The sequence below is a fragment of the Rhinoderma darwinii genome, unplaced genomic scaffold (genome assembly GCF_050947455.1).
Source record: "Rhinoderma darwinii isolate aRhiDar2 unplaced genomic scaffold, aRhiDar2.hap1 Scaffold_503, whole genome shotgun sequence".
NCBI classification, from domain to species: Eukaryota; Metazoa; Chordata; class Amphibia; order Anura; family Rhinodermatidae; genus Rhinoderma; species Rhinoderma darwinii.
Window position 1 is genome coordinate 47,860 of NW_027464050.1, and position 67,141 is coordinate 115,000.

Here is a 67,141-nt window from a genome sequence, read left to right on the forward strand (position 1 = left end):
ATATTCAAATCTGTCGGTTTCCCACAGAACAAAAGGTATCCCACCTCAAGGAACGCTTCTGGACAAGCCAGAAGCCACGCACCTCTGACTACGTCAGTTTTTTTTTTTTTTTAATGCCCAAGCCGTGCTTTCTATCGCCCAGGTGCAAAAAAAAGTGCAGGGGTGCCACACAAAGTGCACAAGGATGCGGTCTATCGGAGCCCTTCTCTTAAAAGAGAGGCCCCGCATAACCATTCCCGACCCTCCAAGCCTTAGGCCAAGAGGATCGTGGATTGATGATCCCCCCTTGCCAAAGCTTAGGGAGACCCAACAACAATCCAAGGCTACTACCTGGGCTACCACCCCAGTGTCCACCTTGGAGCCTGCTTCTACTTGCACCTCCCTTCCGAAGAAGGGAGGCCGGGTTGCAGGGGATAACGGAACCAGATGGCCACACATTTTCCCCCTAGACCTTGGAAGGGTCATAAAAGGGCACCGCATCCGAAATCCTGTGACAAACACAGTGAAAAACAAAATTAAATAAGTGGACATCCGTCAGGTATAAAAATTCCTCATCTCCCAGCCAGAAGGCCGGGAGAATAAAGGTGTGTGCTCAGAAGTGTGAAAGAGAGTGCGTGCAAATGTGCCTTCACTCAGTGGGATCCCACCCCCAGTGAGTTAGGGCACCCCAGGGTCACCAGCCCTGGGGCACAAAGCAACTCGGGCTTCCAAACTATCTGACCTCGATCCGGCGGTCACCTGATCACCTACAAATGGTACCTTTAAACCAAATGCGTACACCAGAGCGATGACCGTTGTGGTTCCCTGCCCTTACCTCGGTGTTCTGTCATCCCCCTACGATGGCCCATCAACCACCTGCAGGGATGATTACTAACCTCAGCAAGAACAGATTTTTTATTTTTATTAAACCATTCAGGTTTTTTTTTAAATAAAACCGAGAATTATAGTTGCTCAGTTATGAACAAACTATCTCTCTATTTTTCCAAAAACTCATCATACTGGTTCTTTTTATTAATTACACCATCCAATTCAAAGTGAACAAAACACAAAATCCCTCAAACTAAATACCTCCACTTCAACATTCTCCATATCCCTTCCGCATCCATTCCTCTTTCCAAATCCCATTTATAATAAAAATACAATTTATTCAATACCAATCTAACCACTTCATCCACCTCAAATACTTCTCTTTTATACACATCCAAATTCCTTGTATCCCACAAAACCTCTTTCACACAAGTTAGAAAAATCCACAACACTCTATCTTTCTCACAACCCAAACTACACAAACCAAACAAAACTATTTCATACGTAAGTCTCTTCACACCAGTCAACTCTTCACACAAACCAGTTAGCTTTTTCCAAACATCCTTAGCATACTTACATGACCAAAACACAAGACTCACTTCCTCATCATCCCTACATCCTTGTCTCGGACACCTTTCAGATGCAACCAAACCCTCTTCTTTTTTGAACACTCCTTAGAGGCAACACACCATACACCGACATCCATAACAAGTCTTTCTGTTTATTTGACACATCACATTTAACAATTTTCTTCCACACAGACTTGGACTCACTCGAATTCAGACCATTAATTGAACACATCACATTATTCATACACTTACTTTTAACAGACTTCCTATCATTCACAAATTTCTCCATACTTAAATTTTCCAACTGAAACTTTTTAATAAAATTTTCGATATATAAGTGCCAACCTGTGCAATAGACGGCGATCGGCTTACACAAACCTTTATTCTGCCATATTAAACTCTGAATAACCGTTCCAGCCAAATACTTCAGCATCCCAGAGGCCTTGGAATCCTTTAACCCCTTCACGACCAGCCCACGTAGATTAACGGGCTGCCGTGCTGGGCTTTTGTTCTGCAACCCGTTAATCTACGGGCTGTCAGAAGAGAGTGCACAGCGCTCTACCTGTGCTCTGAATCTCAGCACACGCTGCTACTAGCAGCCTAAGTGCTGAGAGAAGACATCAGGACCGGATTGAACACCATGATAAACCATGATAATCATGGTGTTCACAGCAAAGTTTGTTGCAGCAACAAACTTACGTGCTGTTTGTTACAATGTTTCTCCTACCACCCTGTCAGATCGTTCTGAGACAGTGGGGGAGAAGAAGCACTGTGTGCCGAGCAGCTGCTGTGTCTCCTATAAAGACACAATGACTGTGAAAAACACACACAAAAACCACCTCCACATAGTGTAGTGTAGGCAGCTAGTTATAGCTTAGGTACTCTGTTAGGTAGATAGTACTCAGACTAGGACAATTAATTAGTTAATTAATAATCAATTAGTGCTTATAATGTGTATATATATATATATATATATATATAATCATATGGATATATATATTTATATACTGTGTGTGTATATGTATATATATATATATATATATATATATTTTTTTTTTTATATACACACACGTCTATATTATATATATATATATATATATATATATATATACACACACACACGTAATATATATTATATATAGACATTTGAAATTTGTTAATACTAAAAATTAATAATTAGGGATGTTATATCTAACATCATATAGATATATATACATACATGTAATATATACATATACACACATACTTATATAAATCTCTTCATATATTTTACACTTCTGTAAATTCTAAATACATTGATTCATTGTTAAGCTGTGTTCACACTGAGTTTTTTGCAGAAGGAAAATTCCTCCTGCAAAAACTGCTGCAGACGTTTTTTGCACAGTGATTTGACAAAAACTCGTCAAAACACTTGTCGAGATGTTCTTTTTTACCCTTCTGACTGATTGAAATGGGGCTTTGGAGGCGGAAACCGCCTCAAGGTAGGTCATGTCGCTTCTTTTTACCGCGATGCGTTTTTTTTTGCTCACGGTAAAATAGCTCGTCCAACTCCAATGGGAGACATTTTCGGGCAGTTTTCCACGCCGAAAAACTCATAAAAAAAACTCATTAAAAAAACTCAGTGTGAATAGGGCCTTGGGGTTGTTCTTAAATTTATTGATCAATGGATTAGTGGACTTTTTCTTTGTTACTTTTATTAAAACTGTTAGGGTATGTTCACACGACAGCGTAAAATACGCCCGTAATTTACGGAGCGTATTTGCCAGAATCCGCCTTGGATGTCAGTCGTCTTCGAGGCGTAATTCCGGGCGTTTTTTTTTCGGTCCGTTTTTGTGCGCGTTTACGCTGCGTTAATTCAGGCGTAAAATACGGGCGTAAAACGAAGCATTTTTTTGGCATGCTCCATGCGTAGGCCAAATCCCACCCACTAGGGGCTGTGCTTGTATTCCAGGCCTATAAAAATGCGCCACCCACATCCCCAACTTCCCTTTTTCAATTACTGGTTGTTTGTGGGTGGAAAATGAAAATCCAAGCATCTTACCAGGGCCATCCCAGCTTGACCAGCAGGGCGAAGAACATAGAGAAAGGCGCATAAGAGTGCGGCGCCCATACCCACGGAGGAGACTAGATGCCCGGAAGAGAGTCTTCAATGAGAGGCTGAGCCGGGCACGCCGCTTCGTGGAGTGCACCTTTGGGATCATGGTTAGTAAGTGGAGGGTCTTTACCTGTGCACTTCAGTTGGATGCGTCCACAGTTGATGGGGTCATTAAAGCTGCCTGTGTTCTTAACAACTATGTTCGGGATCAGGAGCATGGTGACGTGGAGGTGGAGACACAGACAGCTTTCCGTGACCCCCACATCCACTGGAATTTAGGCAGACCATCCAACCGTGGAGTACAGGTGAGAGATGCCTTCACTGACTACTTCATGAGTCCCGAAGGTGCAGTGTCCTGGCAGGATTCCTGCCGCAGTGAGCAGCAGCCCATCCAGGAGTAGTGGAAACAACATGTTTCGGATTTTGACAAGAAAAGTGGGGATACGGATCAGACATCCACCCCCCTTATGAGATACTATGTGTTGGAACAATGTGTCATGGGGGAAGGCACGTTCAAACGCCTGGAACCTGGCAACTGTTGGTAGAGACAATCTGCAGTAATGGTGGAGATATCCAAACACCTACAAAAATGTGTGTGGGCAAGTCAGAAGATAATGTTAGTTGTCTTGCTTTTTCCATGTGTCCGTTTGTGTTTATCCCAATGTTGTGGGTTGTGATATTAAAAATTTCCAGCCAATCAAACTATCAAAATCTTTTACTTTTAAGCTCGGTTACATATTGAGCAATTACATCATTGCCTCAAATGCTCCTTCAATCATGGCAACAACATTTTGTAACATCACAAAACTTAAAAACATGAACTCATAACATGAGTGGGACACAACATAAGGGAAGGGGCTACATTTGGGTGAAACGGGGAGGAGAGTCATAATTTGAAGGGCCAGGATAATGGGGTGGGAAATGTTGGGGATACATCTGGCGTATTGGGAGGGTGGGTAAGGGAACCTAGGTTCCATGACCTGGGATGCAGCAGAGGAAATGGCTGAGGAGGGTGGGGGCTGTGGTGTCTCCGTCTGGGTGGAGACACTGACGGGTCGTGGGCTCAGGGGCATTGTGACGGATGGCTCCCTCACGCCAGTGGCCCGATGGAGGTTGTATACCAGCTCCTCCAGGGGTGGGAGTGGGGCTGCGATCTCAAAGGCTGCCCCCGCGGCTAGAGTGTAGGCCATGTAGGAGTGGCAAACATGGCGTTGCAACTGGCGGCAGCGAGATGCAACGGCGTAGTCAAAAAAATCGTACTCATCATCGCCGTCGACCCTCCGGATAAAGGACATGGCGTTGGACTCAACTTCCAGTTGGCGTTCCATTGTCCCGAGGGTCCTCCGAGATCGGTGTCGTGTGGGAGGAGAGTGGATGGGGGGTGGCAGAGGGGTTGGGTTGGCAACTGGCACCTGGCTGGCAGCAGGTGGGGCAGGGTTTCGATCGCCCACTTCGGAGGACGGAGAGAAGGCAAATGGTTCCGCCTCCGATGCCGAATCGTGCTCCACTTCCACAGGTGCCTGCCGAGAGGTGGAAGGAGTTGGATCCCTGTCCCTCAGCTGCTGGTCCTGTTGTGCAGGGGTATCCTCCTGCGTCGGGGGCTGAACATTGCCCGAGGATCTGATAACGTTAAAGGAGAATATGAAGTATTTGTGCAGCACACACGTCTCTCATCCTTTCTTTTTAAATTGCTGAACAATACCTAGCCCTCAACCACTATGCCTACCCATGCGCTGCAATACACCATTAAACAACACGTAGTGGTTTACAAATGGATGGAAAAACTTACTGGCGGAGTGCCCTGTTGGGCAGGAGGAACAGCAGCTGCTCATGGTACGGGCATTGTGACCCGAGTGGCGGAGATGAGCCACTCCTCTCTGCTTTCCTCATGTCCCGCATGAACCGGTCCCGGACACTCTTCCAGCGAGTCTGGAGGTCTTTCTCTGCAACAAATAGGCAACAGGAACTCAGGACCCCAAGATCACATTATTCGTTTAAAGTCAATGTACCCTTGGTCTGTAGTTTATAAATAAAGTTACGTGTGGGTTTAAACAAACACAGCTAAGATGTGTGTATTTTAGATGTGAGAATTTACTTGCTCCTTTACTTTAGCCTGTCATCAGAAAAACATTGCTGGGCCGAGACACACCATTTCCCTGTATAAACCCAAAACATCATGATTCTATTGACCTACATGGACACATGACAAACACTCACCAATTTCGCTCTGCTCCTTATTTGACCGCCTCACCCAGTCGGGGTACAGCGCCACGCAAATCTCCCAGGAGTCCTGTCTCAGGGCCCGATTCGAATAGCCTGGCACCTGCTTATTCCACAGATTGCTGCGAGCCTCCACCTTTACAACATACCAAGGCAAATTAAAACAAAACATAAATGACTAATCAAACTGTAAAGAACGTGCATTACCTTTGTGACAGATGGCTTAGTTTATGCAGTGCCAGAAAATAACAACACACACATGGTAATCTTTTGGGTGAATCCAAAAATCACATGACCAATTTCACTGCTAATCTAAGTACGGTGGTTACTTCATCAAGTAAAGTGCGTAATGCTACCCGCGGGGGTTGGAGATGCAAGGAAATGCAAGCCAGGGGGGATTGTGTGGTGGGGACCCATTGCTGTGCTCCAAACACACAGCAACCATCCGCAAGTGAAAATTGCAAAAGCACACATAAAGAGCACATGTGCGGCACACCTTCCAACACACCATAAAATGAGATTCAAATATGCGGCGCACATTGTTGAAAAAATGTGCCTACACAGAGCAAACAACAAGAAAGCAATGTGGCCAGCTTTAACATTGAGGAGTTTTAAACAGAGAGAGTGGACAGTTTGTTAGTTAAAACCAGCTACACATGCGCTGTGCGGTCTGTGCGCAATTGCATGTGCAGTTGTTGCTACCCAAATGGCATGTTCCACAAGCCAAGTTCAACAGTACATACATTGCATTGGGTATGTGTAGATTGTGGGCATGTATGTTAAAAGATACACAGATTCACAAAACACATGACAGAAAATGAGAACACAGGGCCTAGACACATGCTTGCACCTGCATAGTGTCTTCAGTGTACAAGGAAATCCCCCCCCCCCTTAAACACAATCCAAGCAACATTATGCCTATCATTTTGTACTTACTTCGGAGATGAGGGCATCCACGTCGATGTGCATCCTCCTGTACGTGGGGGGTGCCATGCTGAAGCAGTCAAATCTTGGGTTTTTATTACCTAGCTTAAAAATGACTAAAATGGCCTTTGAAAATGGCTGCATTGGCAACACCCCTTGGGGGAGGGCTTTTGAAGGTTGGGGCGTTAATTCGGAGCGTAATTTCGCGCGTATTTCCATCCGTAACGCCCCAAATTACGCGCACAAGGGGCGTCCAAAACGCCTGAAACACTTTTCAGCAGATAACATTGGCTTCAATGGGATTACGGCGCGTCGATTACGCCCCAAGAAGTGACAGGTCACTTCTTTGACGCGGGCGTCTAATTACGCGCCGTTATTTGACAGCGGCGCGTAAATTTACGCCTCGTGTGAGCAGACAAGCGTCAGCCCATTGCTTTCAATGGGCAGATGTTTGTCAACGCATTCAAGACGTAAATTCGGGCGTAATTCAACGCGTAAAACGCCTGAATTACAGACGTAATTAGTGTGTGTGCACATACCCTTACAAAAAATAAGTAAAAAAAAAAAAATCCGTAAAAAAATGGCACACAAGTTATATACCACTGAAGAGGCATTTGCGCTCTTGGATTCTGATAGTGAATGGGGTCACTTTTGGGGGGTTTTCGCTGTTTTGGTCCCTCCAGGGCGTTGCAAATGGGACATGGCACCGAAAACCATTATAGCAAAATTTTAGCTCCAAAACCCAAATGGCGCTCCTTCACTTCTGAGGGCTGTAATGTGTTCAAATATAAGTTTATGACCACATATGGGGTATTGCCGTAATCAGAATAAATTTCTTTACAAATGTTGGGGTGCTTTTTCTCCTTTATTCCTTGCAAAAATTAAAAATGTCTATGTTTCTTCAGAAGAAATGTAGATTTTCATTTTCACAGACTAAGGGGGGATTCACACGAGCGTGATTTGCGCGCGTGCAGTCCGCGTTTTTTCCGCGCGCCACGCACAGCACTATAGAAGTCAATGAGGCAGTTCAAACAGTGAGTGTTTTTTGCGCAGCGTTTGTTCGCTGTGTACTATACGCGACAGGTTCAATAACTCAGCGTATTTCGCGCATCACGCACCCATTGAAGTCAATGGGTGCGTGAAAATCACGCATGTCATACGGTGGCAGCAGCTGCGAACGCGCGTTTTTCACGCAGTACACGTTGTCTCTATGCTAAGGAGTTTGAACTAACTAGTTGAAACCAGCAGAAAAGCAGGAAGTAGCTTAGACAGCAGGTTTTCAAAAAGAGGCCAAACCGTTTGCTCCAGCACCACAAACACCTTGCAGGCATGCCTCGGCAGATGGATGTGGCGAAGCTCATCGCGTTAGTTCAGGAGCGTCCGGAGGTCTGGAACACCCATGCGGAGTCCTACCATGACCGCACAGTGAAGGAGGCAGCATGGGAGCATATAGCAGAGGCGCTGTTCGAGCAGGAGTGGGCCGACAGCCGCACCCGTGACCGACAACGCATTGGTGAGTGGATATCTGTGTGTCGACATTGATGTGTATAATGACATCCATATTGGCTATTGCGTCCCTGGTGAATCAATGCCTGTCATTGGCAACGTTTCCGTTCAGTGGCATCTTTATATATAGTATCATCAAGTTAGGTTTGTTCTTGTGTAGACGTGTGGTACAGTAGTTTATATGCACTGTCTGTGTGCGCAGTAACATCTGGTGTGTTTGTTGAATGATGTGTTCTTTATTAATCATACAGTGGACGATGTAAAGAGACAGTGGCGCAGCTCAAGGGACCAGTTCCGTAGAGAATATGGATCCGGCGGCCGCAGCGGAGAAGGTGGCACCAGAAAACGGCGCTACATTTATTATGAGCAGCTGTTGTTCCTGCGGGAAATAATGGACATGCGACCGTAAGTACTCGTTGTTGGCCCTTTCTGCAAACGTCACCTACCAAAAATGTCAGATATGCCAAAGCAGCTTTGTGTTTGCACAGTAAATTGGGTTCCTCAACTGACGTGTCCCCTATATTCTAGAACTAGCGACACTCTGGATGCGTCTGAAGAGGAGGCACGGCCCGAGTGTAGCCAGGCGTCCGAATCCGCCGCTAACCTGGTCACCCTAACCCCGGAGCCCACCAGAGAGGATCCTGCCCCAGTCGCCTCAGCGCCTGAAGCAGGGCAACCGGACCAAGTGGCACCTAGCCATGCAGCACCCTGCCGCAGACGCCCTGGCAACCCACCCGCAGCTGCACTTGTGGACGCCCGTGTTCTGGAGTACCTGCGCCGTGCTGCTGATGAGGACAATCACAACTTTTTTTGTCGCAGCATGGCACCTTTGATGCGGCGGGTACCAGTGGATAGGCTGGTGCGGCTGCAATCAAATATGCTGTCGCTAATCGACAGTGCTACACCCCCGCTAAGTCCAGGGCGGTGCTTTACATCTATCGAGCACTGGCGTAGTGTCTTTATGCCCTCAGCGGGGGGCGATTTGCCAGGGCCCTCCCAACCTGCTCCTGTGTTATCGCAGATGGCGCAATACCCTCCTGCCCCAAGATACCTCTCCCCTGCCCCAATGCCTGGCCCTGTCCGTCCCTTCCCTCCATACTCCCTACCTGGCCAAAGTTTACAGGCTCACATGCAGCCTCACGGCTACCAAACGCAGTATCACCCCCACTATGCTGTGCAGGAACATCCTCATCAGGGCCGGGGACAGCATAGTGTTGCGGAAATGTCTGCTTACAGCTCGCCGCCCCATGCCTATCAGAATCTGTAGGGGCGAGTGTGTTCTAAGGCCACAGGTTATTAACCCATGACAGCCTAGGAATCCTTCCATGTTTCTTTAGGATATGCATCATGTTGGTGCCAATTTTTGTTGGGGTATGTTCTCCCGCGTGTGTATTTTTCTGTTAATGGCGTGTATGTGCCACAAACATAAACGCAAAAGTTTTATATATTTCACTTCCGTGTGGACAATCCTTTTGTTACCTTGCTCACCATTTCTACAGCCTCTACCGCTATGAAGTGCCATGTTGTAAGAGGTTGGGACGGTATGACATTTCTCCAGCACATCGTTGAGGTCTTCGTTGGTCGGAAGGGGTTTGGAATACCAGGAACTGAGGTGTTATTAGTATAGTTATTGTTTGCCCATACCTACCTTTACTCACCCAGAAAGGGGCGCTGACATATAGGGCAGGAAATCCATTGTCTACACAAGAGGATGTTATGTCCATGAATTATTGGCTTCTAAAAAGGGTATTCCAAGCGCCTACCGAGCTTTAAGCTCGCAACCCACGTCAAGCGGCCTCAAGTTTTGCGAGTCCCTAACCCTACCCCCCCCCCCAAAACAAAAAAGGACTAGAGGGATAAACAGACGTTCGAGAAAATAATACTAACTTCACCACACCTCAAATGGCTACGTTCTGCCAGGTTACATCTCAAGGCTGGCTCTCAAAATACTCCGCAAATTGGTGGCGCACTCGCTGGCCACATGTCGGCCGCCCAGGCCGAGCAGCCTGGCTGAGGCTGGTGGTGGGTGCAGATGTTACCATATATTCCCCATCATGAGCGGCATCATGGATGCGGGTAAAGTTGTGCAGCACAACACAGGCTTTAATCACACATGTCACATTTGACGGCGACATTTGCATTGCTGTCATCAGGACCCTCCACTTGCTGGTCATGATGCCAAAGGCGCATTCCACGACCTTCCGTGCTCTGCATAGGCGTTGATTGAAAATGCGCCTACGGTTATCCATGCCCCTCCGCGCATATGGACGCATGACTTGTCTGCTGAGGGCAAAACCTTCATCTGCAACCATAACATAAGGAACGGGTGGACCGCTGGTGCCAGGGAGGATGCTAGGCTCGGGTACATCAAGTTGGTTAGACATTAGACGCTGGCCCATTCTAGACGAGCGAAAAATGCGGGCATCCGCAGAGCTTCCATAGGACCCGATGTCCACGATGGTAAAGCAAAAATTAGAGTCCGACAAGGCCAGCAAGAAAATGGAAAAAAACTGCTTGTAGTTGAAGTATCGAGACCCAGAGTGGGGCGGTTTCTGCACACGGATGTGCTTCCCATCGAGTGCACCAATACAGTGGGGAAATAGGGTGTCGGTTTCAAACTGCTGCGCTATTCGAAGCCAGTGTTGGGCCGTAGGCTGAGGGATCACGCTGCTCTTCAATCTCAGCCACAGGACCACACAGGTTGCTGGGACAATGCCGGAAATAGTGGACACTCCAAGAAGGAATTCAAAATGAAGGGAATGGTAGCTATTGCCGGTCGCCAAAAATCTACAGGAAATCATAAAAGCAAACCACTAAGCAAACATGTTAGGTAGGACATGAAGCACCTAAAAGAATGTGTAACCTGGATAACAAAACAGCACATACCGTAAGGTGACAAGGAGACGCTCCTCTGGGGAAATACAGCGTCGCATGTTGGTGTCCTGTTATTCCAGGCCGAACCAGCTCCAGCAGCATATCAAAGGCAGGCACAGACAGGCGGCAAAAGGCGCGAAATTTTTCAGGATGACAACGGAGGTCAGCAAAGGGTATGAAAATGCCCTTTAGAGGTGCGTTGGGCCACTATTGGGTGAACCCACATCCTACATGATCTCCGCCGGTGTGGCCGTAGAATGCTACCGCGTTGGCCAAAGCTCCGGGATAGCATCCATGCTAATAGGACACGGGCCAGAGAGCTAGGTGGCATCAATGTAGTGTTGCATACAAAGTAACCGCAAATACTGGTTGGAACACTGGGTTGCACCCAAAGCACACAAATGAATAAACACAGGTGCACACATCAAGCAGGGGTGTTGCATTCTTGGCCTTTTTTTAGGCTGGCGTCAACAGAACAGCTGCGTGCGTTTTTTACACGCGCAGGAAAAACGCATGTCTTACGCGCGTATTACACGCATACATGGTTAAAATACGCATTGCACACGCTGCTGACGCGCGCAAAACGCTGCGTTGTTTGCGCGCGCAAAAACGCAACGTTCGTCTGTATCTGCCCTAACGCCAATAAATTCAGCAAAAAAACTGTGGGGTTAAAATGCTCACTATACAACTAGATAAATTCCTTGAGGGGTGTAGTTTCCAAAATGGGGTAACTTTTTGGGGGTTTCCACTGTTTAGGTACCACAAGACCTCTTCAAACCAGACATGGAGCCTAAAATATATTGTAATAAAAAGGAGGCTTCAAAATCCTCTAGGTGCTCCTTTGCCTCTGAGGCCGGTGTTTCAGTCCATTACCGCACTAGGGCCACATGTGGGATATTTCTAAACACTGCAGAATCTGGGCAATAAGTATTGAGTTGCGTTTCTCTGGTAAAACCTTCTGTGTTACAGAAATTTTTCTATTACAAATGAATTTTTGCAAAAAAAAATTACATTTGTAAATTACACCTCTACTTTGCTTTAATTCCTGTGAAACGCCTAAAGGGTTAAGAAACTTTCTTAATGCTGTTTTGAATACTTTGAGGGGTGAAGTTTTTAAAATGGGGTGATTTATGGGGAGTTTCTAATATAGAAGGCCCTCAAAGCCACTTCAGAAATGGACTGGTCCATGAAAAAAATAGGTTTTGGAAATTTCTTGAAAATGTGAGAAATTGTTGCTAAAGTTCTAAGCCTTGTAACGTCCTAGAAAAATAAAAGGACGTTCAAAAAACTATGCCAATCTAAAGTAGACATATGGGGGATGTTAACTAGTAACTATTTTGTGTGGTATTAATATCTGTTTTGCAAGCAGATACATTCAAATTTAGAAAAATGCAATTTTTTGCACATTTTCTCTACATTTTGGTGTTTTTCACAAATAAATACTGAATTTATCGACCAAATTTTTTCACAGACGTAAAGTACAATATGTCGCGAGACAACAATCTCAGAATCGCTTGGATAGGTAAAAGCATTCCCAAGCTATTACCACATAAACTAACACATGTCAGATTTGAAAAAATTGCCTGCGTCCACAAGGCCAAAACAGGCTGTGTCCTGAAGGGGTTAAGAAAAGAGCAACAAACAACCGCACACAATTGACACCAATAAAAACCTCCAAATTAGTGAATTCCAAGCCTCCATTCTATCTGCTCTAAATCAAATGGCCTTTTCAATACCACTATTACACAAAAAAAATAAAAAAAAGTCGAGCAACCCTTTTTAAAGTAGTAGCAGCAGGAGGAAAAATCAAAGCCACATGTAGGATCATGGGTAGAATGATACTTTTGACTATAAGTACCTTACCTGTAAACGAAAGCTCTCTCATTCTCCACATATCCAATTTCCTCGCAATCCTACCACACATCATCCCAACTTTCTTTCCCTTTCATCTCATCATCAAACACAATCCCAAGAATTTTCACACCATCCACCTGTTCCATATCCGAATCACACACACGTTCATGACTAAAAAAACACTTTAAGGCTGGGTTCACACGACCTATTTTCAGACGTAAACGAGGCGTATTATGCCTCGTTTTACGTCTGAAAATGGGGCTACAATACGTCTGCAAATGTCTGCCCATTCATTTGATTGGGTTTGCCGACGTACTGTGCAGACGACCTGTAATTTACGCGTCGTCGTTTGACAGCTGTCAAACGACGACGCGTAAATTGACTGCCTCGGCAAAGAAGTGCAAGACACTTCTTTGCAATGTAATTTGAGCCGTTCTTCATTGAACTCGATGAAGAGCAGCTCAAGATTTACGAGCGTCACAGACGCCTCGCATAATACGAGGAGAAGCTTTTACGGCTGAAACGAGGCAGCTGTTTTCTCCTGAAAACAGTCTGTCATTTCAGCCGTAAAAGCCAGCTAGCGTGTGCACATACCCTAAATTTGCTTTTACCAAAATTGATTTTGAAAGCAGATGCAATGCAAAACAAATTCACCAACTTCACTCTAGCCAAATCGTACACAGAATCACACAAAACACAAATATCATCCATATATCCCAATACTTTCACACATTTCCCATTACATCCAGGCACCAGAAACCCTTTTACTACTTTGTCATTTCTAACCATTTGCAACAAAGGCTCAATCGCACAAATAAATAAAATGGGAGACAATGGACAACCCTGCCGCACACCAGACAAAATTCTAAATGGTTTTGTAAAAAACCCATTCACCTGCACACAACTTTCAGCATTTGCATATAAACTTTCTAACAAAGACACAAAATGAATCGGAAAACCCATTCTCACTAACAACTTAAACAAAAACACATGTGACACCCGATCAAACGCTTTCTCAAAATCTAACGCACACACAATCGCCCTCTTCTTCCGACACTTACAATCCTCCAACATATCACGCACCAAAGCCACATTCTCATGCATTTTTCTCTTTGGAACCGCACATACCTGGTCTTCATCAATCACACAACTTATAACCTCTCTCATACGGTTAGCCATTAATTTAGCAAACATTTTGTAATCAGAATTTAAAAGAGTAATCGGCCGCCAATTTTCCAATCTCCTCCTATCCCCCTTCCTATATAAAAGGACCACAGTTCCCTGCCTCATTATGTTGGGCATCCTATCCCCAGAAAAAAAGGCTCTCATTATTTGTATCACATCTTTGCCTATGATGTCCCAATATTTGGCATAGAACTCGGATGGAATACCATCAATCCCAGGGGACTTATTTTTTTGCCATGCTTACAATTACATTCTTCACTTCCGCTTCAGCAATCTCACCAAGCAAAACAGGACAATCACTTTCAGAAACATAATTTTCCACAACATCCAGAAACTCCTCTGATTCACCCAGATCACATCCTTTCTCAGTATACAAATCTTCATAAAAACCAAACACCATATCAATCACATCCATACCACCAACCTCTCTCTCATCTTTATTTAACAACACATTCATTCCACTTTTCCCACCACACATTTTCTTAAAGAGAAACCTAGTGCATTTTTCACCTTTATCCCTAACCTCCACCTTAGCCCTAAAGATGATTTCTTTCCCCTTATTCCTAAAACAATTCCCCAGATCCTGCCGAACATCTAATCCTAAGGACTTACAGTGAAGGAAATAAGTATTTGATCCCTTGCTGATTTTGTAAGTTTGCCCACTTTCAAAGACATGAACAGTCTAGAATTTTTAGGCTAGTTTAATTTTACCAGTGAGAGATAGATTATATAAAAAAAAAACAGAAAATCACATTGTCAAAATTATATATATTTATTTGCATTGTGCACAGAGAAATAAGTATTTGATCCCTTTGGAAAACAAGACTTAATACTTGGTGGCAAAACCCTTGTTGGCAAGCACAGCAGTCAGACATTTATTGTAGTTGATGATGAGATTTGCACACATGTTAGATGGAATTTTGTCCCACTCTTTGCAGATCATCTGTAAATCATTAAGATTTCGAGGCTGTCGCTTGGCAACTCGGATCTTCAGCTCCCTCCATAAGTTTTCGATGGGATTAAGGTCTGGAGACTGGCTAGGCCACTCCATGACCTTAATGTGCTTCTTTTTGAGCCACTCCTTTGTTGCCTTGGCTGTATGTTTCGGGTCATTGTCGTGCTGGAAGACCCAGCCACGAGCAATTTTTAATGTCCTGGTGGAGGGAAGGAGGTTGTCACTCAGGATTTGACGGTACATGGCTCAATCCATTCTCCCATTGATGCGGTGAAGTAGTCCTGTGCCCTTAGCAGAGAAACACCCCCAAAACATAATGTTTCCACCTCCATGCTTGACAGTGGGGACGGTGTTCTTTGGGTCATAGGCAACATTTCTCTTCCTCCAAACACGGCGAGTTGAGTTAATGCCAAAGAGCTAAATTTTAATCTCATCTGACCACAGCACCTTCTCCCAATCACTCTCAGAATCATCCAGATGTTCATTTGCAAACTTCAGACGGGCCTGTACATGTGCCTTTTTGAGCAGGGGGACCTTGCGGGCACTGCAGGTTTTTAAACCATTACGGCCTAATGTGTTACCAATGGTTTTCTTGGTGACTGTGGTCCCAGCTGCCTTGAGATCATTAACATGGTCCCCCCGTGTAGTTTTCGGCTGAGCTCTCACCTTCCTCAGGATCAAGGATACGCCACGAGGTGAGATTTTGCATGGAGCCTCAGATCGATGTCGATTGACAGTCATTTTATATGTCTTCCATTTTCTTACTATTGCACCAACAGTTGTCTCCTTCTCACCCAGCGTCTTACTTATGGTTTTGTAGCCCATTCCAGCCTTGTGCAGGTCTATGATCTTGTCCCTGACATCCTTAGAAAGCTCTTTGGTCTTGCCCATGTTGTAGAGGTTAGAGTCAGACTGATTAATTGAGTCTGTGGACAGGAGTCTTTTATACAGGTGACCATGTAAGACAGCTGTCTTTAATGCAGGCACCACGTTGATTTGGAGTGTGTAACTGGTCTGGAGGAGGCTGAACTCTTAATGGTTGCTAGGGGATCAAATACTTATTTCTCTGTGCACAATGCAATAAATATATATAATTTTGACTGTGATTTTTTATTTTTATTTTTTTTATATATAATCTATCTCTCACTGGTAAAATTAACCTAGCCTAAAAATTCTAGACTGTTCATGTCTTTGACAGTGGGCAAACTTACAAAATCAGCAAGGGATCAAATACTTATTTCCTTCACTGTACATCTCCTAAGAAAGGACACACTTATCAAAACGTGAGTATTGTGTCCTCTTCCATTTTGCTCTACTATACCCTAATTTTCTAAAAAAAACACCAATTTTCTTTTTAACCCATACCCACCACTCACATACATTAGGAGACAAATATTTTCTCCTCACCCAACAGACATATTTCCTCTCAAATGCATTCCTTACCCTCACCTCATCCAAAAACCTCACATTCATTCTCCATACCCCTCTACCATAGAAAAAATTATTTATTTCAAACACCCCCATCAAACACTCACGATCGGAGAAGGAGACCCTCTCTTGTGAGTAATTCACACATTTCATGGCATTAGAAGAAAAAAAGAAATAATCCAGACGCGAGTCTGTCCTTCCATCATCCGCGTGGTAAGTGAAAGGACCCGGTTTTTCATCAATAGCGATTAATGTCCCCTGCACTAATAACAGGAATCTTCCCATGCAAAAAAAATTTAAGATATTCAAACATCTCCAACCTTTCAATCTTTACAGCATGGGCGTAAATATTGATGATTTTAAACAACCAACCCCTGTATGATAGCAACAAACACATGCATCTGCCCTCTTTTATGATTATTTGTTTGATAATAATGTCTTTATTATTTGATCGGATACCAACTCCATCATTTCTATTAGATGATGAATATGACCAGATGGCTTCCCCCAACTTCCATTCCTTCTTAGCTGGTATTTTGGATAATCCGCATTCCTGAAGGCAAAAAATATCACCGCCCTTAGAGGCCAGAAAATCTAGGACAGCAGCACGTTTATATGCAGATGCAAACACCCGAACATTCTGGGAGACAACTGTAAGTCTCCTAGACATGTTGCTGTAAAAAGAAATAAAAAGAATATTTTTACAAAACTTTAGGCATCTCAAGTCCCAGAAAAGCTCATGGCTTTCTCAAGATTAGCCAGGTTCTCTTCACTTAAGAAACCTTCACTGGGCGAAATGGGTGCTTCAAGGCACATGTCAGATGAGTTAGGGCTAGCACTTGAATCTGTGTCCAGTAAGGCATACAAATTTGTATGCTTCACATCCTCCAGAGATCTTATTTTTAGCCTTTTAACAGCTTTCCCAGGTTTCCCTCTCTTGGAAACCACTTTATGGAAAATGGCAGCACTTAGGGCACTAGGCATCCTTGCCTCTTTTTCATCCTCCTCAGAAACTGACCATTCAATTTTAACAGATTCATCCATCTTGTCTTCAGGGCTGGAGAACTCCTGAATCTGCATACCAGACACACCCTCGGGAGATGCACAAACAGTAGAGGGCGCTGCTGCTCCACCCTCCTCCAATAGAGCAGCTAGTGGAACATCCACAATTGACTCCACAGGTGGGACCACACCCAAACTCAAGTTACCACCTGGTGCAGCTGGTTCCACCTGCAACCCAACTTTCCCAGAGTCCTGAAGATCAGGCTCTGAGCTACGGCCAGCAGACACAGCAATGGTCTCAGAATTTGTGGCAAGAGAAGTTGTAGTTCTCACCCAACCATCTCCCTTTTCCTGCCTTCCAAAAGGAAAAACCTTAGGGCACTGTCTACATGAATGCCCAGCCACACCACAAATTTCACAAGTTGGCGGCAGAATACAAGTGCTGATTTCATGCCCAGGTTTTTTACATTTACGGCACACTTTGCCCTTGCAGACGTCTTTAGTGTGCCCATAGGAAAAACATGACCGACAAAAAGAAGGCATATCCTGGTAATACAAGTAACCCTTGTTACCACCAATAGAAACATTTGCAGGAGGGTTCATTACTCCTCCAATACAGCTGGAGTCAGGTTTCAGCTTGACCCAGTACTTTATGTCCCCGTTGAAGACACCCCACAAATTTTTTTTCTTCCACCCCACCCCTAACTTGCGTACAATAATGTGCCAAAAAAGCACGCACCAGTCTCCTATCCAAAAAAGGATTGTACATGTGAACGGTCACACACTTCTCAACAGCAGAAAAGAGGGGTTGCATTTCAATATTTTTTAAGGCCTCATGCTGATCTTTTCCTTTAAGAACTTGATAGGTGTTCAGGCAGTCAGACGCTTCAAAAAAAGACACATCGTATGTAGAAATATTAGAAAAGGTCTGAAAACAGAATACCTGTTCCAATTCCACTCCAGCCAAGTAAAAAAGAATCTCCTCAATAATGTGTCCAGGTCCCACTTCATCCTTTCTTTGCTCGTTCACCACAAAACGGATCGTGTTTCTGACTGCTGCCGTTTTTATTGAATACCCACGGCATGGTGATCGCCCTCAAATATCGCCGGAGAGGACCTCCACGAGACCAGCCCTCCGGCCCGGACCAGGCAATAAACCTGATCTGAGCCAAAAGGCCGAGAAGCGATAACCTGAAAGTGGCGCGCGTTGGCAGAGCCTGGTCAATACTGCTGTTCACCCCTTGCAGCGATTCAGCCTACTCCTAGGCACCTCCATGGGGCCCTGCCGACTCACACAGTCAGCCAGCCAGGCGGGAGGTGAAAAAAGGCCGGAGAGGAAGCTAGACAGGCTTTGCTGCTTTTGCTTGCACCACAATGCTGTGCAGAAAGCGGAGGAATCTACATAAAAACGCCTTCCTGGCAACGCCCAAATGCCCTCCTGCCGTGCAGACAAACGCTAGCAGCAGCAAGTGCATGCCCACAGCCACCCCTTCTCCCTTCACACCTTCGATCACCTGCAATACAGTGCCTGCTGACAAAAACTGACCAACACTGCCTGGGCCCAGGCTTGTCTGTCTGAGGTCATTATGATGTCATAAAGCTTGCTCTCACTTCTTAGGGCCCCACAATGACACGCGCAAAGTTCCGTCAGAACCTTATATTATACGTTGCTGCTCAGTCAGTCACTCAGTGTTGTCTGCACAGCTACCTAGCTGCCGCCAGGAGGCCACAAGAGGGAGACAGGGGACTGCGAAATTGCAAATAGGCATCCTCCAACTTTACAGACACCTTCTTCTCCTTCCTCCTACAACCTCCATCCTTGCACAGTTTGTTATTCTTCCAGGTAACATAGTAACAAATCCAAATTGGTGGTCTCTGTGTAGGCAAGGGTTTGTTGCAACTTCAATTCTTAATTCTTTGAAATGTAGGGAGTAGAGCTCATTCCATCACACCCATCTAGTGCACACACACACAGGTCCATTGTGACGGATGCAATGGCTGCTTGCTTTTCCCCTACTCCACTACTTGACTGTGGTGCTGGCTGTATCAATCAGTGGCTGTGGGCTGGCAGACAGACTGGCTCAGGTGCAGCTCTTTCACTTACATAGGAGGAGGGAGAGAGGAAAAGGAAGGTGAATGAGCTGTACCAAATTAAGATGCTGGAAACACAGACACAACACAGCCAACACAAGATGTGGCAATCTATTAATGAAGTCATTTAATAATGAGGTCATTATCACACATTACACAACATGCATTGTATCAAGGCATTGTACAACAGGCTTTCAAATAATGGGATTAAAGGAGAGATCCAATGTGCAAAAAACAAACAATGGCAAAAGCAAAAAAACACTTTTGAAATCTGATTTTAGTCAACACATAAGGAAAGGGTGCACCGGTCCTGGAGATACAGCAATACCAGGTCAATGCGTGGAGTGGACAGATCAAGCTCTATTTCCATCTCCCTGTTCTAAAAATCAATATAATATATGGTCCCCAGATAGGGGACGTATCAGATATTAAACTAAGAACAGATTTAAATTCTTTTATTGGAAAATTGCAAGTAAAGTTTACAACATAACATTTCATCAGAAGTACAGGTTCAAAAACAATGGTACATCAAATTGCACAAGGAAACATCATACACAAAAATAAAACATTGTACATGATATTGTTCAGTAATGTCCACAACACATGACATATTTAACCAAGTAAAACAAAATAAAAGAAATTATTACATAACATCAGGAACCTAGAAACCAGGCTCTCCATTTTTTAAATTTCCAGATGCCTTCAGAATCAACAGTACCGAGCATTTTTACATCAGATAAATAATACAAAAACAACTTCCCTCGGATCATGCCTATACAGTCTCTCACTTGAACATCACTCTGTCTGAAAATTAAAATGTTGCTTACATCCCACAAGACTTCTTTCACACAATTTACCAAAAACCATAACACTCTTGCTCTCTGTCTCTCCAAACCAGTCAAACCAAACATCATCATCCTAAAAGATAAAATCTCAACCCCAGTCAAACCTTTAATCATTCTTCTCATCCTTCTCCATACTTCTTTAGCATACACACACTCCCACATTACATGAATACCATTCTCACAATTTGCACAATTCGCTCTAGGACAAATTTCACTATCCACTAGTCTTCTCCTTCTCTGAAATTCCCTTGTGGGTAAACAGCCATGAGCTGCCATCCAAGCAATATCTTTTTGCTTATTAACTAATTCTTTGTCATTCACCTTCTTCCACACTTCCATGCTTTTTGTCATATTCAGACCATTCACACATTCCATACTCTCTCTTGTATCCAAAAGTTTCATAACTTTCTTACTGTCACACCACATTTCAGCAGACACACCACTCAAGTCATTCCTCCTAATACATCTCTCAATTCTCACATAAAACCAAGGTGCATTAAATCTTACAGGCCTCCTCAGATCAGACTCAATCAAATCATACTTTCTCAACACACTCCCAGACAAAAATCTCAACATACAACCAGCCAAACAATCCTTTTTGCTCAATCTCACACAATTACTTACATACTTTACAGCCAAAAACCTCTCCACATTCGTCACACCTTTATCACCATTATCTCTTCCTTTCATAACCTTCACGCGACTCAACTTCTCCATCCTTGAATTCCAAAAGAACATGAAAATTAATCTTATAATCCGTTTCAAGCACCTATCAGGTGCTGGAAAAACATTACTAATATACAAAATAATAGGAATAAGAACTGCTTTAATAATAAGAATCCTGCCTTCTAAAGATAAAGTCCTAAGAGACCAAAATTCCACCTTCTTCTTAATTTTATCATGGGCAATATCCCAGCTTTGTTTCCCAAGTAGATCATTATTAAAAATGATACCTAAAACCTCAATCCCACCCTCTCTAACAGTCCACACACTAACCTCACGCTCTCTCCATTCACCAAAAATTTTTCATCCACTCTTATCCACATTCAATTTAAACGCACTCGCCATACAAAAACACTCAATCAAGAATTTTATTCTCACCAGACTAGCATGATATTTACACACAATCGTCACGTCATCCATATAGCCAATCACTCTCAGATCCCTACCCCCACTACCAGGCACATCCACCCCACGCATAACTTTATCTCTCCTAATCATTCCTAACAAAGGTTCAATAACACAAATAAACAATATAGGAGACAGGGGACACCCCTGTCTCACCCGAGTTAATTTTTACTTCCCGACTTAAAAACCCATTAACTTGTACCTTACTTACAATATTGGTATATACGAGTTGTGGCAAAAAGACTCCTTTCTTTGGGCGCTTCCGTGTAGCAGAAATTTCGTTCACTCCAGACCCGTTTTTTGGTAAAAAATATTTTTATTTTCACATCACATAAGTGACAACTTATAAAAACTTCGATGGATGGGAAGATAAATAGGGGAGAGCTGCAACGCGTTAAAACGCCGGACTGGCGTCTTCGTCAGGCAGTTAAAAATGATGTTTTTTTAAAAAATTTATGCATATATAGACTTGTTTGGGATGATGTTAATTGCACTAATTAGGGTGGAGCTTCAAGGTAAAAGCCGCCAAAGAACTCAAGCGGGTCAGGGTTCAAAGTTGTAAGGTGAAGACATGCGTTTGTATAAACAGTCAAAACAGTCTATGCAGAAAAAGGGAGAGAAAAACACATAAGTGACACTCTGAATATATAGATTCTTTGAAAAAATTCCTCTCATGTCCATATTGGACCATTATTTGTGTCTCCCTGGCAGGGGTATTTTCTATTCGTTTTATTGTCTTCTTATAAAGGGTCCCGTTGGTGTTATCAATAACACCTTCCTTTTGGAGTGTCATATTGTTTCCCTATGCTAAGGGACACTGTATGACTTCTATATATATTTTAACTGTTTTTTCGTTTCTCTCTAGTCAGTGTGTTGTGATTTTGTTCGGATGTCCTGATTTGAACAGTCTATATGTTGTTTTTGCTGTTTCAACTTTACACATCTTTTTGGAGTATCATATTTCTTCTTTACCCGAGTGAACACCGTTTTACTTATGTCTATGTTTCCTTGGTTTTTTGTTTTTCCCTGGTATAAATTCTATAATTTTGTTTTTTTGTATGTTGTTCAGGCAATTTACACGGAGTCTATTTTTTCATTTAGTCCGTTTGGGCTCAGTGATTCGAATTTAAAAATCCAAAACGATTCTGTTTTGTTCAGTGTTTGTATTCTATTTTGTGTACTTGTACCTATCTGTTCTATAGGTGAAATTTTAATGTTTTTAAAGTTCGATTGATGGTGCTGTAGTAAATGTCTCGATAGACTGTGTTTTAAAAAGCCTTTTTTGGCATTAAAGCGGTGTCCATTCAGCCTGCTGCGGAGTGTCTGTGTTGTTCTCCCTATGTACTGCAGCCCACATTCACATTCTATCATGTAGATCACATAATCCGAATCACAGTTCAAGTGTGAATAGATTTGACATTTTTCTTTGGTTGTGTTTGACATAATTTCTTTCTTTCCAGCGTTAATGCTCTGACAGCATAAACAGGTTTTTTTGGCACATTTAAAAATCCCTATAGGTTTTTCTAGGAAGTCACTGTTGGAATTATGAGTTTTGACTCTCAGTCTACTAGGTGCTATGATGTTTTTTATTGTTCTTCCTCTGCGGAAGGTAATCCCTGGTTTATTTGGGATAATTTTGTTTAGAATTGGATCGCTCTGTAAAATATCCCAGTGTTTGTATAAAGAATGTCTGATCATTTTGTGGTCATAATTATATGTGGTTAAAAAATTACTGGAATATTTTTTTATGTGCAATGTCTGTGTTGGGACATAATAAATTGTCTTCCTTGATATTTTTTCCTTCCTTTGTTTCAAGGCAAGCGTTTTGTGTGGTGGCCAGGTTTCTTTGATAGGCATATTTGATTAGTTTCTGTGGGTAGCCTTTTTCTTCAAATCGTTCTTTCAGAATCTTTGATTGATCTATATATACTTGTGTGGATGAACAGTTTTTTCTAATGCTCCTGTATTGGCTGTGAGGAATGTTAATGGTCTATTTTTTATAATGAGCACTCTTAAAATTTAAAAAACTATTTTTATCTACATTTTTAAAATGAGTTTACAATATTGGTATATAATACTTTAATCCAACCAATCATAGTCAGGCACACCCATTTTCCGTAACACACTAAACATAAAATCATGTTCCACTCTGTCATACGCTTTTTCAAAATCCACAGTCACCACAGCAATAGGTTGCTTCCTCTCTTTACAATCATACAACACATCGCGCAAACAAAACAAACATATTTGGTGCCCGGGCACCGCACACACTTGTTCTTCACCCACCATCTTGTCCACAACATTCCTCAATCTGTCAGCAATCACTTTAGCAATAATCTTATAGTCGCAATTAAGGAGCGCAATAGGCCTCCAGTTTTTTAGTTTTTTTTTTTAATTACCTTTTTTATATAATAACACAACCACACTCTCACTCATACTTCTAGACAATCTCCCTCTCGCCAGCACTTCCTTACACACTTCAAAAACATGAATACCAATCCTATCCCAAAACTTACAATAAAACTCGACAGGCAATCCATCACTACCAGCCACTTTCCCTTTCTTCATACTTTTAACCACATTCACAACTTCTTCCATTTTAATCTCCTAACTTTTTCTCTATATTGTCCAAACACTCTTCTTCCAGATCTCTCACTCTTTCCTTCCTAGCAAACAGTTTTGAATAAAACTTCTGTACTTCATCAATCACACCATCATTTCCACTTACCTCCACACCATCTTCATTTAACACACACTCCATTCCAACTCTCTTTCCATACACTTTCTTAAAGAAAAATTTTGTACGCTTCTCATCCTTTTCTTTCACAATCATCTTAGCCTGAGCTATAATTTTTTTACCTTTTTCCTGTAAACAAGATCTGATCTTCTCTCTCGTATCCTGAATGTCTTTTATCATATCCCATCCACCCTTTTGCAAAGTTTCCAAATACTCCAACCTCATCTGCCATCTCTCATACTCTTCACAGTCTCTACTCACTTTCTCACAGCCTTTTTTGATGAAGAAACGTTTTTTCTCCCTTCACCCATTCCCACCATTCTACCACACTCTCAAAATCACTCTTTATTCATCCATCTCCTAAAACACTCACAATAGCTTTCACACACACTTTCGTCTTCCAATAAGGAAACGTTTAACTTCCACACACCTATCCCATACGGACATTCATTTTCTATACTCACGACACATTCAAGCATGGCATGATCCGTAAACGGCAACCTTCTCAAAAGGAAACGATTAACTTCAAAATATCTGGAAAAGAAACAAAAATCAATACGAGAACTAACATTTCCTCTATCAGAGAAATAAGTAAAACCATCAGTATCATTATTACACTGCAGAAAAGCATCCTGCAACCCAAATAAACTAACAACTTCTTTTAGCTCTTTACCACTCCTATCAACCCTACCTCCCCCAACAGTTCTATCACCATCCCTCAAAATACAGTTGAAATCTCCCACTAATAATATGGTATGACCCATACCACCCAAGAAAAGATACAACTGTTCAATTAATTCTTCTCTCTCCTTTCTGTCAGGAGGGGCATAAACGTTAAGAAGTTTAAACAAAACACCATTTTTTTCAAAATTAACTAAAAGGACCCTGCCAGGAATAACATGAATTATTTCTTTAATCACGAGATCAAAACCTCTAACTAAAACTCCCACCCCACCATTCTTTTTCTTACTAGTGGACCAGACGCTTGGCCCACAAGTCCACTCCGCCACTATAGGTTCATCTTCAAGGCAACATTGCTGTAAACACAAGATGTTGTTAGGGTAAGCAGCAACAGAAGAAAAAATAGCCGCTCTCCTTACAGCAGATTTAATGCTCCTAACATTAAGAGAACCTATAGAAAGCAACATATAAACATTTAAGGAAAAAAGGGAAAAATAAGCATTATATGACAATCATGATTTTTTCCCATTTTTTTTCGTTCTCCCTCTAGAAATACCCGGTTTGTCCTCAGGAGGTTGCACCCCCTGCATCTCTGTCCACTCTTTTCTATTTAACCTGATCTCCTTTACACTTTTTACAAAACTCAGGGTACAGGCAAGTTTTTTTACACTACTCCTCTCCAGGTAACCCTGGTCTAGAGAAGAGGCATCAGAGTCCACAGAAGTCTCCTCCTCCTCTCCACCTTCTGCATCAGGAGGTTCTGCATCCTTATCTGTGGAAGAAACAGAGTCAGTTCCTTCTGACTTCCTTTTAAGGGAAGCCTTGTCCACGTCCATTTCCGGAGTCTCGGCCACCACTGTAATGACCTCGGCTCCTTCCTCCACCACCACAGGAGGCTCCTCCCCCTCTGCCATCAGGGGGTCCAGAACCGCAACAGAGCCAGATTCCTGCTCAACTACCTGAGACTCAATTCCTGTAGGAATCTCCATTGACGAGATAAAAGCCACAGGTGCTTGTCCACTCACCACCCCAGCGTACGATCTTCTAGCTTGGAGAGGGTTAACTCCAGGACATTGCCTAGCCAGCTGCTCTGAGGAATTGCAGAAATGGCACTTCCGGGCCTCCTCACAATCTGCTGTTCTATGACCAGCTTTAAAGCAGTTCCTGCACACAGGACCAGTTGGACAGTCTTCTTTGGTGTGACCAAAACAGAAACAGTCTCTGCAAAAAGAAGGCTGTCCAGGATAGAACAGGTATCCTCTATTGGACCCAATGGAGAAGGTCTGGGGAGGATGCGTCACACCCCCATAACCACTCTCATCCAGCTTGAACTCCACCCAGAAACAGCGTAGTCCATTAAATGTTCCAAGAACATTGCGACGTTTCTCCCCAGGAGAGACATACACAGCATACCTGTTCAGGAGAGCCATGATCTCTTCATCCTTCACAAAGGGATTGTACATCTGCACAGTCACAGGTGTCCTCTGCAGTCCAAGCACGAACTTTACTTCTTCCAAGTTAGGGTGATCAGCAAGCTCTTGACTTCTCGCATAACAAGTAGCACAGGCATCCTGGGTAGTAAATGAGATGTCGTAGAATCCTTGGGTAGGAAAAGCTTGAGTACAAAAGATCATGTACCGGGGTATCCTCCACGATTTTTCCTTGCACGTCCGTCACGGTCCACACGAATTTCTTCTCTTCCAGAATATACAGCCGCACTGTATTTGGCGCAGACGGACCCACCGTTGCCATATCTCCTGCGATCGCCTTCCTTGTCTCCTCGCTCACCCCCTAAAGCAGCAGGTGGCTTAAGCTGGTGAACCAGCGATGCCACAAGGCCAAGGGCGAGCACTCAGACGGACCTCCTGACCAACCCCTTGAGATTAGCCAAAAGGCCGAGAAGCGATAACCCGAATGTGCCGCGCGTTGCCAGAGCCTGCCCAATACTGCTGTTCACCCCTTGCAGCGATTCAGCCTACTCCTAGGCAATTCCATGGGGCCCTGCCGGCTCACACACTCAGACAAGCACAGCCAGGCATTCGGGAGGTGAATAAAGGCCGGAGAGGAAGCTAGAAAGGATTTGCTTCTTTTGCTTGCACCACAATGCTGTGCAGAAAGCGGAGGAATCTATATAAAAACGCCTTCCTGGCAACGCCCAAATGCCCTCCTGCCGTGCAGACAAACAATGGCAGCAGCAGCAAGTGCATGCCCACAGCCACCCCTTCTCCCTTCACGCCTTCAATCACCTGCATAACAGTGCTGCCTGCTGAGCAGCACTGACCAACACTGCCTGGGCCCAGGCTTTTATCTCTGAGGCCCCATTATGATGTCAGAAAGCTGGCTCTGGCTCTTGAGGGCTCCACTATGACACGTGCAAAGTTCTGTCTGAACCTTATATTAGACGGTGCGGCTCAGTCAGTCACTCAGTGTTGCCTAAGAGGGCAACACTGCAACAGGTGGCCCCCGGGTTGTCTGTCTGCACAGCTAGTTGACTCCAGGAGGCCACAAGAGGGAGACAGGGGACTGCAAAATGGAAAATAGGCATCCAACAACTTTACAGACAACTTCTCCTTGCTCCTACAACCTCCATCCTTGCACAGTTTGTTATTCTTCCAGGTAACATAGTAACAAATCCAAATTGCTGCTCTCTTTGTAGGCAAGCAAGGGTTTGTTGAAACGGCAATTCTTACTTCTTTGAAATATAGGGAGGACAGTTCATTCCATCACATCCATCTAGTGTACACAGGTAGTTCCATTGTGGCGTGCGGCTGCTTTAATGGCTGTTTGCTGTTCCCCTACTCCACTCCACTATTTGACTGTGGTGCTGCATCAATCAGTGGCTGGCTTGATGGCTGGCTCAGGTGCAGCTCTTTAACTTACCTAGGAGGGAGGGCGGAGAGAAGACAAGGAAGGTGAATGAGCTGTTCCAAATTGAAATGCTGGAAACACAGAAACACAGACGACACAAAACAAGAGGTGGCAATGTATTCATTAATTGCATTTCATAAATTAGCTCATTATCACACATTCCAAAAATGCATTGTCCAACAGGTGTTGAAATAATGGGATTAAAGGAGAGATCCAAGGTGCAAGAAAAAAACAATGGCACAAATCAAAAGCACTTTTGGAATCTGATTTTAGTGAACACATAAGGAAAGGGTGCACCGGTCCTGGAAATACTGCAATACCAGGTCAATGCGTGGAGTGGACAGAGCAAGCTCTATTTCCATCTCCCTGTTCTAAAAATCTTTTTAATATATGGTCCCCAGATAGGGGACGTATCAGATATTAAACTGATCAGAACAGATTTTTTTTTGATTTTTTTTACAAAAGTTTTTATTGATCAATTGAAACAAAATACAAGTACAATATACATCATAATACAATCAGAACAATGTCAGTGTCATACAATCGTTTCAGTTCACACAAGTAATGTATAAAATAATCACACCCAATGTTTCCATTTCTTAACCTTCCAGATCCCCTCAGAATCTGACCCAGAACGTTTACAATCAAGCTTGTACATAAAATACAATCTACTGAGAAACAATTTAATACAGTCATCAACAGACATTTTGTCTTTTTTATAAACCAGAATATTTCGTGAGTCCCATAAAGTTTCACGCAGGGCAATAGTGAACATCCACACTAGTCTGTGTTGCACAGACATTGTAAGGCCTACCCCATAAAGTAACATGCTGACAGAGGCAGAAGAGATGCCAGTAAGTTCTAAAAACAAACGCTTTAACTTAGCAATGACTTGTTTGGCATAGGGACAACCATAAAGCAAGTGAAATACGGTTTCTATGTCACCGCAATTTTCCCTCGGACACTGTTCAGATGGCGCCATATCTCTGCGTTTTAAGAACGCCTTTGTTGGAAGAGCCTCATGAAAGGATAACCATGTCACCTCCCTTTGTTTGGGTGACACTGGCAAAGCACTGACCATTTTCCATGCATTTTTAGCCTGAGAGCTAGACAGGTCAGCTATGTTCGTTACAATTTCATCCTTCCGGTACCATTTCAGAATATGAATTTTACTGGTGCTTAATAATCCCAAGGATTCTAGATTATATTTATTCTTGAAATATTGTAGTGCAAAGTAAAAAGGAGGCGCAACAAAGGCCCAAGGTTTGGTTCTATCTAACGGTAACCAACCCCATTTATGAAACATCCAGCCACCCAAATATCGGATCATGTGACCGGCCCATCTTTTAGATAGTACTAACTTGTGTATTAATAACCAGTAGTGCATGTGAGATAGAAAAGCAATGTCAGGAAAATGTAGGCCACCGTTAATGGGTAATTTCAGACATTTGACACGAGCAACTTTCTCAGCTTTTGAGCCCCATAGAAAGATACACAATATCCTGGTCATTTGCTGTATCCACCTGCTGGAGGGAGTGAAAACACAGGTGAGATAAAAAATCATGGGCAAGATGACTGCCTTTATTATGAGCACCTTCCCAAAAAGAGACATTTGCCTGGTCTTATAGAAGTTCAGCTTCTGTGTTACTCTTTCACCCAACTTCTGAAAGGATTTGCTACCTTTTAACGCCTGAACATAATGAACCCCCAGAATAGTCAGTCCCTGTGGGTCATGGGGCACCTGTGTGTCTTGTACAGGTGTGACAGCCGCAAACGTTGAGTATTTGCATTTATCCCAGTTTACAGACATGGCAGACACATTACAGAAAATACGTAAATGTCATTTTGCTCTATTCAGGTCCGCTTGGGATGTGTTAACCAACACCACATCATCCATATAGGCCAGTAATTTTACTGCCTCACCTTGAGACCCTGGGAGAAAGAAACCTTTTATTATTTTATCTTTAATAACAGACTGAATAAAAGTTTCCATGACACTTATGAAAAGTACTGGCGACAAAGGGCACCCCTGTCGCACCCCAGAAGAAACCGTGAAAGGGTCGCCTAGGGAACCATTAACCTGAACACAGCTAGTAACCTCCGAATACATACTTTGAATGACTCGCAGCATCTGTGCAGGGATACCAAAAGCACGTAAAACAGAAAATAAAAATTGATGTGAAACTGTGTCATACGCTTTTTGCAGATCAATGGAAGTAAGAACTAATAGCGAACGATTAGATAGAGACGTATGAATAATATCCCTAACCAGCAAAAGGTTTTCATGAATACGCCTACCAGGCACTGCACATGTCTGAGCAGGCCCGATAAGATCTGGTAACACAGCGCTAAGTCTGGATGTGAGAATTTTCGCCACCACCTTATAATCAACATTGAGTAAAGTAATAGGGCGCCAGTTTTTGACATCCCTACGGTCACCCTTCTTATACAATAAAGTAATCACTCCATTCTTCATAGAAGCAGATAATTCCCCTGTAGAAATAATCAAGTGAATGATTTGGACAAAAACTATTTTGATGATATCCCAAAAGGTAATATAAAATTCCTTAGATAATCCATCTAAACCTGGGGTCTTATTATTCTGCATGGACTTTAAGGTATTCAGAACTTCTTCCTCCGTCACAGGTGCCACTAAGGAGGGGACAGCGGTATCATGGACCTGCTTATCAAGGACAGAACAATAGTCATCAGTTTCTTCACTTGAAGCAGCATCACGATTAGAATACAATGCAGAGTAAAAGTTAGATATAACAGGTCCCACACCTGGGCCCTGCACCTCATTGCCTTGGTCATCTAAAACAGTTTTGAACACAGAATGAACACGAACAGATTTTTTAAAGAAATACCTGGTGCAGCACTCATTTTCCTCCATATGCTGCACCTTAGCACGAAACATAATGCTTTTACCCCGTCGGGCAAGGGTGTCATTGAAAGCCTGTTTGGCAGTTTGTAATTCGTCATAAACATCAATCCCTTCTCTTTGTAATTTCCCCAAAACCACAAGGTTGTTGATTAGTTTGGTATATTGCCTTCTATGCTGCTTGGCCAAACTTCTGCCGTAACGCTGGAAGAAGGAGGCAACATTTACTTTTATCCAATCCCACCACAACAGAGGTGAGGCGAAGGAGGTTTTCTTTGAAACCCATACATTAAATTGCATTTCAAACAATTTATGAACATCGGGTTCCCCTAAAAGTAAGTTGTTGAGTTTCCAAAACCCCTTGCCTTGCACAATGGCACCTTTGTAATGACACATCACATAACAAACCCACATGGTCAGAAAAACCAACATTAACAATGGAAAAATGCATAACCGTAAAATGAGATGTGCAAAACATAAAGTCAATGCGTGATTTCACCTTGCCATGATCAGCATAGTAGGTGTAAATAGGGTCAGAGTGATGTGGAACAGCACAAATGTCCTGTAAGGAGAAATCCTGTAAGATAGAATTTAGCAAAGTTCCAGTGCTGTCCAGTTTACAGTTATTTGTAGTACCACAGCGCCCTCTAGTGTCAATGATACTATTGAAATCTCCTGCAAGTACAGTTGGTAAAGTACCTGGCAGGAAAACCTTTAAATTATGAAAAAAATATAAACGGTCGGCCTTGTTTGCAGGGGCATAAACATTAAATAATCGAAAAGGAGTCCCGGACAAGTCCATGTCGAGTTGCTGAAGCCGACCTGGTATTAAAACAGTATGATGGAAACAGTTTATCACAGAAGATTTGAGAAGAACCCCAACTCCAGTATTTCTAGTTAAGTCTGAAGGGGCCCAGTAAGCTGGCCCAGCTTGCCACTCCAAATTAGAGGGCATAACATTTAAAGCACACTCCTGAAGGCAAATCAGATCCACAGGCTGAGTACGTAAAAAGTCTAAAACAGCAGCCCATCTGGTTTTCGAGGCAATACCCCGGACATTAAGGGAAAGCTTTATTAACCTATACAATATATTTCCTGCTAATAGTTTTACTCAAGATACCACAAAATACACATATTAAACCAAAAAAGGAAATCTTGAAATCATGTAATGAATTTCATCAAAATGCAATTTTATTAAACACATTATACAGTATTTTAATTTGACATCAGTACATAGTACAAAAATAACCCCCCTCCCAAGTATATACTATAGACATGTTTAAAATAGGTTAAAAGAAAACCAGGTAATTCCCGATATAGTGTCGTAAATAATGAATTATAGTAATTCCTCACGAACTTTATCACCACTCCTCAGGAAAAATACAAAATGGATACCATGTATGTTAAAGTATACACAAATCAATCAGAGCAGTGCTATATGTATTAGGTAACAATCGATAAACGTTTGCTCATATGTGTTACTATATGGGTGCAACAGATAACATACACTGGTACAAGTAACTAGTGGTTGAAAGTCAATATACCTGAGGAGGACATGATGATGAGAATGGAGTGGGATACCTGGACACCAAGCACCTCGACGCGCGTTTCGCAACCTTCGTCAGGAGGTGTGATTACTACTCTGACAGCTCAAGCTTAAATACAGTGTACGAAAACCCCACTGACCAATGGTGCATCGCGCGCTGCACACACCCACCCGCGTCCCACCGTCAGCGTCATGACGAACACCACTGAATGGAAACATCAGCGATGTCAGTCATTAACCCGACTGCTTCCGGCCAAGAGCGTTGAGTGCTGCAGCGCGCAACCGCACCATGATCAAAATACTGGATCTACATGTGCAGCATTATTAGGGACAATATCAACCATGCATCCCCCAAAGAGTATTTATTTATATTTATATAAAGCAGACACTAATATGGACATCTCAAAATAGCTCATCAAACAGATATCAATGCATCACATACAATGCGATCATCGATGTGCACAAGTGATTATGATGTACATAAAATGAGACCACAAAATTCTATATTAGAACTATATTTAGAACCATATAGTGTCAGTATATAGCATGCAGATGATAATCAGTGTGCAATTATGTTGATTAGTATGAACCCAAGAAAAGATGTATATATACATGCACACCATTCATATGTGTCCGTATAGATATATATATATAAATAAAAAATATATAAATAAAAAATATAAATAAATAAAGAGTACAAAATCACCATGTAAAATAATTAAATAAATATGTGAAAAAATGAATATGAAAACAAAGGTGAAAAAAGATGGTGAACAAAAATAATAATATGTGTGTAAATACACAACTAAAAACAAAAACAACGTATTAGTGTTACAAGAATCGGCTATAGATCAAAAAGCCAATTAAAATTCGTTGAAATTATTAACAATGTGTAAATATGTGCATATATAAGTGTAATTTAGTTTAATAACTATATAAGTATATATACATAAAAATGTGTAATAATTGTGTAATAAATTCACTGGTGAGACAAAAAATGCTACAGGAAGAGCCATGGAAGTCGGATGCGGGGCGGACACCAGGCACATCCACCAAGCGGGGGCCCTCCGCTCAGGAACATACCCAGGACCAACCCCACACCAGACAATCAAGCTACCACCGAAACAAAGATTGTCAAAACCAGGAAAAATATATATAAAAAACATATATATAAAAACCATACAAAAAACCTACATATATATCATACACACATTAGTGTTCTTGTGTTAGATGAAAGATCTATACATCCAACAATACATACATACAAACATATAAATACACGATATGGTTGTGCATAATCCAAGCGCAAACCATACACATATACCCTATAGAATTAATTCAAATCAAATATGTCCTCATAAATTGAATACCCTCACATATACATACATATCCTGGGCACCAATGCAGTTTGATATTATACAGCCGCGCATACACCAGTATATGCACAATTGAACAACATCAACGCAAATCATTGCACAAATACATAATGAGTAAATACAGCATCACATGGGTATATAACAGCCAAATGCCAATCCGGTATCACACTTTCTGCAAAAAATATGTATATTTCCAAATAACAAAACAGATATTCGTTCTGTCACATGACAGACACTATACATAGCAGAAATTAAATAACAAACTTATGTTAAATTTCAATGATATTGTATCATCCATCATCCACTTTATCTTCCATCGTGTAGTCATAAAATAGCATAGATTCACGATAACCGAATTCATGGCAGAGTCAGTCAAGCGAGACCTAGTCAGAGTAGCAAAAATATCAGTTAAAAAACATAAACATAAAACAATACTTACAAGAAGGATGCAAAACTTTGAGATTCGTTAAGGCCTTTTGGAGACATAGTATCCAAGATCACAATCCATTTAGTCTCTTTCCGCAAAAGGTCCCTGAAGACATCACCCCCACGATTCCCCTGATAAATCCGATCAATACCCTTGATTTTAAGCTGTCTCCAATTTCTATCATGATGGTCCCTGAAATGCCTAGCCAATGGCTTGCTTCGATCACCAAAATCTTGATCAAATTCTCCATTGGTGATTCCCTTTATATCACGAATGTGCTCCATCACACGTACTTTTAACTCTCTCGTGGTCATCCCCACATAAATTTTATTACACGGGCACTGCGCGTGATAGATCACATTCTTCACGTTACAATTGACAAAGTGTACTATACTGAAAGTTCGCCCAGGATCAGATCCCACAAAGGAGTTAGTTCTCTCCATTATTGGGCAAGCACCACAAGATCCACAAGGCACATTGCCCCATCTAGGTCCCTTAGATCCAAATAGATATTTATTCAATGGAGGGACATAATGGCTTCGGACCAACATATCCCGTAAGTTAGGGCTTCGACGCGGTGTCATTGCTGGACTGTCAGTCAGTATCCTACCCAGTCTTTTGTCCGTGAGCAATATAGACCAATGTTTCTCAAAGATACCACGGATCGAATTCCAGTTTTTATTAAACTTGGAAATAAATCTCACAGTGGTATCAATCGGTTGTTTTTTTGTTTTGGGTTTCAAAAGGTCATTTCTTTTCAGGGTCCTTGCATATTCATAATCCCGTTTGACATGAGTTTTATCATAGCCTCGTCTGAGGAATCTTTCAGTCAGATCCAAGGATCTATTCTCAAAACATGTATCCGAGGAACAAATACGTCTGGCACGTATAAATTGTCCCCTTGGAATAGCTTTAATAACGTGTTTTGGATGTGAGGAATCGGCCTTCAGATAAGAATTTACGGAGGTGTCTTTCCTAAATATATCGGTCACCACCCGACCATCAGATTCGATCTGAATTTTGAGATCTAAGAATTCCATTTCGGTTTGACTATACTTACTGACAAGTTTGACATTCATATCATTATCATTCAAATAGTCAAGAAATTATGTCAAATCCCGCTCGCAGCCCTGCCATACGAACAAAACATCATCTATGAGGATTCATATGGGTTATGGTCGCCCACAATCATTTGACGTTCCCAAAAACCCATAAAAAGGTTCGCGTATGACGGGGCGCAAGTGGCCCCCATGGCCGTTCCGCGGCTTTGAAGATGGTATTTGTCCCTGAAAACAAAAAAATTGTGACAAAGCACAAATTCAAGTAACTCAAGGACAAGTTCAATAAGATCCGAAGCCAAATTGCCAGTCTGTAAAAAGAATCTGCAAGCTTGTAGGCCGTGGTGATGATGGATACAAGTATACAGGGATTCAACATCACTTGTGACTATAAACATATCATGTTCAAATTTCAAGCCTTCCAAAGATAGCAAAATGTCAGTAGAATCACGAGTATAGGAAGGGAGAGTCTCAACATGGGGTCTAAGATAGAAGTCTATGAATCTACACGAGGCTTCACATAGACTTCCTATCCCGGAAATAATTGGTCGCCCCGGGGGGCATTTGACATTCTTGTGGACTTTAGGCAGAAGATATAAGGTGGGAACCTTCGGTTCCTTCACCATCAATCCATCATACACATCCTTCGTGATGATACCTTTAGTAAAGGCCCTGTTCAGGACTACTTCAAGTTTGTTCTTAAATAGAGACGTTGGATTGTGATCAAGGATTCTATACGTCTGAACATCATTTAATTGTCGTTTTGCCTCCCGTTCGTACATGTCACTAGGCCATGCTACAATGTTGCCCCCTTTGTCCGCAGGTTTGAATACAATATCATTCATATGTTTAAGATCATTTAGAGCCTTGCGTTCACCCGGGCTCAGATTATCACTAAAGTTGTCTTTTAGGTCCCTCAATTCCTTAGTAACCAACCGGACGAAGATATCAACTTGCGGACAAAGGGACAACGGTGGAAAAGTAGTGGATTTTTTTTGACACATGATGGGAAGCCCGACCTAGACCTATCCTCCCCCCGATTCTCCTCTAGCAATGACTCAAGTGTTTCCAATGTCTCCCTTTCTAAATCACTACTAGGAATAAATTGGTCTGGATTCAAAAAGTGACGTTTCAATAAAAGTCTTCGAGCAAAAAGATGTACATCTTTAACTGCTTCGAAGAAGTAAAAATTGGCTACGGGAGAAAATTTTTAACATACATGGTATCCATTTTGTATTTTTCCTGAGGAGTGGTGATAAAGTTCGTGAGGAATTACTATAATTCATTATTTACGACACTATATCGGGAATTACCTGGTTTTCTTTTAACCTATTTTAAACATGTCTATAGTATATACTTGGGAGGGGGGTTATTTTTGTACTATGTACTGATGTCAAATTAAAATACTGTATAATGTGTTTAATAAAATTGCATTTTGATGAAATTCATTACATGATTTCAAGATTTCCTTTTTTGGTTTAACATTAAGGGAAAGCACCCGTAACATTTGAATAAACTATATACAGTTAAAAAGTACTAAAACAGTCAAGGAGGGCCTTCGGAAAAGCCACATACCTCCCGTAGAAGTTGAACGCTAACGGAGTCCAGAAATTCGGAAGATGGGGAAATTGGAGGCGGGTCCTGGCGAAGCGGAAGAGCTGTGTCCAGGATAAGGCACTGTAGCAGTTGGGACTGGCAATGGAGTCCATCATCTTTTTCTTTGGAGGGCCTGCTCCGTCCTTACCAGGCGTGCGACGGGCCTTCACAATGGAGAAAACAGCGCGATTTGGATCCTGACGGGGAGTAGGTGATATCACAGACCCAGAGGTAGTGGGTGAGGAGAGGTCCATACCTGCCGGCTCTGTATCCACCCATACGATGGTCATGCCACTTTCCTCCGTGTCGGACTGGAAAGAAGAAAGGAACTCTTCAATCTCTGTAGCAGATGATGCGGTGTGCTGTGGCGAGGGAGCCTCAACCCTTGGAGCAGGGGAGACATCAGCCGGCGTCTGCAGCTCCGTAACCTGGCTCATCGAAGAAGAAGCTGGAACAGCATCCGTCTGGGAAACAGCAGGCAAGTCCTTCAGAGATTCTGATGTAGAAGCTGGCACCAGGCCAGGACAATTTAGAGGCGGCAAGTGGGTCAGAGCCTGGGCCATAGGTATCTCATTTGCGGGTGCCTCAGGCTCTACCTCTGCCAGCTGGACCTCAAGGAAGATGGGCCCTCGTCCAGATCGGGCGGCATCAGCGTAGCTACGATTCGTCATCATTCCTCTGGGGCAGGCTCGTACCAAATGTTCTTTGGAGCCACACAGGTCACAGGTGCAAGGTTGGGAACAGTGCCCAGCATCATGGCTCACGCTTCCACAGTTCCGGCAACAGCGACCAGTCGGGCAGGACTCCTTGGTGTGCCCGAAGTTGAGACACTGCCGGCAGTACTTGGGCTGGCCTGTGTAGACCAGGTATCCTGGTTTTCCCCCGAGGGAGAAGGAAGCTGGAGGGTGACAAACTCCACCGATTCCCTCAGGGTCTGGACGAAATCTCACCCAGAAAAGAAGCTTGTCGTTGGGGATCCCGAAGACGTTCCTCTGCTTGTTGCCTCCTCTGACGCTGCTACAGTATCGCTGCAGGAAGGCCACCACATGCGCCAGCTCCGTGAAGAGGTGGAGGGTAATCGGCTTTTCATCCATCTGGAACAGAGGTATAAGGAGGAAATCTCTCAGCTCCGGCTCAGTCAGCAGCTCTTTGCTTTTTTCAAAGATTGTCCGTTTGTCTCAAAAGAGACATCGAAAAAGCCTTGGGCAGCACTATCTTGAATGCAGAAAATGTCAGTCACTCTTAGTTTCAGCATCCTGAAAAGGACCGTCTGAACGAAAGGTCCAAGCTCATATCTTCGGGTGCAGTCTGGCTTTACCAGAAAGCGGATGGTATTTCGGATGCCCTGAGCCTCCATAATCACCAGCCAGTGACTACGATCCACTATCTTAGCCAAAGCGTCGAGAAGCGATAACCCGAATGTGGCGCGCATTGGCAGAGCCTGCCCAATAGTGCTGTTCACCCCTTGCAGTGATTCAGCCTACTCCTAGGCACTTCCATGGGGCCCTGCCGGCTCACACAGGCAGCCAGGCGGGAGGTGAAAAAAGGCCGGAGAGGAAGCTAGTCAGGATTTGCTTCATTTGCTTGCACCACAATGCTGTGCAGAAAGCGGAGGAATCTACATAAAAACTTCTTCCTGGGAACGCCCAAATGCCCTCCTGCCGTGCAGACAAACGCTAGCGGCAGCAGCAAGTGCATACCCACAGCCACCCCTTCTCCCTTCACACCTTCGATCACCTGCAATACAGTGCCTGCTGACCAGCACTGAGCAACAATGCATGGGCCCAGGCTTTTCTGTCTGAGGTCCCATTATGATGTCATAAAGCTGGCTCTCACTTCTTAGGGCCCCACAATGACACGCGCAAAGTTCCGTCTGAACCTTATATAAGACGTTGCTGCTCAGTCAGTCACTCAGTGTTGCCTAAGAGGACAACACTGCAACATGTGCCCCCCGTGTTGTCTGCACAGCTAGCTAGCTAGCTAGCTGCCTCCAGGAGGCCACAAGAGGGAGACAGGGGACTGCGAAATGGCAAATAGGCATCCAACAACTTTACAGACAACTTCTTCTCCTTGCTCCTACAACCTCCATCCTTGCACAGTTTGTTATTCTTCCAGGTAACATAGTAACAAATCCAAATTGCTGGTCTCTTTGTAGGCAAGGCTTTGTTTGATGCAACTTCAATTCTTACTACTTTGAAATGTAGGGAGGACAGCTCATTCCATTACATCCATCTAGTGCACACAGGTAGGTCCATTGTGGCGGCTGCAATGGCTGCTTGCTGTTCCCCTACTCCACTATTCCAACTACTTGACTGTGGTGCTGCATCAAACAGTGACTGAGTGACTGGCTGGCTCAGGTGCAGCTGTTTAACTTACCTAGCAGGAGAGAAGAAAAGGAAGGTGAATGAGCTGTTCCAAATTGAAATGCCGGAAACACAGAAACACAGACGACACAAAACAAGAGGTGGCAATCTATTCATCAGTCATTTAATAAATTAGGCCATTATCACACATTAGACAACCTGCATTGTCCAACATGTGTTCACATAATGGGATTAAAGGAGAGATCCAATGTGCAAGAAAAAAACAATGGCAAAAAACAAAAAGCACTTTTGGAATCTGATTTTAGTAAACACATAAGGAAAGGGTGCACCGGTCCTGGAGATACAGCAATACCAGGTCAATGCGTGGAGTGGACAGAGCAAGCTCTATTTCCATCTCCCTGTTCTAAAAATCCATTTAATATATGGTCCCCAGATAGGGGACGTATCAGATATTAAACTGATAAGAACAGATTTATTTTTTTCCTCAGTTTCTAGACACTTGTTCGTTTAAACCTCAAATCACTGACTTCAATAAAAACAAGGTCTTTAAAACACATCATTTGGAAAAACCCACTTACTAAATACAAAAATAAAAAACAAAAAGATTTTACCTCAGAGGTTACCCCATTGTGCAATTCTCCACATCTCCTTTGCCTTTTGTTCTCTAAGCGTCTTGCTATCATACAGGAAAACAGTAAATACTCGGGATAAAAATAGCCTTTTACATTCCTTTGGGGGAAAAGACATCTTTTTAAAAATCAATAAATTTCTCACATCCCATAATACCTCTTTAAAAACAGTAAAAACAATCCAGCAGATCCTCATGTTTTCCTGTTTTTTAAAACCTTGGCCAACTAAAAAATTCTGAAAGGTAAAACCACTAAACTCAGTTAAAGCAGTACAAATTCTCTCTAGTATACCAAAAACTTGTTTAGTATAAGATCAATCCCCAAAAATATGTCTCACGTCGTCTATGCCTCCACAACCCTCTCTTGGACATTGGTCTCTTATATTAATTCCTCTTCTGTTTAAAAATGACCGGGTTGGAAGACATCCATGCAGTGCAAGCCATGCCACATCTTTTTGTCTGTTAGTCACACCTGGAACTGTAAAAAGCTGCCATATTTTCGCTGACTGTGCAGGACTGCAGAATGGCACATTACAAAATTTATCGTCTTTTCTAATTTGTTGCCATATTTTCTGCTTCTCAGGTTTACCCAAAGAGCTTAACCCATATTGATCATTAAAGTATCTGAGAACCACATAAAAAGAGGGTGTTGTCGCTGATATTGGTCTTCTCAAATCCTTTTCACACCAGCCCCATCTGATAAAATGCCATCCTGCCAGATACCTACACATATTAGCAGTTCGGGACTCGCACTGCATGATTTTAAAAATTGTTAAAAAATAATGCACCTTTAAAAAGTTTCCAATGTCTGGAAAGTCATATCCACCTATCCTTGTGCTGCTCATTACCACCGATCTTCTTGCTTTCTCCATTTTGGATGACCAGAAAATAAGAAACCGCTTCCTTGTTATTCTTCTTACCCACATCTTCCCTGGTGGGATCATCATTGCTGTATACAATAGCAGGGGCAATATCACTGCTTTTATTATTAGCACTTTCCCTTTCATTGACAAATTCCTTAACTTCCAAAATCCTAACTTTTTCTCTATTTTGTTCTCCAAATTCTTGTAACTTTGTTTTCCTTTCAATTCTTTCTCAAAAATCACCCCCAGCACTTCCAACTCATTTTTCTTCTTTACTCCGTCCACCACCACTTGCTCCTGTTTTCCATAGTTACATAACTGGCACTTCCCCCAATTCACAGACATACCAGTCACACAACAGAAAATCTTAATATGCAAATTCACTCTATTCAAGTCTGCCTGGGAGTTACAAATAAAGACTGAATCATCCATATAACCTAAGGACTTCACTTTTTTTCCAACACTGCCTGGGATAAAACCTCCAACACATTTATCATTCTGAATATTTTTTAAAAGGGCCTCTATGACACAAATAAATAATATTGGGGAGAGTGGGCACCCCTGCCTCACACCCGATAAAACATTAAAAACAGGACTCTCATGTCCATTAACAAAAATTTGGCTACATGCCCCTTGATATAGACCCTTTATCATCTTCAACATTTTATTTGGAACTCCTAAATGTGTTAAAACTTTAAATAAAAACCGATGGGTCACAGTATCATACGCTTTTTCCAAATCAATCGACTCAATAAATAAGGGGGAATTGTTAAAATTTGCATAAAAAATGATATCTCTTAAAAGTATCAGATTATTGGATATCTTCCTCCCAGGTACTGCACAGACTTGATATTCCCCAACCATAAAACCTATTACTTCTCTCATTCTGTTGGCTACCAATTTAGCAATTATTTTATAGTCACAATTTAAAAGAGAAATTGGACGCCAATTTTTAATGTCCCTTTCGTCACCTTTTTTATGCAATAATGTGACTTCCTACGTTCATGGTTTGGGATAAAATTCCAGATTTAAAGGAATATTGCATCACCCGACTTACCTCCCTACCAATTATATTCCAATACATCACGTAAAACTCTGCAGGAAGACCATCACAACCTGGTGTCTTCCCTTTTTGCATATTTTCAACTACACATCTAACCTCCTCCTCCGTTATGTCCTTCTCCAACCACCCAGCCTTCTTCTTAGGAATATCATTAGATAAAATGTTACAATAGTCCTCCATCTCCGCATCACTTGCTTTGCTCATATTACTGAACAGATTTTTGTAAAAATCACCAATCTCCTCCATCATCTTCACTCCTGACACTTCTCCTGCAGATGTAAAAACGTATCTAAAATATCCTTTTGGTTTAAAAAATTTTTTTTAAAAATACCATGTACATTGTTCATCCTCCTCCAAATGCTGGACTTTTGCGCTATATATATATTTTTTTCCTCTTTCTATCAAATGCTCCTTCATTTTCTCTTTAAAGGACGGGTGTTGCGAAAAAAAATTTTTTAATATAATATTGCTTTTAGTATGTTATTAAAATACATTTTATTTATTTGTGTGTTTGTGTTTTACTTTTTTTCTTTTTTCTAAGTTTTACTTCACTATGGGGGCTGCAATTTTGTTTTTCATCTCTGTATGTGTCGATTAACGACACATACAGAGATGGAATACGGCAGCTATAGTGCATAGGAGTCAATGAACGGGAGCTGTTCCATTGACTCTGGCTCTGTACTGCGCATACGCAGGTCAGAGTCACACAGCAGAGCAGCTGTTGCGGGGAGATAGCAGGCGCCATACTGAAGACCAGCTGCACTGCAGGTAAGGTCTGTGTCTCTGTCTGTCCCTCTCTCTCTCTCTCACAGACCCCCGCTCTCGTGACCCCCGACGGGCCCCCCCCCCCGACGGGCGCCCCCCCCCATCCCAGTCGTGCGGGAGACTCTGTATAAAGGACACATGATGTAACTGTCCAGGGAATGCTGGGTGATAATATGCCCGCTGTTAGTGTGGTACCCAGCTTTCCCAGACCCCTGAAAGATAAATCTCATTAGTCATATCCCCAAACAGTCTCAGCACAACTAGAGAGATTTACCGTTCAGGGGTCTGGGAAAGCTGGGTGACCAACATTACCCTTCCTATTGGAGTGTGAGAGGTTCATTAGTCACATCCCCAAACACACTCCAGTAGGAGGGGTAATGGTGGTCACCCAGCTTTCCCAGAAGCAGATATAACTAGGAAAGGGCTGGATGGACGGGCTGAGGGTGCACAGGGTTTTTGGTGATCCCCTCTGTCATGTGATCGGACCTAGGTTACCGGTTCATCAGATGGGGTTCACGTGACTATAAATCTGTCCATAACAAGAGACAGTGCACTCAGGAAAAGTCCTGCCTTCATGCCGTAGTTGTATGGTTCTGTCTAGTGATGGTGGTGGGTGGCTCTGACACCCGCCTCCCCCGTCGGGTCATCTCAGGACAGCAGGGGTGTCCGGATTGGAGAGACAGCGCAGCACCTGTCCTCAGGTTGTGTCTGGTATTGCAGTTCACCTCCATTGAAGTGAATAGGACAGAGTTGTAATACCACACACGACCTGAGGACAGGCGCGGCGCCATGTTTTCCTGGACGACCCCTTTAAGACTTTTCCCGTGTGTGGCAGAGCGGAGTGTGCACGGGCGCCGCTAGTACTTCATAGCCGCTTATCAGCTGTTTTGAAGAATCAGCGGCGAGCACCCCCCCACACACACACACACAAATCCCCCCCAAACACGCGAAATCAAGTCTAATCAAGCGTTTTTTTAATGTGTTTTTTTTGCGCGTAAAATGTGCAAAAAAAAAAACATGTCAAATACATGGCGTGTGAACCGGTCAACTGAAAAGTCATTCACTTCACTTTCATCATTCTAAGGTTGGGTTCACACAACCTATTTTCAGGTGTAAACGAGGCATGTTACGCCTCGATTTACGCCTGAAAAGACGGCTCCCATACGTCGGCAAACATCTGCCCATTCATTTGAATGGGTTTGCCGACAAACTGTAATTTTACGCGTCGCTGTCAAAAGACGGCGCGTAAAATAACAGCCTCGGCAAAGAAGTGCAGGACACCTCTTTGGACGTAATTGGAGCCGGTTTTCATTGAATTCAATGAAGAACAGCTCCAAATTACGGCTGTAATTGACGCCTCGCAAAACGCGAGTACGAGCAATTACGTCTGAAATGACGGAGCTGTATTCTCCTGAAAACAGCTCCGGAAATTCAGACGTAAATGCAGTTAGCTTGTGCACATACCCTAATGGTATGTTCACACACAATGTTTTCAGCTGAAAAGTCGGAAGCAGAACGCCTACAAGCATCTGCCCATTGGTTTCAATGGGAAATACGGCGTTGTGTTCCGACAGGGAGTTTTTTACATCATAGTTTTACAAAAACGGCACGTAAAAAGGCGCCCGACCAAAATGAAGTGCACATCACTTCTTGGGACGTTTTTGGAGCCGTTTTTCATTGACTTTATAGAAAAACAGCTCCAAAAACGGCCGTTAAAAAACACGAGTTTGATTAAAAAATGGCTGAAAATCAGGAGCTGTTTTCCCTTTGTTTAATAAGCGTGTGAACATACCCTTAGCCTTTTGGTGTGTCCTATAACTTCTGCCAGCTGCAGAATCACACCCAATATGACTGCCGGACACTGCTTGGCAATTTGAAGACACCTTTTCTTGGCTTGTGGGAGGGGGCGTGAGATTCCCTCCCACATTTACAGCAGCTGTGAGTCAGGTTGCTTTGCCTTATTCACCTTGCTGTAATTCTGGGAAGTGCCCCCCCCCCTGGAAAAAAAAATACAGCAAAAAAATGTAAAAAATATAATAGAAATAAGTAACGACACTTAAAAAAAAAAGGGTTAATTTGCGACACATTCCCTTTAATATCACAAATTTCTTTATCTACATTAACCCCCACACTCCTCCACTTATACAATGTCTGCAGTTTTAAAACCAACTCGGAATCTCTTCTCCTCTCCTGCGCTCTTTTAAAACCAACATTTTTAAAATACTTAGCAATTTTCACTTTAGTGTCATCCCACCAAGTTAAAATACTGCTAAAATTCTGCTGTAAAGAAACACAAGATAAATATAACTTTTTAAAACCCTCCATCACTTCTTCCTCTTGCAACAGACCTACATTTAACTTCCAGAGACCCCTGCCAAAAGCAGAGGACTCTGTGACGCCAATCTCAGCAGAAACAATTTTATGATCTGAGAAAGAATTAATCACATGGCTACACTCGATCATCTTCATCCCTACAGACACAAATATGTCAATTTCTTGTCTGTGTTAACCATCAGCCAAGCGTCTGTATAATGCAAATCTTGCACCATGTTATTTAACGCATCAGAAGTGATGTTGGTTCTTCCCTCAGAAGAGCTTAAACGATCCGTTCTAAAACGAATACAATTAAAATCTCCAGCCACAACTGTAAAATCTCTACCTGGCATAAAAAACTTAAGAGATTCAAAAAAAGACACACGTTCCTGTTTATCTGCTGGTGCATATATATTAAAAACACGGATCCGTTGTCCTAAAAACTCCAAGTTTAAAATCATAAAACGCCCGGGTAAAATTATATTACAGTCTAAAACCAGGATATTCTTATTTTTCAATAAAATGCCAACACCCTTAGGCCTCATTTACACGAGCGTGTGCGTTTTTCGCGCGTTTGTATTGCGTATGGTCTGCGTATACGCAGGCTTGTTGCGTTTTTTACGGGCGCACGACTAGCGTTTGCATCGCGCATAAAAAACGCAGAGGGGATTATTGGGACGCCTGCCTACAAATAGGCCAGCTGGCCCAACCCCTGCTTGCTGGTAGAACCCAGTTTTGAACCTTCTTTCCGCCTCTGCAGAAACAAGCGTGTGTTTTTCCCTTTACGTTGCAATTGCCTTGACATCCAACTATTATGGCTTCGCCATCGCTGGCACGTGTGCTTCTTCTCTGGATGATCTCACGTCGGTTTGGCGAGCGGCGACACATGCTGCAGCACCGGACGTCTGTAAGAACTCGCATTTGGGTTCATCCACTTGTGGCGCAACGTACTATAAAAGGCCATTTCCATACCCTGTATGAGGAGTTAAGGCGGCATCCCGAAAAATTTCGTGCCTTCTGCCGCATGTCTGTGGCCGCGTTTGACCTTCTTCTTGCGCAAACTCGCTCTGGTCTCACCTACCAGAATACCAACATGAGACGCTGCATTTCGGCCGAAGAACGGCTGCTTGTGACCTTGAGGTATGTGTGAAACGGATTGCACTTAGACCATGCCGCTGTCTGCTTATCCAGCCCTCCACTAACATATGTTCTGCCTTTGTATTTCTTTCTCGTTTTTTCTTAGATTTCTGGCCACAGGCAATAGCTATCATTCGTTGCATTTTGAATTTCTTTTGGGAGTGACCACCATTTCGTTCATTATCACATCCACCTGTGTCGTGTTGTGGCAGAGGTTAAAGAGCACGGTCATGCCGCAGCCCACGACAGAACAGTGGCTAAGTATTTCGGAGGGATTTCTTAGAGCGACAGAATTTCCGAATTGCATTGGTGCCGTAGACGGCAAACACATTCGTGTGAGAAAGCCCCCACGCAGTGGCTCCCAATACTTTAACTACAAGCAGTTTTTTTCTATGGTCTCGTTAGCCTTGGCGGACACCAATTATAGTTTCACTATTGTTGACATTGGCTCGTATGGAAGCTCCGCTGATGCACGCATATTCCGTTCTTCAAGAATGGGAAAACGACTCCTCAATAGGCGACTGGCGGTGCCGGAACCTTCCATCCTCCCGGGCTCCAGTGGCCCCCCTATCCCGTATGTTATCGTTGCGGATGAGGGCTTTGCACTCACTAGGCAAGTCATGCGTCCCTTTGCAAGAAGGGGCTTGGATGACCGTCGGCGCATGTTCAATCTCCGCCTGGGACGAGCTCGGCGCTGTGTGGAATGTGCCTTTGGCATTATGTCAAACAGGTGGCGTGTATTTCTCTCAACCATGCAATTGTCCATGCCGAATGTCACACGTGTTATACAAGCGGGTGTAGTTCTGCATAACTTCTGCCGCATTAATGATGCTAACTTTGATGCAGAATATATCCTGACACATGCAGGCACCACTGACAATGTCCCGGTGAATCCTCAAGGGCGTTCTGTCTCTTCTGGCCTTCGCGTGCGTGATACGTTGGCAGCATATTTTGCGTGCCCATCTGGACCAGCACCGTGGGGGCCAGAAGACCTTTGAAGGGGTGTATGTTCTTTGGCGGCTTCACTACCCACGTGTCATGTGACCATGTAACTATTGTGTGTATTTGTGTGTTTGGGGTTGGGTTAGGGACGCGCAAAACCAGAGGACCCTTGACGCGCGTTGCGAGCTTACATCTCTCAGGGGTTCAGCAGGACTTTATACAGTTGCTGAGTTACTTTCCCCATATATCCTGTTGTGCCGACTACACTTTAGGACCGTCCAAGTGCAAGTGTAGTTCGTTTGCCTCGGGGCCCATGGCAGGACCTAAACTTTGCAATCGCTTTCAAGCTATGTCAAACCCCGACAGATGAACTAAAACCTTATATCACATGGCCATGCATTGGTCCAAAAGGCCAGAGGTGTGTGAGAGTGTAGGCAAAGGAACATTGTGGCAAACCTTGTGCTGTGTGGTCTAAATGAATAATAACATGAAAGCAAACCATTAACCATGATTATTTTTCTTGATGGCTTTGGAGCCAACTAAAACGTTTTGCACCTGAACATACACACGAAGAACATGGTGTAACGAACAAAAAAACAACAGCGTGCGCGCACAATAAACGTGGGCAGCCTTGCACCACACACAACATTGCCGTCCAAAGATATTCCCACCAACACACTCACAGGTGTTGGTATCTTTGTCCTGGGGAGGCATATTCCTGCATATCAGCACCACTATGCTGGACCTGGAGCTGGGTAGGTTGTCCCTCGCCAGCATAGTGGTGCTGATGTGGTGGGTGGAATGTGTGCCCTGGCAGCTGGTGAGCCATAGGGCGCATGTAGGGATACGGCCGTACCATCTGGGGAACAGGGTGGAATTGCCCAGGCACCTGGGCCGTGGGTGGCGGCATGTAATTATTTCGCCACTGCTCTATTGCCGTGAAACACATATGGGGACGGTCGACGATCGACGCCTGCAGACGGCCCATAAGGTCCATCGGCACCAGGCGTAGGAGGGGGACAATGCTGCGGTCGAAGGCATCATTCCCATCCTCCTCTGCGGCTCGCCTGAGATTGTCCAGTACCCGCGTATCCACCTGGGCAGCTGTGGAGGGCTGTGGGGCACGAACACGCCGACTGCGGGCTCGCACGGGCCGCTCCTGGGCTGGAGAGGCAACCGGCCGTTCTGACTGGCCTGGTGCGGGCTCCTGGGGTGTCGGCTCGGGGCTGGGTGGCAGGATATTGGGAGCAGGGGGTTCGGCCACAGACTCCCCCACGTCAGTCTCCTCTGCTGTGTCCTCCAAATTGTCGGTGGTTCTACAAGGAGCAAAAAAAGTATGACTACAATATCTAACATTGCCCACAACAACACGTTGGCAGACAGGACCTTGGCAAACACACATTACACTCATGCAACGGCATAAACGCTTACGTGCGCATATCCATGATGTCCTTCAGGAATATCAGCTGCTTAGTATATATGTAGGGCCGTTTGCGAGATGCCCCATCTCCGCTGCGTCCCTTGTCACCCATCTCTCGCCTGAATTGATCACGGCAGCTCCGCCACCGTGTCTTGATATCTTGGACTGTTGGATGTAACAAAAACATAACACGCCATCAGAACTATCACCTCTCACTTCAAAATGAAGGGCCCTGCAATGGCAATGCGGTGGGACGTGGGGAAGCACCTGCTCCACCAAAGTTTCTCGTGCTAATGAGCGCAATACACATACAGGGCCCAGGTTTTCGATAGGCATGACAGGCATTGACAGAAAATGCCAGGTACTCACCCAACCGAGTGCGGTCCCGGGTTCGGCCAGTCTCCCACTCTTGCCTAAAGAGGTTTTTGGCCACCAACTCCCATGCGTCCTCCTTCACCGTCCTGTTATGATACTCCTCACATCTGGTATCCCATATCGCTGGATGCTCCTGGACAAAAAGGATGAGGCGCTCCACATCCATCCCGCGCGGCATGGCTGTAGTATGGCTGTGAAACGCTCAAAACTATCCGCACACAACTCTCCTGGCACTGGCTAGACTTGCCCCCTCGCACTTGAAAGGCAGGCACTTCCTGGTTTGGAGTAGCTTTGTGTAGCTTTATAGACTAATTAGAATGGACATAACAGCTCTTGCGTGTTTTTCGCGCATGCAACGCAGGACCGTCCGTGTGGCATGCGTTGTTTTCACGCACCCATTGAAGTCAATGGGTGCGTGTTGCGTGAAAAACGCAAGAATATAGAACATGTCGTGAGTTTTACGCAACGCACTTACGCAGCGCAAAATTCACGCATCGTCTAAACAGCCCCATAGACTATTATAGGTGCGTACGACACGCGTGAAAAGCACGCGCGTCGCACGCGCGTATAATACGCTCGTGTAAATGAGGCCTTATTCTTATTTTCTGCGCATGTCGACCAATAAGATTGCCCCCATTTCCACTCTTTCTCCTGAGGGGCCGATCTTATTGCACATTCTTGTAAACAAATTACGTCTGCATTAACAGAGTCTAAATAGTTAAACACTGCAGCCCTCCTAGTATCAGATCCGATACTCCGTACGTTCAAGGAGGCTACCATCAAACTCATTGTGAATAAAATAATTCTTGCTATCCACTTGTTCTCCATTTTCTTCATTTAGAATTTTAAGCTCTCTTTCCCAATCTTTCTATTTAGACTCACTAAAACATCAGGCGACTCTGCCTCATTTGCATCTATTTCCAGAATACAATCATCCTCCTCCTCACTACTACTCCCCATTCTCTGTCCAGGTGTAATGGTGTCGTCACTATCATACTCCATTATTTCTCTTTCACCAACAACAGGATTTGGACACTCAGCACTTACATCTCCACTTACTACTTCACCAGGAATGAACTGACCAGACAAAGTCTCCACCCACTCATTAGCTGCTCCAATATTCGTCTTGTCTTCTACCTCCAGGCTGGGACCTGCAGTACTACCAGCACCAGCCACAAGCACAGCCACACCCTGCATTCCAGCCTTGCTTTTTCTCTGGGCTTTTCCACTCTCTAACTTATTTGCAACACTTTTCACATTACTTTTGGAAACAGATGCCCCACCTTCCACAGCACTCACACCTGTCTGCACAATCCTCTCTTCTCTGATTGTATCTTTGTTTGGCCCCATTTTCCCTCCTTTTTCACCACCAGCAGCATCAGCATATATTTTTGCCTTGTGTTCCAATGCTTGCACCTCTTTGCCAAGTGCCCCACTTCACCACAGACATCACATTTCCTTTCTTCAGGACAAACAGCAAACACATGCCCTTCCTTTCCACAATTTCTGCACACATCACCTCTCTTTATACAATTTTCCTGTGTATGACCAAACTCCTGACATTTTCTACAGAATTCAAGCTGTCCCTCATAAAAGCAGAAGCCCCTTTCACCTCCAATAGAAAAAACCGCCGGGATACATTTTATCCCATTTTTCAGACTTATGTTAGGTTTAAATTTGACAAAATACTAACGTTTTCCATTCAGATAATTGTACTTATTCTTCAACCGCCCAACAAAATGCACTTCATAGCAATACCGCCTCAGAAAAGCGGATACTGTTTCATCCGATACCTTTGGGTTGTACATGTGCACAATAACAGCCTTCTGACTCTGCAAAAATAATGGCTCAACTTCCACTTTCTCCATTAAACTGATCATCTTATCTTCTTTCATCCTCTTCAACTCCATAAATATTCTCTGGCATACACTTCCGGAAACAAATGTAAGATCATAAATACCTTGTCATAAATCTTGCAGGCACAATACATCTGTTACCTTAAAATTAGGAATTTTCTCCATGATTCCAACAACGATCTGCTCCAATCCAATTTCTGCCTTGTATTCAGTCACAACCTGTAGACGCACCGAGTTCTCGAGTCCACGAGACATCATCCACGCCTTGTAGGTCTCCGCTTTCGCCTCACCCATTATCGCCTTATGATCTCCCAGGGCCTCCACAAGGAGGACCCCGATTCAACCCCCTGACTCACACCAAGAACATTTTTCTTTTTTTTTTTAATTGAAAGCCCGAGCCCTGCTTTCTATCACCCAGGTGCCACAAAAAAAGTGCACCAGGATGCGGTCTATCACGGCCCCGCATAACCATTCCCCGATCCTCCAAGCCTTAGGCCAAGAGGATCGATGATCCCCCCTTGCCAAAGCTTAGGGAGACCCAACAACACTCCAAGGCTTTTACCCCAGTGTCCACCTTGGAGCCTGCTTTAACTTGCACCTCCCTTCCGAAGAAGGGAGGCCGGGTTGCAGGGGAAAACGGAACCAGATGGCCACACATTTTCCCCCTTGACATGGGAAGGGTCCCAAAAGGGCACCGCATCCGAAATCCTGTGACAAACGGGACAAACACACAGTGAAAAACAAAATTAAATAAGTGGATGTGTGCTGTGATACAGCCTGGACATCCGCCAGGTATAAAAATTCCTCATCTCCCAGCCAGAAGGCCGGGAGAAAAAAGGTGTGTGCTCATATAGTGTGAAAGAGAGTGCGTACAAATGTGCCTTCACTCAGTGGGATCCTACCCCCAGTGAGTAAGGGCACCCCAGGGTCACCAGCCCTGGGGCACATAGCAACTCGGGCTTCCAAACTACCCGATCTCCTGACCTCGATCCGGCGGTCGCCTGGTCACCTACAAATGGTACCTTTAAACCAGATGCGTACACCAGAGCGATGACCGTTGTGGTTCCCTGCCCTCAGCTCTGCGTTCTGTCATCCCCCTACGATGGCCCATCAACCACCGGCAGGGATGATTACTAACCTCAGCTTGAGCAGGTTGATTGAAAAAGCTTTATTGACAATCAATCGTCACCATACAAACATTACTGCAGCGCAAGCAAAGAAGCAGTAGATAATAAATAATAACATTCGCCAAACATAACATGAAAGTATAATATACAGTACAGGCTAACCTATGCTATACATCACACCACATGCTACACTAACATTCTTACATTCACTAAAGCCAAACAACAAAGCATTACAGACAAGTGATGGGGTGGGGGAGTGGGTAGGAGGGATAGGGGGGGTGGAATCACAGGCCCGAAGCTTTATTGAAAGACAACACACAAGAAGGGAGAGTGGGGGGAAGGGGAGTATCAGTCCTCTTCCTCATCGACGTCCGGGCTGTCGCAGGTGGAATAGTCTCTGAGTAGGCTGTGGATCAGCCTGCGGCAGTCCTGGACGGACACACTCTCTCTCTGCAAAATTAGACGATTCCTGGCGAACCATATAGCGTCCTTAAAACAGTTCATAAGGCGCCAGGCCTCCTGGATTACTCCATTTGTGTTACTCCCAGAATATAGTCCATAAAGTACCGAGCGGTACGACAGTCTGTTCTTGGGGACTGAGTCCTTGAGTTCGTGTTCCAAGGCTTTCAACAGACCCTGTGCAAAGGGGCACTGCCAGAAAGTGTGCAAAGATGTTTCCTCCATGAAGGGGCAGTACCGGGTCTTGCACAGGTTGCGGGCATGCATGAATGACCTAAGAGGCAGTCCTCCCTGGATGGCCATCCATGAAATGTCCTTGTGCCCGTTGGTCAACCTGCCAGATGACACGTTAGTCCAAACAGTCTCCAACATGTCGGCATGAAGCCCTGGAACAGACTCCAGCGAGTCATTTGCTCTGATGTGCTTGTGGATCATCTTAGGTTTCCACAAGTCGGGCTTAAGACCCTCCAGTTGATGCTCCCTCACAAACCGGACGACATCTCCGTAGAACCAGGGAGCGTGCCAGTTGTAAGGGAAGGAGCTGTCCCACTTATCCCAGCCAAAATCTCGCCAGAGGGGAAGGAGGAAGTAGCGGGACATGGCCTTGCCTGCTGAGCAGTTTGCTGTCCTCAGAGTCCTACGAACACAGTCACATACAAAAGCGATCCGCAGCAGAGTGGGGATGTCGGGGATACCCTTCCCACCTTTGTGGGGCTCCTTGTACATAACCGTCCGCTTTACTCTGTCCATTTTTGAGCCCCAGATGAAGCGAAACACAGTCCTGGTAATGGCCCTCGAGACTGTGGCAAGAGGGGGCCATGCCTGTGCAGTGTATTGTAGTACAGGCAAGACTTCGTTACGCAGGACCATTGCTTTGCCCTCAATAGTGAGTTGTTTGAGGCTCCACAGTCAGATCCTTTGGTTGACTTTGGCAAAGCGTTCTTCCCACGACTTTAGGGCTGCACCTTCCTTACCGAACCAGACTCCCAGAATTTTGATGAAGTCCGGCTTGATAGTAAACGGGAAGGAGGCAGGAGAAGGCAGGTACCATTTTCCGAAGAGCATAGCTTTTGACTTCCCGCAGTTGACTTTTGCCCCTGAAGCGCGTCCGAACTCCTCGCAGGTCTGGACGAGTGCAGTCACCGAACTCTGGTCAGCGCAGAAGACGGTCACATCATCCATGTACAGCGAACATTTGACCTCGAAATGTCCTGGACCTGGTCCGGTGATCCCTCTGATCTCTCCATTCTGCCAGATAGCCTCTGCGAAGAGCTCTATAACACAAACAAAAAGGAGAGGTGAAAGAGGACAGCCTTGTCTAACCCCTGACAATACAGGAAAGGGGTCAGTCTTCCATCCGTTCACCAGCACTGAGCTGTAAATGTCACAATACATCAGGTTAACTTACAAACAGAACAACCTGCCAAGCCGCAGCCTACGCAGAGCCTTACCCATAAATTTGTGACAGACCCGGTCAAAAGCCTTCTCCTGATCAAGACTGACTAGGGCCGCGTGTGTACGGCGGCTTTGCATGTAATGCACCATGGCCCTCACCAGGGCAAGACTGTCGGCCACCCTACGGCCTGGAATGCCGCACGTTTGGTCCGAACCGATGATCCGTCCGATGAGAACCTTCAGTCTGTTGGCTAATACTTTGGAGAGGATCTTGTAGTCCACGTTCAGGAGAGAGATGGGACGACAGTTTTTCAGGTCACATCTCTCCCTTTTCCACTTATACAAGATCGTGATCATGCCTTCTCTCAAGGACGGCGGCATTCTGCCCTCCACCACCATCTCCTCATAGAGCTCCAGCAGGTCCGGACAGATCAAGTCCCCCAGCGCTACATAGAGCTCTGCTTGGAGACCATCACTGCCCGGGGTCCTGCCGGGTCTGAAGGATTTAGCAGCAGAGAGCAGTTCCTCCAATGTCAGGGGTACATCCGTAGCCTCCGTACCTGCAGGATCAAGATGATTAGTGATACCTGACAGGAATTTATCGGAGGCTTCGGTAGTAGTCTGTGACGACTCCCATCACCTCCTTCTTCCCAGAATGCATGTTTCCGGTCTCATCTCGGAGTTCCTTCAGGGGCGTGTGGCCGGCATGGAGTTTCCTGAAAAAGAACGAGTTACATTTCTCATGCTTCTCCAGGTTCTCCACCTTGGAACGAATGACAATTCGTTTGGATTCCTCCTCAAAGTGCCTTTTCAGGCCCTTTTTGGCTTCCTCCAGCTCCTTCCTGACGTCCCAGCCACATTGAAGGAGGTCTTGCAGGGATTGCAGCTGACGCTGCATCTCTGAAGTCTCTCTTCCTCTCACACGCCTGTTGACGACTTTTTGCCTGAAAGAAACAACGAAATTCAACTTTAACATATTCCCACCCGTCACAGGAAACGTAATCATTCCTCCAAACAATATAGGCGTCTCTAAGTTCCACCAGTACCTCTTCTTTTTCCAGCAGGGCACAATTCAGCTTCCAGGAGCTAGGGCCGGGAGGAAAACCGTGGCCGATGGCACCCTGGAAGAGAATGGCTCTGTGGTCAGAGAAGAAGCAGGGGACCATGGAGTGTCCATGCTGCTTGACTGCCCGGGAGGTGAACACAAAGTCAATCCGAGAATGAAGTGAGCCATCGGGTCGGCTCCATGAATAGTTCACGGAGCCTTTCCCCATGGAGCTCACAACGTCCTGCAAGGATGCTTCGGTTACCATCTCGATAAGCAGTTTGGAACTGACATCCAGCTTGATTGAAGTGCCGGAACTTCGTCCATCCTCTTCGATGGGGCAGTTGAAGTCCCCGGCCATCACCACTGCCCTATTGGTGGCGAGCTGGGTCCGCAGGGTCTGGAATAGTTTCATGCGCTCAGCCTTCATAGGGGGAGCGTACACGTTGATGAGCCTAATCGGCTCTCCTGCCCAGGAACCGTCTACGACCAACAAGCGGCCGCAGACGAGCTCCTGGACAGAGTCAATAGTAAATACGCTTCCCCTAATCAGGATGGCAACCCCTGCAGACTTACAGTCGCCCCCACCAGACCAGTAGGATGGGCCATGGGTCCACTGCCTGGCCAGATGATGGTATGTCCTGGAAGAGGGGAAGAGTACATTCCTGCAGCATAAATACATCACTCGACTGTTTGGAAAGAAAAGTTAGGACTAGATGTCAGATGGTGCTATCTCTAACACTCCTCACATTGAGGCTAAAGATGCTAAGTTTAGCAGCCATGGGGGAGAATAAAGTAGGTTAGTACCAATCCGGTCGGGCGGATCCTCCTCTCTGGAGCCTGGCGTGTCCGGAAGATCCAGCAGGCTCTCTGCCAAATATTATTCCAGGATTGAATCCACCTGGATGTCTGTTGTGAAGTCGATGACCTCAGGTTCAGACACGAGTTCCTCCACCATCTGCTCCATTTCCTCCTGTTGTGCAAGGGAATCTTCGCAGATTTCCACGACTTTTCTCTTTGAGGAATCAGCAGCTGGGCTGTCCCTCACATTTCTCTTCCTCTAGATGGCACCTGAGGAGACAAGAGGGGGAAAATCCTCCAAGGAAAGGACTCCAGCAGCTGGAGGGGAAGATGTTAGCGCTGCTGGAGCTGGGGAGCTGGGTTGGGAGGGGTGCAGGTGGCAGGACCACTGAGGTGGGTGGGTAGGAGGAGGTGAGAGCCTCAGTGGGGGTGACAGGGGTTGGGGAGGGAGGGCCGGGAGAGGGGGGAAAAGGGACTGTCGTCTACTTACCATCCTTCTTTTTCCCGGTCTTCTGCGCCGCTGAGCTCTGGCTGGGGCGGGGTTCTCTCTGGCCGGAGCTTTCGCCGCTACATTTGCCCAGTTTCACTCCCTCGTCGGGCAGTCCTATTAGGAGTGGGTTGCTTGTCCGCAGAGGTTGCACATTGTCCGTTTCGGGCAGTCTTTGGAGTCGTGTCCTGTTACCCGGCAGTTCTTGCAGGCGTCGTCCTTGCAGTCCTTCATCGAATGACCCTTCTTGCTGCATCTCCTGCAGATCTGCGGCATGTCCGTGTAGTAGATGAGGCCGTAGGAGTTGCCCAGCGAGACTGACTGCGGCAGGTGTTGGAGGGCGTCTTCCGAGCTTGAGTCTTTGTTGAGTAATTTTGCCTTCATAGCCTTTTTTGACTTGACGCTACTAGGCTCAGCCGACTCAACCTTTTTCCTTTCTTTTCTCCTCCAGATCCATCACAACACCCCAGTCATCCTCTTGGCCATCAGGAAGACTGGTAGAGCGGACATCAGTCACACGAGAACCGCTAGATGGCAGACCCTTGGCCTCGGATGGGACATCGGACTCTGTAACTGCTACAGGACCGGCCACAATTGCGGAAGGACTCAGGATAACGGATAAGTTCTTTTTTTCCTCTGATGCTGGAGCCACCCTCCGTATGAGACCAGCAACAGATGGCCCAGCAGCAGGCTCCTTAGATAAAATAGTCCAGGTTGTTGTTGAGCTGTCGCTGCGACCTGCGCCGAAGTCTTTACCCTATCTGGGCAATCTTTGAACGTGTGTCTCTTCCCACCACACAGATTACATGTGATCTCCTCCTGACACTCGTCTCTATTGTGGCCAAGTATCCCACAGTGACTGCAGAAGCGTTGTGCCCAAACTTCCTACATTTCCTACAATAGGATGGCATATTATTGTAGAACAGATAGCCTCTGTCACGGCCAATGGTGAAATTGGAGGGTGGGTGGTGAATTCCCCCAATCCCATCTGGGTCTGCTCCAAACTTCACCAAAAATTTGTATTTGCCTGTCCATAGGCCGACTTCGTCCATCACCTTCTGGCCATTTTTAATGTCCGTACAATACCGCAGCAGGAACCGAGCAATATTGTCGATGGTGACATACGGATTATACATGAAGACAGTCACATACGCTTCACCATATGAGTACAGCAAAGTGAATTTAAGTCTTTCCAACTCTGGACTCCCCTCTTTCAATTTAAAATTCTGGTAAAAGTTCTTGTAGGCAGCTGTTGTCTCCAAGACCAGGATGTAATAGTCTTTTGCCGGATGTTGTAGGCAGAGAATGTCCTCCTTTTCCACGAGAAGAAGTCTCTGTAGCCAGATGTTTCAATTCGAATTTCTCCCGATAATCTTCTCCAATATCAATCCGGATACCGTTCTTGACAAAGTTTTGCACACTCCGGGAATCTGATTCGGCCATAAGAAGCCATGTTTTATCTGTATCCCTGTCTGGGAACTCAGTCGATCGCCTTCTTGTTCTCCGTGGTCCCCCCCTTATAGCAGCATAGAGCTTAAGACAGTAAACTGCCGATGCTCTAAGGCCAAGGGTATGACAGGCTAGGAGACCCTCTGGCAAGCCACTTGAGCTTAGCCAAAAGGCTGAGAAGCGATAACCCGAAAGTGGTGCGCGTTGGCAGAGCCTGGCCAATACTGCTGTTCACCTCTTGCAGCGATTCAGCCTACTCCTAGGCAGCTCCATTTGGCCCTGCCGGCTCAAACACTCACACAAGTACTGCCAGGCGGGAGGTGAAAAAAGGCCGGAGAGGAAGCTACACATGCTTTGCTTCTTTTGCTTGCACCACAATGCAGTGCAGAAAGCGGAGGAATCTACATAAAAACGCCTTCCTGGCAACGCCCAAATGCCCTCCTGCCGTGCAGACAAACGCTGGCAGCAGCAAGTGCATGCCCACAGCCACCCCTTCTCCCTTCACGCCTTCGATCAGCTGCAATACAGTGCTGCCTGCTGAGCAGCACTGACCATCACTGCCTCGGCCCAGGCTTTTCTGTCTGAGGCCCCATTATGATATCATAAAGCTGGCTCTCACTTCTTAGGGCTCCACTATGACACGCGCAAAGTTCCGTCTGAACCTTATATTAGACGTTGCTGCTCAGTCACTCAGTGTTGCCTAAGAGGGCAACACTGCAACATGTGCCCTCCGTGTTGTCTGTCTGCACAGCTAGCTGCCTCCAGGAGGCCACAAGAGGGAGACAGGGGACTGCAAAATGGCAAATAGGCATCCACCAACTTTAGACACCTTCTTCTCCTTCCTCCTACAACCTCCATCCTTGCACAGTTTGTTATTCTTCCAGGTAACATAGTAACAAATCCAAATTGGTGGTGTCTTTGTAGGCATGAGTTTGTTGCAACTTCAATTCTTACTTCTTTGAAATGTAGGGAGGAGAGCTCATTCCATCACATCCATCTAGGTTGCGGAGCTCACACAGTGCTGCCCGGCCAGGATGCACAGTACCCTCATGGGTCCTCTATCTCTCCCCCCTCCGGCTGCACTCAGCGGCACCCGCCACTCACACGCTGGAGCTGGCTAACAGCCGCCGCCGTCATGCATTACGAGTGGACCGGAAGTATTTCTTGGGCGGGTGGACACAGCGGGACTCGCCGCGGGAGCTGTGGAGCTCGTACACGGCTTCCCCCGGGCATGCACAGCTTCCACATGGCTCCTCGATTCCCCCACGGGTGCAATCAGCAGGCACACGCCGCTCATACTCGGGAGCTGGATGACAGCAGCTGACATGCATCATTCGCGCAACGGAAGTGCTTCTCGGGCGGCTTGGGACACAGCGGCGCACGGCGTTTGCGCTGTGGAGCTCACACACGGATGCTGCCGGCATGCTCAAGCTCCCACTCGGCCCCTCTATCCCGTCCGCCCATATCCCGTCCGCCCATATCCCGTCCGCCCCTCTATCTCGTCCGCCGATATGCATCGCTCACGCCGTGGAACTCTGCCCCGGCAGCAGCTGCCGCCATACACCACTCCCGGCCACACCTGCTGATGCAAAGAGGCAAAGTCCCAGCGGACAGAGCCACTCTCGCCCTGGAACTCGGCCACTCTCGCCCTGGAACTCGGCCCCGGACTCTGCTACAGACATACACCGCTCCTGTGAGCAGCAGCTGCTGATGCGCATGCGCAATGGGTTAACTACCCACGGACAGTGACACTCTCGACCTGGAACTCTGTAGCGGCCTTGGACAGTGACACACGCCGCTAACAGCCCTCCCTCCAGCATGCACAAGCTCCCACACGGCCCCTCTATCCAGTCCGCCCACAGCCAGACCCCCCGCTCGTACTTTGCAGCAAGCGGTCGGCCGCCGATATGCATCGCTCACGCCGTGGAACTCTGCCCCTGATTCAGCTGCCGCCATACACCGCTCCCGGCCGCACCTGCTGATGCAAAGAGGCAAAGTCCCAGCGGACAGAGCCACTCTCGCCCTGGAACTCGGCCCCAGCCTCTGCTACAGACATACACCACTCCCGTTAGCAGCAGATGATGATGACGATGCGCAAAGGGTTATCTACCAGCGGACAGTGACACTCTCGCCCTGGAACTCTGCAGCGGCCTCGGACAGTGACACACACCGCTAACAGCCCTCCCTCCGGCATGCACAAGCTCCCACACGGCCCCTCTATCCAGTCAGCCCATAGCCAGACCCCCCGCTCGTACTTTGCAGTTCGTGGTCGGCCGCCGATATGCATCGCTCACGCCGTGGAACTCTGCCCCGGCTTCTGTTGCCGCCACACGTCACTCCCCGTCGCACCTGCTGATACAGAGAGGCAGAGTCCCAGCGGACAGAGCCACTCTCGCCCCGGAACTCGGCTTCGGCCTCTGCTGCAGACATAGACCGCTTCCGTTAACAGCAGATGATGATGATGATGCGCAAAGGGTTATCTGCCAGCGGACAGTGACACTCTCACCCTGGAACTCTGCAGCGGCCTCGGACAGTGACACGCCGCTAACAGCCCTCCCTCCGGCAGCAAAGGTAGAAGAAGTTGAATCCAGCGCTGATTTTCAATAAAATGGAAACTGTTTCCAAGTTTTAATTGGTCTGTGTTAAAAAGGATCCATGAGTGAGAATCCTGGTGTCCAAGAAGGGATATCGATCCAAGAGAGAGCCTACGCATTTCAGACGTCTCATGCGTCCTTAGTCATGGCTGTAGTTAGTTTGAACTGAGCGGCCCTATGGATTTATATGTTAACCAACCAGCTGGGTTTTGATTGCGTTCCAGGTCACGTGGGATCCATGGAACGCAAACAGGAAGCAGATGCACTCTCCTCGGCCGTGTCCGATTGGAAAATATGCTAGCCTCGCCGTTGTGGGAGACAACCGAGCCAGCAGAAGACGGGAGAAAAAACCAAAAGGAGAACCCTGGTCCCTTTGTGAGTTGTTTTCTATTAAAAGAAATCTTAATTTATAATATGTGTTCTCTTTTGTTTTATATTTTAGGGTGTTTATTTAGTTTACTATCCACTTGTTTTATTATCTTGCAAGTCTGAATGGAATTTTCAGACCGCTGCCTGAAATAGTGAAATGTGCATCAGCTGTGTTTATATTAATACTATACGGCACATTTTATTATACTTGGTAAGTAAAAACATATGGAAAAAATGTGGACAAAATTTGAAAAACACGGCCTCTAGGTCGACTTTGTAGCTAGCTTGTTTTTTTATGAAAGAAGGGATAGCCTTGATAATTTTATTTAACCCCTTCCCGCACCTTGGCGTAACTGTACGTCCAGATGAGAAGTAACTTCGCGCACCTGGGCGTACAGTTACGCCCACGCTTTAACAGTTAACCGCCGCACGGCGCTACACCGCAGCGGCGGTTAACTGTGCAGGGTGTCAGCCCTGCTCTCCCCATTGCCGATCAGAGGCCTGTCGCCGCTGAAATCGGCAATTAACCCCTTCGATGCGGTGGTCGATTGCGATCACCACATCGAAGAGGTTTACAGCGGATCGGCAGCCCCCATCATGTATTTGCGGGGGCTGGCGATCATCCTTATCATGGCAACCAGAGGCCAGACAATGACCTCCGGGTTGCCATGTACGGAAGCCTCGGAGGATCAGCCTCCGGCCGGTCCTCCGGGGCTTCCTGTCAGTGTGACTGTCACGTCACAATGACAGTTAGAACACATTACACTACGTGTGTAGTGTAATGTGTTCCAGCAGCGATCAAAGCTGCAAGTCTAAGTGTCCCGAAGTGGGACAAGTAAAAAAAAGATAATAAAAATGTTTTTAAAAAGTGTAAAAATAAAAGTTAGAAGTGACATAAACAAAGTAGGCTTTTTTTTACTATAATAAGTATTTTATTATAGGAAAAAAATTAACATGTTAAAAAAAGTACACATATTTGGTATCGCCGCGTTCGTAACGACCCCACCTATAAAACTGTAATATTATTTTTCCCGCACGGTAAACACCGCGAAAAAAATAAACGAAAAACTGTGCCCGAATCACAATTTTTTGGTTACCAACCCTCCCAAAATATACAATAAAAAGTGATCAAAAAGTTGCATGTACGCCAAAATGGTACCAATACAAACTACATCCCTTCCCGCAAAAAACAAGCCCTTACACCGCTTTTTTGACTGAAAAATAAAAACGTTATGGCTCTCAGAATACGGTGACACAAAAATGTATTTATTTTATAAATAAGTGATTTTATTGCACAAACGCTGCAAAACATAAAAAAATTATATACATATGGTATCGCCGTAATCGTATCGACCCGCAGAATAAAGTATAATGGTCATTTATAGCCCAGGATGAAGGCCATAAAAAAACCATTGTCAGAATTGATGGTTTTTGGTCACCTTGCTTGCCAAAAAATGGAATAAAACGTGATCCAAAAAATTTCTGGTACCCCAAAATGGTACCAATGACAACCTACAGATTGTCCCGCAAAGAATAAGCCCTCACACAGCTCCGGTGGTGAAAAAATAAAACCGTTCTGGCTCTCAGAATATGGCGATGCAAAATGTGCAGTCTTCCAAAAGCAGATAAGATCCGACACCATCTATCAGTGTGACACCGGCCACATATCTGAGGATTATTATTTATTTACCGCATTATTATACCCTCTTATTATACCCTGATGTACCCCGCACAGATAACATATACCCTGATGTACTCCGCACAGATTACATATGCCCCCACATTATAAACTGAAACACCAGTAAATCCCCAAATCGAACAACTACCAAGCAAACTCTGCGCCCCAAATGCCGCTCCCGTCTTTCTGAACCCTACAGCGTGCCCAAACACCAGTTTGTCCACAGATATGGCATCGCCATACCCGGGAGAACCCGGTTAATATTTTATGAGGTATTTGTCTTCAGTGGCACAAACTGGGCATAACATATAGTGCACTAAAATGGCATATGAGTGGAAAATTTTAATTTTCACTCCGCACCATGCGCTGTGCATTAACCCCTTTGTGCACCACAACATAGCATGTCTTAGTGTGGGGGGTGATGTATGGAGCGTCTCACGTGAAAAATAAAGAATTAAAAACGGCAAAATCGCTGTTTTTTTGGTCACATTCGCTCTACCTAAAAATGTAATAAAAAGTGCTCAAAAAGTTGTATGTACCAAAAAATGGTACCAATAAAAACGACCGCTCGTCCCTCAATAAATAAGCCATCATACCGCTCTATTGACTGAAAAATAAAAAAGTTGTTTCTCTTGGAACGCGGGGAGGAAAAAACTAAAAAGGAAAAGAAAAAAAATGGATCAGTCCAGAAAGGGTTAATTACTTTCTAATGAAAAACCATTTATGACCACACGTGGGGTATAGCCGTACTCGGGAGAAATTGCTTTACAAATGTTGGGCAGCTTTTACCCCCTTTATCCTTTGTAAAATTTAAAAAAATGCAACATTTTAGTGGAAGAAATGTTGATATTCATTTTCACGGCCTAATTCTAATAAATCCTGCAAAAGACTTGTGGGGTCTAAATGCCCACTATATCCCTAGATAGATTCTTTAAGTGGTGTAATTTCCACTTTTGGGGGGTTTCCACTGTTTTGGCCTCTCAGGGGCTTTGCAAATGCGACATGGCACCCAAAAATCATTTCAGCTAAATTTGAGCTCCAAAAGCCAAATAGCGCTCCTTCCCTTCTAAGCCTTGCTGTGGGTCCAAACAGCAGTTTATTACCACATATGGCATATTTCCGTAATCGGAAGAAATTGTTTTACAAATGTTGGGGTGCTTTTTATCCTTTATTCCTTGTAAAAATTAAAAATCGCTACCTTTTTTCAGAAAAAAAGTTGATTTTTACCTTTACAGAATAATTCCAATGAATTCAGCAAAACAACCGTGGGGTCAAAATGCTAACTTTACTCCTAGAAAAAATTCCTTGATGAGTGTAGTTTCCAAAATGGGGTCACTTTCCGGGGGTTTCCACTATTTTGTTCCCTCCAGTGCAATTCAAATGCGACACGGCACTGAAAACTGTTCCAGCAAAATCAGAATTTCAAAATCCAAATGGTGCTCCTTCCCTTCTGAGTCCTGCTGTGGGTCCAAACAGCAGTTTATTACCAAATTTGGGGTATTGCTATAATCAGGAGAAATTGCTTTACATATGTTGGGGTGTTTTTTCTCTTTTATTCCTTGAAAAAATTAAAAATTTCTACGTTTTTTCAGAAAAAAAAGTAGATTTTCATCTTCACAAACTAATTCAAATAAATTTAGCAAAAAAACTGTGGTTTCAAAATGCTAATTATACCCGTAGATAAATTCCCTGAGGGGTGTAGTTTCCAAAATGAGGTCACTTTTGGGGGTCTTTATTGTTTTGGCCCCACAAGACCCCTTCAAACCTGACATGGTACCTAAATTATATGCTAAAAAAAAGTAGGCCCCAAAATCCGCTATGTGCTCCTTTGCTTCTGAGGCCGGTGTTTCAGTCCATGACAGCACTAGGGCCACATGTGGGGTATTTCTAAAAACTGCAGAATCTGGGCAATTAATAATAAGTTACATTTCTCGAGTAAAACCTTCTGTGGTATAGAAAAAAATGTATTACAAATGAATTTTGTAAAAAAAAAAAGAAATTTGTAACTTTCACCTCTACTTTGCTTTAATTCCTGTGAAACGCCTAAAGGGTTAATACACTTTCTGAATGCTGTTTTGAATACTTTGAGGGGTGCAGTTTTCAAAATGGGGTGATTCATGGAGACTTTCTAATATATAAGGCCCTCAAAGCCACTTCAGAACTGAATTGGTTCTTGTAAAAATCGCCTTTTGAAATTTTATTGAAAATATGAGAAATTGCTGCTAAAGTTCTAAGTCTTGTAACGTCCTAGAAAAATAAAAGAATGTTCAAAAAACGATGCCAAACTAAAGTAGACATATGGGTGATGTTAACTAGTAACTATTTTGTGTGGTATTACTATCTGTTTTACAAGCAGATACATTTAAATTGAGAAAAATGCTAATTTTTGCAAATTTTCTCCAAATCTTGGTGTTTTTCACAAATAAATATTGAATTTATCAACCACATTTTTTCACTAACATAAAGTACAATATGTCACGATAAAACAGTCTCAGAATCGCTTGGATAGGTAAAAGCATTCCGTAGTTATTACCACATAAAGTGACACATGTCAGATTTGAAAAATCGGCTTCGTCCTGAAGGCCAAAACAGGCTCAGTCCTGAAGGGGTTAAGCTATTGTTTGTATTTGTTTGCCCATTTTTGAGAATTGCATCACATGTCTTCGTGTAACTTTGCTTGTGGTTTATATAATGTTGATTTTGGGGAGTCAGTTACTTCTTTTGGATTTTAGAGTCTGGGGTGAAAACGAGTATGAAAAGGAAAGGAAGTTAAAAGTGCACGCTAAAAATAAATATATATATATATATATATATATATATATATATATATATTGTTTACATGTCAAAAAGCATATGTTATGCATGTAAATGGTTGGATTAAAATATTGAAAATTGGAAAGGCAATTTCTGTATGGAACTTTTCTTGAATGTGTATTTGTATAGAGCATGCACCCCATCTGTGCCACAAAAAGGATGCATATCATACCATCATTGTTCAAGTATGGTTTTTATGTGTACGTTATTTGTTTCTACGCGGAAAATATGTCATGTTTATTCGAATCTTACTTTTTTCAATATTGGAACATTAATTCCTTTTTCAGGTTAAGACCGTCAGGGAACCGTGTCTTGAGTCTGTAGATCCAATATGCTTCCCTTAAGTGTGTCTTATGCTTTAGGTCGCCTCCTCTTTTAGAGGGATTAATTGTTTTTGTTGCTCTACTGTGGTAGTTGATGAAATGGTTTGCCGCATTCGAGATGTTGAGAATGTTCGGGTTTCTCACATAGCTGAGATGTTCTAGAATTCTGGTCTTCATTTTTCGATTGGTACATCCTACATATTTTAATTGGCACTCAGTGCATTCTATTATGTATATAACCGATTCAGTATTGCAATTTATATAATTGTGTATTGGAAACGTGTCTGAGTTAGCAGAGTTACAAAACGTTTTTGTAGGATGAGCATAGGAGCATGTTTTACAAGGATGTTGACCGCATTTGTAAAACCCCTTGTTTTCTAACCATGTTGTTTTGGTTTCATTTGATGTGAATAGAGATGGAGAAAGGAAGCTACCTAAAGAGGGCGCTTTTCTGGCTACTACTCTGCATCCTCCTCTGAGAATGGATCGCAGGCTGTCATCTTCCATAAGGATGGGTAAGTATCTATTCACCATTTGTTTAATTTCAAGGAACTGGTTGCTCTGTTGAAGAACTAGTGTGAGTTGGTTAGGGTCAGATTGATTGGTTTTGTTAGGTTGTTTAAGTAGATGGGTTCTAGGTATCTTGGCTGTAATATTTGCGCTCTATTAACCCCTTAGTGACACTAATACGCCTTTTAACGTCATTCACTACTGGGCTTTAGGCTAGGCTGACGCCTTTTCACGTCAGCCTAGTCTAAGTCCTGCACGGGTCTCCCGTGCAGGCTGGTGCCGGGGCTCTGCTGTCTGATGACAGCTGAGCTCCTGCTCCAACGCCCGCGATCGAAGTTTACTTCGATCGCGGCCGTTTAACCCGTTAAATGCCGCCGTCAATAGCGACCGCGGCATTTAACTTTGTTTACAGAGGAATGCGCTCCCCTCTCTCACCCATCGGCGGCCCGCGAATGCAATCGCGGGTCTCCGATGGGGTGTCATGGCAGCCGGGGGACTGATAAAAGCCCCCAGGTCTGCCCTGGACATATGCCTGTTAGGACGCGCCGGAGGCACGTCCTAACAGATTGCCTGTCAGATTTACACTGACAGGCAATAATGCTCTGGTATACGAAGTATACCAGAGCATTATAGCAGCGATCGGAATATCGCACAGTAAAGTCCCTAGTGGGACTAATAAACCAGTCATCAAAGTGAAATAAAGATTATTAATAAAAGTACAGTAAAAAAATAAATAAAACCATTTTTTTCCATAAAAAGTGGTTTTATTTAGTAAAAGTGTAAAAAAAAAAAAAAAGTACACATATGTGGTATCGCCGCGACCGTAATGACTCCATTAATAAAGTTAATATGTAATTTAAACCGCAAAGTGAACACCGTAAAAAAAAAACGCCAAAAACTATGGCGAAATTGCAATTTTTTTCCATTGCCCCCCAAAAAAGTCATAATAAAAATGAATCAATAAGTCCCATGTGCCCCAAAACGGTACCATTCAAAACTACGTCTTGTCCCGCAGAAAACAAGCCCAAAAAATCACTACATTGATGGAAAAATAAAAAAATTACGGCTCTTGGAAAGCGACGATGCAAAAACAAATAATTTTAGTTCAAAAGTGTTTTTATTGTGCAAAAGTCGTAAAACATAAAAAAACCTCCACATATGTGGTATCGCCGTGATCGTACCGACCCATAGAATAAAGGTAACATGTTAATTACGTCGCACAGTGAACGGCGTCAATTTAAAAACGCATAGAACAATGGCGGAATTTCAGTTTTTGTTTATAATCCCCCCCAAAAAGGTTAATAAAAGTTAATATAAAAAATTATATGTACCCAAAAATGGTGCCATTAAAAAGCACACTAATCCCGCAAAAAACAAGTCCTCATACAGCTATGTAGACGAAAAAATAAAAACGTTATAGCTCTTTGAATGCGACTATAGAAAAACGAATAAAATAGCTTGGTCATTAAGGCCTAAAATGGGCTGGTCACTAAGGGGTTAAGGGACCAATTGGTGTAACCTCTATTTTGGAGCCTTGTTTTGATTTGTTTTTGTTCTATGACGTATTGTTCATGTGAGCTACCGTTCCTTTTTGCTCGATACATTTCTCCAACAGGAATTGCCATAATTGTTTTTTTTTTTGAATGATTGCTTTGAGCATGTAAAATGGTGTTTGCAGAGGTGGGTTTGCGGTGTGTTTGTGTGGTTATGATTTTTCCTTCCACTCCGTTTAATTCTAAATCCAGGAATGT

The 67,141-nt window shown here is 44.3% G+C and overlaps 3 non-coding genes across 3 annotated transcripts; all 3 read right to left on the reverse strand.

Annotated features, from left to right (window-relative positions):
* Nucleotides 1-19,804: 19,804 nt before the first annotated feature.
* Nucleotides 19,805-19,992, reverse strand: LOC142720729 (U2 spliceosomal RNA). Its single transcript, XR_012873498.1, has one exon. It is a non-coding gene; the product is annotated as a U2 spliceosomal RNA (small nuclear RNA).
* An 8,063-nt stretch (nt 19,993-28,055) lies between these two features.
* On the reverse strand, nt 28,056-28,238 carry LOC142720731 (U2 spliceosomal RNA). The gene has a single exon (XR_012873499.1). It is a non-coding gene; the product is annotated as a U2 spliceosomal RNA (small nuclear RNA).
* An 11,057-nt stretch (nt 28,239-39,295) lies between these two features.
* On the reverse strand, nt 39,296-39,480 carry LOC142720734 (U2 spliceosomal RNA). The gene has a single exon (XR_012873501.1). It is a non-coding gene; the product is annotated as a U2 spliceosomal RNA (small nuclear RNA).
* Nucleotides 39,481-67,141: the final 27,661 nt, after the last annotated feature.